The sequence below is a fragment of the Rana temporaria genome, chromosome 8 (assembly GCF_905171775.1).
Source record: "Rana temporaria chromosome 8, aRanTem1.1, whole genome shotgun sequence".
Taxonomy (NCBI): Eukaryota; Metazoa; Chordata; class Amphibia; order Anura; family Ranidae; genus Rana; species Rana temporaria.
The window spans coordinates 157,397,842-157,469,930 of record NC_053496.1 but is presented as its reverse complement, the minus strand read 5'-3'; the positions used below and the strand labels follow the sequence as shown (position 1 = coordinate 157,469,930).

The 72,089-nt window shown below is 48.1% G+C and overlaps 1 long non-coding RNA gene across 1 annotated transcript; it reads left to right on the top strand.

Moving 5' to 3' along the window:
• Positions 1 to 30,653: 30,653 nt before the first annotated feature.
• Positions 30,654 to 31,767, top strand: LOC120910721. The gene is made up of 4 exons (XR_005741552.1): positions 30,654 to 30,820; positions 31,215 to 31,260; positions 31,348 to 31,528; positions 31,626 to 31,767. It is a non-coding gene; the product is annotated as an uncharacterized LOC120910721 (long non-coding RNA).
• Positions 31,768 to 72,089: the final 40,322 nt, after the last annotated feature.

The following is a 72,089-nucleotide window of genomic DNA, read 5'->3' as shown; positions in this document are numbered from 1 at the left end:
TAGACATAATTTGTAGCAATTCTCCAGTGTAAAGGTCCTAATGGACCGAGACTTCCTCAAGGACTTTCCATCACCGTGGACTGTTATTAACGGTGTTCGATCCTGTTTCCTCCCTTGCAGAATTCTTGAAATTGAAATTTGCGCAGGTGCCCATGCACCCCAGGAATCATCTGTATACATGATGACGTTGAGCCCAGATGATGACTGAGGCACTGAAAAATCATCAAACAAGCGGAAGCATACTTCCTCTATTCCTGACTGTCACCACTTCCTCTGATGGAAATAAGAGGAACTAGAGCACCCCCAGGTACACTAACCGTTAGGATGGAGAAAGATAGCTTTGCTTTCCCTCTGATTTGAGAATAGGATAGGCATCCTGACAATCCAGCAACAGCATCCAGCCATGTGGTTTTACTGTTTAATGGACTCCATCTTAAAGATCTCAGAGGGCCCAAAAGGGTTCGACCTCTTCCGATCTGCTACTGGACACTAGCCAACATCCCCTGCGAATTCCAAACAGGATTGGGTAGAAAACCTGCAATCCCTCTTGAGTCTGAAGTGTTTGTATGCATTGTAGCAGCCCACCCGTTGTTGTGGTGGACTTGGCATATCCGTGGGAGAGTAATGGTCTGGAGGAGGAGCAGTGAGGAATCTCCCAAAGTGACCATGAGTGCCTGATACCTTCATACAAGGACCTGTACAACATGCTGTCCAGAAACATGTGTGCCCTCTAGTTCTTACCTTAAAGTTCCGTTTCCACTATTGCAACCCCAAAGTCGCGTGATTTTGCTGCGATTTTTTGTTGCTTTTTTTTCTTGTGATTTGGATGTGACTGGAAACAATACCTCTGTATGTTGCATCAAAGTGGGACCAAAGTAGTGCAGGGACTTTTTTTTTTTTTGTAATTCAAGCTTTTATTATCAAACAAAATACAGTTGACAATCACCACATATAGCAGGTATACATTGCAAAGAACAAATCGCATGAATGCATATGGTCAAAAAAGGAAAATGACTACAACAGAGAGAGAACAGCTGTAGATACACCGGCCTAGCACAGCGAAGAGGTAAGCGGTCAAGGGCTCAGGGCCTAGATAATGGCAAAGTATACAGCTTTATAAGTATCTCAACCATAATACATATAACCGAGAGCTAACTGCAGTGCATAATATTCTACACAGATGATAGTAATTATATATTTTGTAGCGGCATGGGAAGCAAGGCAACCCAGTGGCGGGGAGGGTCCAAACACGGGGCAACCGAGAAAGTAATGCTCAACAGGATATGCTCCGTATCTGACTAAATCGCCCATGTTTGGACAAATGTGGCGGGGTGAGGAGGAGGAAAAGCATAGGGAAGGGGCCCAGGGGGAATAGGGTGGGTGAGAGGGGAAAAGGAGAAGAGCAAGAACAGCAGGGTCAGGTAAGTGAGGAAGGCAGGATAGAACAGAACACTCCGACCGGGAGACGGTGAGCGCCTACCAGGCTCAGACAGACTGCGCCACCTCCTGGAGGTAAGCGTCTGTATATATGAAGTGATGCCAAGGTCTCCAGGTCTCCCGAAAGGCCTCCTCCCTGTTATGCAGGGTGGCAGTGAGATCTTCCATATTTCTGAGTTCATTAACTTTTGCATACCACAGGGACTTAGCCGGGGGATTCTCCGATCTCCAACAGAGGGGGATGCACGCCTTAGCAGCGTTCAGGAGCTGGATAGTGAGAGATGCTTTGTATTTCTTGACAGGTCTCTTCGATAGATGAAGCAGACAGGCCGCCGGGTTCCCCCCCAGGGAAGCACCAGTCAAGTGTTCAATCGTACGGGTCACCTCGAGCCAGAAAGGGGCGAGCTTGGGGCAGGCCCAAAAGATGTGCAGCATCGTCCCCTCCGCCCCACCACAGCGCCAACACAGGTTGGAGACCTGCGGGAAAAAACTATGCAGGGCAGCGGGCACTCTGTACCACCTGGTTGTGATTTTGTAGCATGTCTCCTGCACTCTAGTGGCTATGGAGGATTTCTGAGCAAAATGGAGAATCCTCTCCCTCTGGGCGTCGGTGAAGGTAGAGCCGAGCTCCTCTTCCCATTTAGAGAGGAAGGGAGGAATGAATCCGTCCGCTGGTCAGGTCAGGGAAGAGTAAACAAGCGAAAGGCAGTGACGCACCGGTTCTCTGCGGTGACAAATATGTTCCAATTCTGTAAGGGGGCGGGAGATACCCCGTTGGCGCAGGCAACCACGCAGAAAGTTGCGAAGCTGTAGGCCGCTCCAGAAGTCCAGCGGTGGCTCCGTAGCAGACACCCCAGCCTCAGGCGAGAGATGCCCGTCAGGTCCCAGAAAGTCGCACAGGTGAAGCCGACGTCCAGCCGATAGACGCTTAAAGTGGGGATTCTGGAGGCCAGGCGGAAAGTCCGGATTTCCCAAAACCAGGACCATTGGGGAGGGCAACGGAGACACCAAGGAGTGCCGAAAAGCCTCCCTGATCACCGAGAGCGTGCTGCCCAAGGTAGGATGGGCCACCAGATTCTTCGGCAAAGAAGTAGCGATCCAGGGCCAGCTGCTAGCCGAGTCCTCCATCTCCATTGCTACCCAGTGCTTTGCTTCCGCATGGCAGTGCCAATCCACCAACCTGGTGAGGTGGGCCGCCCTGTAGTAAGCCTTCACGTCCGGCAGGCCAACCCCCCCCTGCCCTTAGCCAGGTGGAGAAGTTGGAGTTTAATGCAGGGCTCGCAGAAAGACCAGACAAACTCCCGAAACATGGAGTCAATGCGCTTAAAGAACACCGGAGGGAGGCGGATAGGAAGCGCCTGCAGCAGGTACAAGACTCTCGGTAGGATTGTCATCTTGAGGGCACTGCAACGGCCGAACCACGTCAACGTGAGGGAGTGCCAGCAAAGTAAATCCGCCTTTAGGCGAAGAAGCAGTGGGGCAAAATTAGTGGAGTAAAGGTCTGCGGGGTCAGGGGTGATATCGACTCCCAGGTATCGAATGGAACCAGATGCCCACCTTAGCGGGAAGGTCGAGCGTAGTCGCTGAACAATGTCCCTCCCTACCGTTACGTTAAGTATTGAGGATTTAGATTTTTAGGTTAATTTGAAAGAGAGAGAGGTCCCCGTATTCCTGCAGCGAGCGGAGCAAGTTCGGGAGGGAGGTAAGCGGCTTCGTCAGGAAAAAGATCAGGTCGTCTGCAAAAGCGGCCACCTTGTGGATACCCGATGATTTCTGGAACCCGGATATTCCCGCATCCGCCCTTATTTTGCACAGAAGAGGCTCCAGTGTGAGAATAAAAATCAGGGGGGAAAGCGGACAACCCTGCCGTGTGCCATTTCGAATGTCAAAGAAAGCAGACCTAGTTTCATTAACCTTAACCGCAGCAGAGGGGTGAGAGTACAGGGAAAGTATCCACCCCAGCATAGAGGACCGGAGGCCAACATGCTCCAGGGTGGCACGCAGAAAAGACCAGTCCACGCGGTCAAAGGCCTTTTCCGCGTCCGTGGACAACAGGAGCAGGGCCCGATTAGAGGTCCTAGCTGCGTGGACCAGATTCACCACCCGGATGGTGTTGTCACGCGACTCCCTCAGTGGCACAAAGCCCGCCTGATCTCTGTGTATGAGGCTCGGAATGTGAGAGAGCAGTCTATTTGCCAAGACCTTGGCAAACAGTTTCAAGTCGGCATTCAGGAGTGCTATCGGGCGATAATTCCCACAACGCGACAAGTCCTTCCCCTCTTTCGGAATAAGGGAAATGTAAGCCCTCAGGGTGTCCACTGGGAGAGAGTTGCCCGCTGGGATAGAATTGAGAGCAGAGACCAGCGGCTGTGATAGCAGGTCAAAAAAGGACTTGTAGTACGTTGGAGTCAGACCATCAGGGCCTGGAGCCTTCCGGGGTTTCGAGCCCGCCAAAGCCACTCCTAGTTCAGCCACTGTGATAGGCTTTTCAAGTTCTTCTTGTACCGAACTAGGAAGTGTCGGCATGCCAGAGGCGGTTAGGTACGATCTCGGAGAGGAACTGCCTACAGTCAAGGCGTCGGTGCAGGAAGGTCTATCCAAGTTATAAAGGCCCTTATAGAAGGAACGAAACTCCGCCGCAATATCTGCCGACGTATTTAGCTTTTGCCCGGAAGAGGCGATGATGTGGGGGATATACGTTTTGGTGCGAGGACCCCGGTAAAGCCCTGGCCAATAGCGACCCGGGCTTATTCGAGAATTCGTACATGGTGCGATGTGCCCAGGCCAGTTTCTGTTTCGTTTTATGGAATAACAGCGAGCGGAGTTCCTCACGTGCTCTAAGAAGGTCCTGAAAAGTAGCACTCGCCAGACTGGCTTTATGCGAGCACTCCAGACTACGTATCAACGCAAGGAGTTCCTCCACACGCTGGCCTCGCTCCCGCTTCAGGCGGGCTCCTATTCTGATCAATGTGCCCCTGACAACCGGCTTGTGGGCCTCCCAGACCACCAGAGGATTGGCAACAGAGCCCTCATTGATAGAGAAATACTCCCGCAAAGAGCTCAGTATCTCCGAACGGGTTTCCTCTGATTGAAGCAGGGCCTCGTTCAATCTCCAGGATGGAGGGGATCGGGATAATGGTCCCAACCGGAGGGTCACATGAACCGGCGCATGATCCGAGAAGGACATGACATCAATGGAGGCGGACACTACCCTGGACAAGTCTCCGTGGGATACCAGCAAGTAGTCAAGCCGTGAGTAGGTAAGATGTACCTGGGAGAAATAGGTGTAATCCCGACCCTGAGGATTAAGCAGCCGCCAGGGGTCCACCAAGTGTAAAGCCTGTAGGTCTGCCTTAAGCCTCCTTAGTCGCGCATAGGAAAGATGGGAAGCGCCTCGCGAGATGTCAAGGGATGGATCCATGGCAAAGTTGAGGTCTCCACCAAAAACAAGAACCCCTCCGCGAATTCCAGGAGCTCAGGAAGAAGTCTCCGCAAGAACTGCGGGTGGTCCATATTGGGGAAGTAGACATTGGCAAAGGTGACCCGCACATCAGAAACCGTTCCCTTCAGGAGAAGAAAACGACCTTGCTCATCTGACCGCTGTGCCTCAAACGACCAGGGCACTGACCTAGCCAGCAGAATGCTAACCCCCTTCAACTTGGAGATCGGAGAAGTGCTGTGGTAGACCGTCGGGAAAGTCCCATTGGACAGTCTAGGAGTACTATCGCTGCGGAAATGCGTCTCCTGTAAGAAAGCTACGTGAGTTCTACTCTTGCGCAAGTCAGCCAAAAGCTGCAAGCGTTTTTCCGGAGTGTTCAGCCCATGGACATTAAGGGAGGTGACCTTGAGGAGACCCATGATGTCACCCGACGGGACAGAGATCACTCAGAGTTGTGGGGGCAAGGCCCTAACTAGGGTCCCGCCCAGTCGGAGTGCGGAACAGAGAAGAAGAGAGAACAAGAGAAAGGAGAGAGAGTGAGGAGGCAATATAAAGAGCGAGCCTAGAGCAGGAAGAAGAGATAGGCGAGGGGGGGCCACGGGGAGGGAGGGGAAGCAGAAAGAAGGGAGGAGGAGGATAGAAACGGGACGGGGGAAGGCAAAGGTTGGAACAGAAGGAGGGGGAAAGATCAATCAATGTCTATCAAAAAGAAGTAAGGTACCCACACAAGGATCCGCCCTAAAGGGGGGTGGCAAGGGCGTAAGTGCCCACGCAGAGTCGGGCAGCCAGTAGGACTAAACAAAAAAAAAGGGGTAAGTACAGATTGGTGCAATGGAGATGCATGGGAGGAGAACAAATAGAACCTCAGGTAATGTAACTTGAGAGCCAAAACGGGACAAAAATAAAATAGCAATGAATAAACATACAAAAGCATACATTCGAATAAACAAATATTAGCATATATTAGAGACCGGAGCTGAGGAGCCTAAAGATGGTTCGTACAAGCGATCAGTACTGGAGCGCGGGAAGAGGGGCGGGGAACCCGAGGCCCAGCAAACGGAGCCCCATCCAAGCAAGAAATAACAGGGCATTCAAAGGTAACCGAGCACCCCGTGCCCCGACCCGACGCACCAGCACCGAAGGTCCAATAGTGTACCTGAAAAGGAATTGCATCAGGATTAGGTAGAAAATACAGCACAGTAGAATAACAGTGGCATAATACAGTGTAACACCCAATGTGGCCTAGTGATGCGGGTGTTGAATGCGGACTGCACACAACACATAAATACCCCACATGCAGCAAAAGAGAACCCCCCGAAGAAATAGGCGACCTCCGGGTGACAAGTATGTAGGGGGCAACAGGAGATAGTCTCAAAAAAAAAAGTGCCAAACAATCCCCCCCGAATGCAGCAAAAGGGGGACCCCATAGTCAGCAAGTGTGTCCAGAGAGCCGCTCACACAAAAGGGGGTAACGGGGGACCACAGGGGCGCCCCTCTACGGAGGCAAAGGCAAAACTGGCCACTGTCAAATGTATCCAGGACTTCAGGAACCCAACAGTCCGGGGAAAAAGCCCATTAAATGGGGCCAAACTGGCAGTAAATGAAACGTCTTACCAGAATCCTATACAACACGGGAGATCAGGCTTCATGGGATAACGGATGAGGCCTGACGGACTCACGGCTAGGGGCATTGGAGCGTGGTCGCCGGACACGTTGAGGCCTGGGCACAGGTGGACCGAGTGCCTCCTGGGAAAGCAAATAGTCAAACCAATTAGGGACAGGCACAACAGGCTTGTTGATGAATCTGAACAGATCCGGGAGCTGGTCCGGGGACCGAAGGTGGAATTCGGCCCCCTGCCTCCGGACAATCAGGTGAAAAGGATGACCCCAGCGATACGTGGCCTCCGCCTCTCGGACCACGTCAAGAAGAGGCCGTAGGAGGTTCCGCATGGCTCTTGTTTGCCTGGAGATGTCAGGGTAAATCCGGACAAGCGCCCCATCGAAATCAAGTGGACCCTTCTCCCATGCTAGGCGCAGGATCTCCTCCTTGATAGTAAAGAAATGCACCCTGCAGAGGACATCCCGAGGGAGGTCGGAGGTGCCGGATCCCTGGGAGGATAGAGAGGATGCCCGAGGCCCCGGAATGCGGTGGACCCTGTCCAGTTCCAAGTCCGAGTTCGGCGGCTTACCCAGCAGCTGGTTCAGAATGCCTACAACCGTGGCACGAAGATCTTGCCCCATGGTGGCCTCGGGGATGCCACGGAGGCGCAGGTTGTTCCTCCTGCTTCTGTTCTCGCGGTCATCCAGCCTGAGTTGGGTTTCCACAAGATGGCAGCGGAAAACCCTGTGCTCTGATTCCAGGGAGGCAATGTGGTCGTCAGTAGTAGAGGTGGAGGACTCCAGGACGGTGACCCTCTCCTCCACCGTATCCACCTTCTGGCGTAGATCCTGCAGGTCTCTGGATAGAGCATGCACTATAGAGGCTGCCATTTCCTGCAAGTCCTGCTTAGTGGGGAGACCTGCCACAATGCTCTCAGCATGGCTGCCTATCTCTTCTGCCTGCACTGAGCTAGGCTGTAGATCCGAGCAGAGGATCGCAGGGGAAGGGATGGGCGACAGGGATCTCTCCACTAATGCTGGCTGGTCACCTCCCGCTCCACCCGCCACTCCCGTCGGCAACAGCTTCTTGCCAGCAGCGGCGGTACCTGCCTGAGCTGAGCACGTCGGCGCCATCTTGGTCACTCCAGCGGGGAAAGAAGTGGCGTGCTGCCGCAGAAAGTAGTGGTATATCTCGGGACCTCTCTGCACCCCCGTGTCCAGCGGGTGCTCACGGTCTCCCTGCATGTAGTCCCGGCTCTCAAGGGCTGCTCAACCGATCGTTCTCCGGCTCCCGACAGCAGAGCTCCAGAACAGGCGTCCTCACGCTGCCATCGCTTAGCCACGCCCCAGCGTGCAGGGACTTTTTTTAAGTCGCTGCGACTTAAAATCGCATAGATATGAATGGTACTCATTGGAAATCATAGAGAGCGACCTGTCATGTGACTTTCCAGTCCCAAGACGCACAATAAGTCGCACTAAAGGAAACTGAGCCCTAGAGTCTGGGTATGCACTTGTGTGGCTGATTTTTCCCAGAAGTCTGCACAGTTTTTGCATCCACCTATACAAAAATTTAATTTTTGGCAAGATATTCCACAAAGGAAATCATGTCTAAAGGGATGCAGACCCTGCCACTTTCCTCAGAGTCCTGCAGGTGCAGCAGCTGGTTGATAATTATTAAACCATTCCCATTAGACTCGCCCAGCACATGGACTGGTTATTGCTGATCTGCTGGCACCTGCAGATGTTACAGTATGTAGGAGCAGGTTGACCCTTAGCTTGTTCAGGGTATACAGTTTTGACATCCTGTTTATATTTCCCACATTCTTTCCCACTTTTGTTTCTAGGAAGCAATACTCCCAGGGTCTCAACCATATGGCCTCCCTAGCCACCAAAGTGCCAGGATGCTCTTCCAGTGGTTAGACAAGCAATTATGACGGACTTCCTGGTCAGCCTCCATATCCTGAGTAGCAGACTGCTGTATCTGTAATATATGTAGCAAGGACCCAGGCCTTCTTCAGCCTAACGAGAACCTCCAGAGCCATGAGTTGCTGACATCCCTCCACATAGAGTGGGTTGTAAGGTATAATGGGTGCAGTGCAAAGTAGATTCGTGGGCGCCCGACACCCAGACAATTTGGGTTTTGAATCATGTGTCAGGGCATCAGTCTGCAAAGAGATTCTATCTCTCCTAAGAACCCAGAACTCTGGGAGAGAAGGTTAGGGCCAGGACACCCCCAGGCAGCCGCAACACCAACCCGACAGACTCCAAGACTTCTACAGAAGGACAGCCACGCAGGGAAAAGCATCCAGCAAGATGCCACATCTGCACGGATAGGAACTCTGTCTCCTATGGCAACAGTCTCCAACAGTTTACAATACAAGTGTAACAGTAGCTTCAGGTAATTAAGGTGAGTTCAAAACAGAATCTTATGCCACTTTTATCAATAATAAAGACATTTGGAATTACCTGTTAGCTGCATACTCCTCCAGGCAGTGTCTACTCACCAGCTTCCTGGGCATAGGTACTGTGCCATAGGCCCCGCAGGACTCTTGCTGGGGCACTGGGAAAGAGGAGCAAAGACATCTTCCTTGGAACTTTTCTCCTGAGTGGGAGCGCCATCTGGGCTATGCTCCCATGAAGAACGTCCGCCTTGCCTTGGCCCGGCCCCTTTGAGAGTGTGGGCTTGCCGGGCTAAAGCAAATCAAAGCAATCCGCACAGGGCCCTCTTTTTTCCTGAAAACTTACCAATATGGTGGCCCCCACCCTAGTTGTTGAGGGTCTTTGTATGAGCAGTAACTGACTCTTGATTTGTGGAGAAATGGGACGGCCAGCTGAGGTGAGGATAGCTGAAAAGCGACAGAAGGAGCAGGAGTTTCGGTCTTTTTGGATTTTTTTTGCAGAAAATAAAAATACCAGAGATGATCAAATACCATCAAAAGAAACCTCTATTTGTGGGAACAAAATGATAAAAATTTTGTTTGGGTACAGTGTAGCATGACCGTGCAATTGTCATTCAAAGTGCAACAGCGCTGAAAGCTGAAAATTGGTCTGGGCAGGAAGGTGTATAAGTGCCTGGTATGGAAGTGGTTAAACGTGTATATATATATATATATATATATATATATATATATATATATATATATATATATATATATATATATATATTGTGGCAAAGTCGCTTGGGTTAGTAGAAATAGTGAAACATGCAGCGCAGCAAAGTCACCAAAATAGCAATAAATATGGCTTTATTGCATCAAAAATAATAATACAAACAAAAAGGCCTACTCCAGCTTAGGAGGCTAACTAAACAGTAGTGTCCCTCACTGCGGGTTACTGGAGCGGCTATTCCGGCCTCCAGTATAAACAAACAAAAATAATAGTTCAATATAAACAATAAGTTCTGACAGACCTTGTTCCTCAGATACACAGACAGACTTCAGTCTGCCCATCCAGCACAGCCTGGATCTCACACTGAGCTCTCCCCTCCCAAGACTCCATCAGGTGCAGGCTAATTAAAAGGGGGAGAGAGAGGAGGTTTACCTGTTGGGCCAGGCTTAACCCTTTCTACGACAGGGAAAGCTGACCTTTCCAATCTCACACTGACATACCTGGAATCATGTACTCTGTCACATATCCTCCCCCCCAGCTTAACACCTGTGTGGGAAGCGGCCACCTCTGCAAACCCATGTACTCGGGACAGAGCATCTGCGTTACTGTGGAGGAGACCTGCCCTGTGTCGTACCACAAAAGAAAAGGGCTGTAGGGACAAAAACCACCTCGTAACCCGAGCGTTCTTGTCCCTGTTGGTGTGCATCCATTTTAACGGAGCATGGTCTGTGACCAGGGTAAACCGTCTGCCCAACACGTAGTAGCGGAGTGTTTCTACTGCCCACTTAATCGCCAAACACTCTTTTTCGACTGTGGCGTAGCGCTGTTCTCGGGGTAACAACTTCCGACTCAAATATAGGACAGGGTGTTCCTCACCATCCACATATTGGGACAACACTGCACCCAAACCCACCTCTGAGGCATCAGTCTGGAGAAAGAACTCCTTCCCAAAGTTGGGAGCCACAAGCACGGGTTGGGCACAAAGCGCTGCCCGAAGACCAGCAAAGGCTTCCTCAGCCTTGCTGTTCCACTTTACCGTGTCTGAACTTCTGGCTTTAATAAGGTCAGTGAGCGGGGCAGCCCTTGTAGCAAAGTGAGGAATAAACCTCCGATAGTAGCCTACGATCCCCAAAAAGGCTCTGACTTGTTTTTTCCTCAACGGCCTGGGCCAGTTCTGTATAGCTCCTATCTTGTTCATTTGCGGTTTAACAAGTCCCCTGCCAACCAGGTAACCCAAGTATCTAGCCTCAGCTAGACCCAAGGCACATTTAGAGGGGTTAGCTGTCAACCCTGCTCTTCTAAGAGTGTCCAAGACTGCCTGCACTTTGTCCAGATGGCTTTCCCAGTCCGGGCTATGAATGATCACATCATCCAAGTAGGCGGCTGCATATTCGGTATGGGGCCTGAGCAACTTATCCATTAGCCTTTGGAAAGTGGCTGGAGCTCCATGGAGGCCAAAAGGCATAATCCTGTACTGGAACAGGCCATCAGGAGTGGCAAAGGCTGTCTTCTCTCGAGCATGCTTTGTCAACGGGATCTGCCAATAACCCTTTGTCAGGTCCAACGTGGTGAAGAACCTATCTTTGGCTAATCGCTCTACCAGTTCATCCACCCTAGGCATGGGGTAGGCGTCAAACTTAGACACCTCGTTTAACTTCCTGAAGTCATTACAGAACCTGATGGACCCATCAGGTTTAGGCACTAGAACAATGGGGCTGCACCACTGGCTGTGAGACTCCTCTATCACTCCAAGCTCAAGCATTTTCCTGACTTCAGCCCTTACAGCTTCCCTCTTGGACTCCGGAATGCGGTAAGATTTCACTCTTATGACAACCCCTGGTTCTGTAATAATATCATGGGTAATTTCTCGGGTTTGTCCAGGGTCAGGGGAGAAGACATCACTATTCCTCTCAACCAGGCCTCTAGCTTCCTCTACTTGCTCAGGTGTCAGCTCTGGAGAGATTGTCACTGAAGAACTAGGTGCCTGTGGAACAGGCAGGTTGTCACCCACTGTGGCCATGCAGTCCTCTCTAGCCCTCCATGGCTTAAGGAGGTTTATGTGGAAGATGGCCTCCTTCTTCCGGCGTCCTGGCTGACTAATTTTATAATTTACTGGGCTCAGTTTTTCCAGGACCTCATAGGGTCCCTGCCACTGTGCTAGAAGTTTGCTTTCTGCGGTGGGTACTAGAACCATTACTCTGTCCCCCCTTTCAAACTGTCTCACTAGGGCCCTCTGGTCATAGTAGGACTTCTGCCTACTCTGCGCCTGCTCCATATGCTGGCGAACAAGAGGGGCAATCTGAGCCATACGCACCCGCATATCTTCAACATACTGGAGGACATTGGTCCCAGTTACCCCCTGTTCTTCCCAGGTTTCCTTTAGGATATCCAGTATACCCCGGGGATGCCTACCATATAAAAGCTCAAATGGGGAGAAGCCCGTAGAACTTTGGGGAATCTCTCGAACTGCAAATAACAGGTAAGGAAGTAACAAGTCCCAATCCTTCCCATCCCTGCTAACGACTTTTCTCAACATCCCCTTTAGGGTCCGGTTAAACCTTTCTACCAACCCATCGGTCTGGGGGTGATACACTGACGTTCTCAGAGTCTGTACAATAAATAGCTGACATAGCTCTTTCATAATACGGGAGACAAACGGTGTCCCCTGATCCGTGAGCAATGTCCTGGGTATCCCCACCCGTGTAAACATCTGAACCAGCTCTTTAGCAATACTTTTAGCATTAGCCTTACGTAGTGGAATGGCTTCTGGGTATCTGGTGGCATAATCGAGGATGACAAGGATGTACTGGTGCCCTCGAGCTGTTTTCTCTAAGGGACCCACTAGGTCCATGCCAATCCTCTCAAACGGAACATCAACTATAGGGAGAGGTATGAGTGGGGGCTCTCAACTTCGGTCTGGGAGATGCCAGCTGGCATTCCGGGCAAGAAGCACAATATCTTTTAATCCCCTCATATACCCCAGGCCAAAAGAACCTCCTGAGCACCCGTTCTTGGGTTTTCTCCACCCCTAAATGTCCCCCCAGAAGATGAGAGTGAGAGTAATCCAGGATTTTCCGGGTGTATGATGAAGGCACAACCAGTTGTTCAAGCTCTTGTCCCTCATCGGAGGTCACTCTGTAAAGGAGATAATTTTTAAGGACAAAATAGGGATAGGCCTTTCCCGTTACCCCTTCCACTGGTACCCCATTAACCTCCACAACACTACTCCTGGCTTCCTGCAACAGGGGATCATCTGCCTGATCCCGGCCAAAGCCACTACCCGAAATATCCAGGACATCTGTATCCCCCTCGTCCCCTTCACTGGTAGCCTCTGGGGGGGGTTCCGGTTGACCAACCTCTGCCTCATCTTCTGTCTGTCGTGGGGCCCCGCCTCTCCTGGACTGCTCCCCACGCTGATTCAACAGGACTTCCTTGACAGCCCTATTAAATCTTAGCTTGCTCTCCCTGCGTTCCCGTCTCGTTTTACCTCTTTTTGGATTAGAGATATACAAGTCAGGATGAGCAAAGGGAAATACTTCATGGACCCCTGTATTTCTCTGCTCCACTTCAGGTTCCCCTTGTTCTCCCATCACTGGGGACTGTAACAGAGCATGGAAATTAGGGAAATTCCTTCCTATTATCAAAGGATATGGTAGACGAGGAACTACCACTGCTACGATCCTTACCAAACTGCCCTGTACTAACACTTCTACGTTGGCAGTAGGATACCGCACAGTACACCCATGAATACACAATACCCCCATGGTTCTATGCTTCTGTATCCAACAAGGTTTTACCAATTTACTGGCTACCAAAGTCAGGGCACTGCCAGAGTCCACCAGGGCCACTGTCTCTTGTTTGTCCAGCAGGACAGGTACTCGGAAGGTATGTCCCCCTTCTACCAAGCCTGCTAAACAAATGAGTCCGCAAAAGTCAGAGGAATCTTCCCCTAGACCACACTGCATGGGCTCAGAAAGATTGGGGCATCTCGCCCTGACATGTCCTTTGGCGCCACACTCAAAACAAGTTATGGAGTTACTCCTAGGGTGGTCCTCTTTCCCAGGGTTTTGACCTCTAAAGTCTGTTTTGGAAAAACGGGCTCCCGATCCGAAGTCTGCTTCCACTCCACTCCTCCGGTCTCCTGTTCTCTGTATTTTCCCAGTCGTCCTAGAGAGAGATCGGTCCAAATTTTTGGTAGACAGGTACCGCTCTACTTGTGCGACCATACTATCACAGTCCAGGGGATTTCCATGAGTGACCCACTCCCGGAGGCCATTTGGAAGCTCTCTCACGTAACGGTCCAGTACAAGCGCTTCTATAATCTGTGCAGGGGTTTGAGTCTCTGGTTTGAGCCACTTCCAAGCCAGATGAATTAAGTCAAACATCTGGGATCTTGGCGCTTTTCCTTCTTTGAACCTCCAGTTGTAGAAACGCTGGGCCCTCACTGTAGAAGTTACCCCTAAGCGAGCCAGGATCTCTCCTTTCAGTTTGGGATAGTCTGCAGCAGCCACCTCATCCAGATCAAAATAGGCTTTCTGTGCTTCTCCCAGGAGGAAGGGTGCAATGATTCCAGCCCACTGTCCTGGGGGCCAGCCTTCTCGGGTGGCGGTCCGTTCGAACGCTAGTAGGTAAGTCTCCATCATCATCCGGGGTCATTTTCTGCATACAGCTGCTTGCACGTATTTGGCTTACCCCCCCTGCTGGAGGGTTAGTAGACCCTTGGGTAGTCATCTTATCCAGGGTTGCTTTGAGAACAGCATGGTCTGACTGTTGTGCTTTAGTCAAAGCTTCAATCTGCAAAGTCAGGAGCCTGTTGGTCTCCTGCTGTACTGCAGCTGCTGCAGCTACCTGTCTATTAGTTTCTTGTTGCGCTGCAGCTACCTGTCTATTAGTCTCTTGTTGCACTGCAGCGGCCTGTCTATTAGTCTCTTGCTGCACAGAGGTAGCTTGTAACAGGGCTTTTACAATATCTTCCATTTTTCTGGGTCCTGTACCTTTTAGGCCACTGTAACTGTAAAGTGACCGGTACAACAGCGAACATCCCACTTCTGACACCACTTGTGGCAAAGTCGCTTGGGTTAGTAGAAATAGTGAAACATGCAGCGCAGCAAAGTCACCAAAATAGCAATAAATATGGCTTTATTGCATCAAAAATAATAATACAAACAAAAAGGCCTACTCCAGCTTAGGAGGCTAACTAAACAGTAGTGTCCCTCACTATGGGTTACTGGAGCGGCTATTCCGGCCTCCAGTATAAACAAACAAAAATAATAGTTCAATATAAACAATAAGTTCTGACCTTTCCAATCTCACACTGACATACCTGGAATCATGTACTCTGTCACAATATATATATATATATATATATATATATATATATATATATATATAAGTATACATATACATACCTATATTTAAAAAACACCCACTTAGGGCAAGATCCTACATTTGAGAAATATGAGGAGAATGTCAAATAAGGGATGTGGCCCCGGTCGTGGTGCTGCTGGTGGAGCTCCTGTTGCAGGGAGAGGACGTGGTCAATCTGTGTCAGCTACACGCACAAGTGAAACACCTTCCTCAGATGCGAGTAGGTGACAGAACCTGCAGCGGTATTTGGTCAGGCCTAATCCGGCTCTACGAATGTTGAGTCCAGGAGCAGAACAGGCGGTAGTAGATTGGGTTGCTGACAGTGCCTCCAGTTCCTTCACATTGTCTCCCAACCAGTCTTGTGCTGAAAGATCAGAGTTGGCACCTGCAGCCGATGTCCATCAGTCTTTCACCTTACCCCCTTGCAAATCAGCCAAGCAGTCTGAGCCCCAAATCATGCAGCAGTCTCTTCTGCTTTTTGATGACTCTGTTAGCATGTTTTCCCAGGGCCATCCACCTAGCCCTGCCCCAGAAGTGGAAGAGATTGAGTGCACCGATGCCCAACCACTTATGTTTCAAGATGAGTACATGGGGGGACCATCACAGCACGTCTCGAATGATGAAGAAACATAGTTGCCAACTGCTGCTGCTTTCGCAATTGTGCAGATCCACAAGGAGGGCAGTGGTGAAGACTGTGTGGAAGATGATGTGGAGGACGATGAGGTCCCCGACCCCACATGGAATCAACGTCATGCAGGTGACCTGTGTAGTTCGGAGGAAGAGGCGGTGGTCGCACAGAGCCACCAGCACAGCAGAAGAGGGAGCAGGGTGCAAAAGCGAAGCGTCCGTCCCCTAGACAGTACGCTTGCTACTGCCCAACGCAGCAAGGGACCAAGCACACCAAAGCCAGGTCCAAGGAGTTCCCTAGCGTGGCAGTTCTTCACACAATGTGCTGATGACAAGACACGAGTGGTTTGCACGCTGTGCAATCAGAGGCTGAAGCGAGGCATAAACGTTCTCAACCTGAGCACAACCTGCATGACCAGGCATCTAAGTGCAAAGCACGAGCTGCAGTGGAGTAGACACCTCAAAAACCAAGAAAGGTCTCTGGCTCCTCCTGCTTCCTCTTCTGCTTCAGTCTTGGCATCTTCATCTACCTCTGTAGTGACAGTGGCACCTGCCACCCCGCAATCAGAGGATTGGCAAGCAACACTACCACCTGGGTCACCAAACATCTCTACAATGTCCCATGGAAGCGTTTAGCTCTCTATCTCCCAAGCACTGGAGCGGAAGAGGAAGTACCCCCCCTACCCACCCGCGATCCCTGGCCCTGAATGCCAGCATTTCAAAATTCCTGGCCTTTGAAATGCTGTCATTCCATCTGGCTTTAAAAGCCTGATGGCATTGGCTGTCCCACAGTACGTCTTGCCCAGCCGCCACTACTTTTCCAGGCGAGCCATCCCTTCCCTGCACAACCAAGTGGGGGACAAAATCAGGTGTGCACTGCGCAACGCCATCTGTGGCAAGGTCCACCCAACTACGGATGCATGGACCAGTAACCACGGTCAGGGACGTTATATCTCCCTAACAGCACACAGGGTGAATGCAGTGGTGGCTGGGCCTGAGGCGGATAGCAGTTTGGCGCATGTCCTTCCACCACCGAGGATTGCAGGGCGCTTCAGTTTGCCTCCTGTTGCTAACTCCTCCTACTCTGCTTCCTCATCCTCTACCGCCTCCTCATCCGGTCAGCGTAACACATTCACCACCAACTTCAGCACAGCCATGGGTAAACGACAGCAGGCAGTTTTAAAACTTTCCTGTTTGGGGCAAAAAAAAAACACACCGCGCAGCGCTGCTCGTCTGTCAGCGCTGCAGCGTAACTTCGGCCTTCCTGCTCACCGCCTCATATGTGACGTGCCCACAAGGTGGAACTCCACCTTGCACATGCTGGCCAGACTGTGCGAGCAGCAGCAGGCGATAGTGGAGTTTCAGCTGCAGCACGCACGCGTGAGTCGCTCTGCGGAACAGAACCACTTCACCACCAATAACTGGGCCTCCATGCGAGACCTGTGTGCCTTGTTGCGCTGTTTCGAGTACTCCACCAACATGGCCAGTGCCGATGACGCCGTTCTCAGCGTTACTATCCCAGTTCTATGCCTCCTTGAAAAAACGCTTTGGGCGATGATGGAAGAGGATGTGGCACAGGAGGAGGAGGAGGAATCTGGATCATTTACAAGGCTTTCAGGGCAGTCATTCACAAGTGGCTCCGAGGGTGGGTTCCTGCACCAACAAACGCCAGGTGCACAATTGTCCAGCAAGGGCACAGTTCTGGAGGATGACGAGGTGGATCATGAGGAGGAGGAGATGGAGGAGGAGGAACCATGTTCACAGCAGGGTGGCACCCAGACCAGCTCATGGCCATCACTGGTGCGTGGCTGGGGGGATACAGAGAACACAGACGATACACCTCCCACAGAGGACAGCTTTTCGTTGCCTCTGGGCAGCCTGGCACACATGAGCGATTACATGCTGCAGTGTCTCCGCAAAGACCGCCGTGTTTCCCACATTTTAACAGGTGCTGATTACTGGGTGGCCGCGCTGCTGGATCCCCGTTACAAGGACAATGCACCATCCTTAATTCCCTCACTGGAGCGTGATCGCAAGATGCGCGAGTACAAGCGCACGCTGGTAGACGCGCTGCTGGTGGAATTCCCACCTGACAGCGGGGGGCACAGTGGAAGCACAAGGCGAAGGCAGAGGAGGAGGAAGAGGTCGCCAACGCAGCCGGGGCACCGCCAGCACCTCAGAAGGCAGGGTTAGCATAATGGAAAAGCTTTGTCAGCACACCACAACAACCAGCACCACCACCAGCAACGTTTTAGCAGGAGCATTTCACCAACATGGTGAAGCAGTATCTGTGCGCACGCCTACACGTACTGAATGACGGGTCTGCCCCCTTAAACTTCTGGGTCTCCAAACTGGGCACATGGCCTGAGCTTGCCCTTTATGCCTTGGAGGTGCTGGCCTGCCCTGCAGCCAGTGTATTATCTGAACATGTATTTAGCACGGCAGGGGGGCGTTATCACAGACAAGCGCAGCCGCCTGTCCAGAGCCAATATGGACATGCTCACGTTCATTAAAATGAACCAGGCATGGATCCCACAGGACTTGTACGTACCTTGTGCAGAATAGACACATATACCGGCCTTACCCAGCCATTCTTGTATTTATGATCTTTCTAGGGTTGCCACCTCATCCCTTTAAAACCTAAAAACATATTAATTACACAAGTTCTCTGGCTGATTAAGGTTCTAATTAGACTCACTTGGTGCCTTATCGACATTAAATTAGCCCCAGAACCTGTGTAATTACTAATTGCTGGATATAGGTAGATGGCCGCATCTTTTAGGCGGCATAGCATATCGTATTTACGCTACGCTGCCTTAAGTCAGAGAGGCAAGTGCTGTATTCACAAAGCACTTGCCTCCTAAGTTACGGCGGCGTAGCGTAAATGGGGCCGGCATAAGCGCGCCTAATTCAAATGAGGATGAGGGGGGAGTGTTTTATGTAATTGATTGGTGACCCGACGTGATTGACGTTTTTTTACGAACGGCGCATGCGCTGTCCGTGTACATATCCCAGTGTGCATTGCTCCAAAGTACGCCGCAAGGACGTATTGGTTTCGACGTGAACGTAAATTACGTCCAGCCCCATTCACGGACCACTTACGCAAACAAAGTAAAATTTTCAAATTTCGACGCGGGAACGACAGGCATACTTAACATTGGCTAGGCCACCTAGGGGGCAGCTTTATCTTTACGCCGGCGTACCTCTTACGGAAACGGCGTATCTTTACTGCGAAAGCCAAGCGTACGTTCGTGAATCAGCGTATCTAGTCATTTGCATATTCTACGCCGAACTCAACGGAAGCGCCACCTGGCGGCCAGCGGAAATATTGCACCCTAAGATACGACGGCGCAGGCCGTCGTATCTTAGCTACGTTTAAGTGTATCTCAGTTTGAGCATACAATTAAACATATGGCGGCGTAGATTCAGAGTTACGACGGCGTATCTACTGATACGCTGGCGTAACCCTACGTGAATTTAGCTATATGTGTTTGGGTTTAAAGGGATGAGGTGGCAACCCTAGATCTTTCTCACTCTTTTGGGGTGTACCCTAATTTAAAAAATAAATAAATTAAAAACAAAAACCAGTGTTGGCTACCTCGTCCACCTCCACTGCTGCTTCCACCTACACCGCCACATCCACCGCCACCTCAACCTCCTACACCATATGGACCTCGTCCTCCTAGGTCAAGATTTTTATTTTTTTATGTTATTTTAAGTTATTTCCCTATCCACATTTATTTGCAGAGTACTTGCCATGCTCTTACCAACACTTTGCTGCCATTTGCAGCCCTCTAGCCCTTTCCATTACTTTTTTAGAGACATTTTAGGACTCAAAAGTTTGGGTCCCCTTTGACTTCAATGGGGTTCGGGGTCAAGTTCGGGTTCCGAACCCAGACTTTTTTCCGAAGTTCGGCCGAACCCGAAAATCCAGGTGTCCTCTCAACTCTAGTTCTCACTCATGGCCAAATATCCAGCTGTACCAGCAATATGGTTGGGGGACTTTAATATGTTAAGTAATCCGTCTCTTGTCCACCTGGGGCAGAGCTCGCAGCTATCATTGCCGGACCAAGACACTAGGTTCAGCCGCCTCATGACGAGCTTTGACTTAAATGATACCTGGCGACACCTATATCCCCAACGTAAAGCATACTCCTGCTTTTCTAGTTCTCATTCTACTATGTCCCGAATAGATCATGTGTGGGTAACCAGCACTTTATTGCTACTTACTGAATGTATATCTAGATTTAGAAGGAGCTAACCTATACCCAAGCCATAGAGCAGTTGGCTGAAATGGAAAATGAGTATGTGGCATCTCCTTTGCCAGTCACGCTGGCTCAGCTGAAGCTACACACCAGGGCGGTTAACCAGCTGTGCCAAGAGCGGGCTCACTATAAGCTGTTCGCAAATACAAGATTTTTGAGCATGGGGAATGCCCAGGTAAACTTTTGGCCTATTTGGCACACGTAGTTTCCAGACCCCCAGTGGTCAGAACACTGATGTCTGATACACTGGGTATTGTTACAGACCCCGCCTTAATAGTTCAGAAATTTGAGAAGTTCTTTAAAGACGTCTATATGTCCAAAGTTAACTACCCCTGCAAGATTTGGAAAATGTATTTAGTACACTCTTGCTTCCTAAATTAACTACAGAGCAGGTCGAGATGCTTGAAGCCCCACTTTCCTCAGAGGATATAGCACTGGCTATTTCCCACTTTGCCAAGGCCCCGGGCTCTGACGGCCTGCCACTCAAATTCTACGCTCACTTCTCTGAAACGCTTATCCCTAGAGTTCTCACCTTATATCAAGCCATTTTTAAAGCGAATGCTCTCCCTGAGTCCATGCGCGAGGCCATTGTAATTTTAATCCCTAAACCAGGCAAGGATTATCACTTACCTGAGTCATATAGGCCCATTTCGCTTTTACAGACTGATGTTAAGATTTTAGAAAAAATTATAGCCCTACGTCTAAATAAGGTTATCCTGTCCCTTATTCACCTGGACCAAACAGGCTTCATGTCGGCTAAAAACACGGCCTTTAACACCAGACGTCTCTTCACGAATGTCCAAGCATCTCACCAACATGTCGGATCTAGAGTAGTTGTCTCCCTTGACGCAGCCAAGGCATTCGACTCTGGTGAATGGAATTACGTGTGGCATTGCCTGCGTAGTTTCGGGTTCGGTCCCAACTTTGTTAAATGGCCCTTCCCTTCAGACAGCTCTGCAAATCGAGAATTTTGGTAGGTTCTCTGGACTTAAAATAAACTGGGACAAGTCCCAAATCCTTCCTTGACATATTCCCCCTGACAATAGAGCAGGCTTCTCTACCCTTAGTTGGAGTGAGTACTTTTAAACACTTAGGAATACAGGTTTCTAGGTCACTACTAGTGGACTTCATCCCTTTAAATGTGGAACCCCTGATCCCATTTATTAAGTCTAAGATCCAAACGTGGGCGAGATTACCGGTGGGAGTAGCGGACCGTGTAGGATTGATCAAAATGATACTCCTGCCTAAAATCCTATATGTTCTTTGGCATTCCCCAGTATACATCCCGTTTAAGTATTTTAAAATTATGGATACGCTTCTCCAATCCTTTGTCTGAGGACCAGGCAGGCACAAACTGTCATGGAAGGCTTTACAATGCCCGACGACACTGGGGGGGGGGGGGGCTTGCGGTCCCAGATATTGGGATCTACTATATAGCTGCACAACTTTCCCATTATTATCACATTGCTAAGTCAGACAGTTACAGATATTTGGCCTTGGTGTCTGGCACTGTGGACTCCCAGTTCCCACATCCCTTTTGTGACATATTGAGGGGGCTGAGGGGCTCGATGACACATCCTCGTCACTCCGAGCTTTCATTTTAGCATAAGAGGATTTGGGATCTGGTGACATCGCAGATGGACTACCCTGTTATTCATGATAACACCCCACTGTGGTACAATAAGCTCCTTCCGGAGCTTCTGCAGATACCTGACCCCTCCATTCGGATATCTCGGGGAGTGTACCTACTGTCACATGTGCTCCATAATAGAGACATTAAAACTTTTGACTAGTTGAAAATGGAATATAATCTCCCACATCATATGCTATTTCGCTTCTTTCAGGTACGCCATGCCCTCCATACTCAGTTTACAGCTGCGTATCCCACTCTGCCCTCCCTTGACGTACTTGAGGTGACCCTTCGGGACAACCCGCGCCAGCTCATATTCCTTTTTTACAACATGCTTACCACGCTCTCTACAACCAAATTGGCATATTCCATCAAACAGAAGTGCACAGATGAGGTGAGCGAAATTGAAGATGAGGACTGGGGTGACATGCTAGAGACCAAGTTAGTATCTCCCAAGCTTTCTGACAGGCTTATGCAGACTTATATAATACACAGGGCGTATCTAACGTCACAACGTCTAGCTAAATTTTGCCCATTCCGCAGCGATAGGTGCCCCAGGTGCTTGCTTTCGGTTGGTATCTTTGACCACTTCTTTTGGCAGTGCCTTCGGATCCAGGGGTACTGGTCTCAGATGCGATTCTTGCATGACCAAATAGGTTCACTGGTATCCCTGGATCCCAAACAATGTCTGTTGGGTCTCTTCCCTGAGGATGAACTTCACAAATTCACACGCCACTTCTTATGTGAAACACTGTTTATAGCAAGAAAACTCATTGCCCACAATTGGATTCAGGCTTTGGCCCCTACGTTGTCAGCCTGGATTGCCTATAACAATACGCTGCCATACAAAAAAAGTGGTTTACACAAATAGGGGGTGCCCAGCTAAATATCATAAGGTGTGGGACAGATGGCTGAAATCCTCCACGACATGCACCACATAACTTTGTTTGCTACATGTTCTTTTTATGTCTATGCAACGTAACCTATTGATTCTGTGTTATTGTTATGCAAGTACACAATATGTATGCTTTTCACCATTTATGGAAACAACCGACACCAGCAATACCGGTTAGTATTATGTTTTTTTTTTACTGATTTTGTAATTCTGTGTGGTTTATTGAGATGCCAGACTATGCTCATTATGTTCATTGTTGTGTATAGTATCTCTGAACGGCCTATTTCTTTTGTACGTATGCAACAACTCAATAAACTTGTGTTTCTAATTTAAAAAAAATAGCTTTGATTGCTCTAAAGCAGGGGTGTCCAAACTTTATTCAAAGAGGGCCAGATTTGAAGAAGTGAATATGAGTGAGGGCTGACCATTTTGCCCGACATTCTTTGAACCATTAAAATTAAAAAAGTGTGTTTGTCTGAGCACTAATACACTGTCCAACAAAAGTTCTCTTGCCTTTGTGGCTGTGTGTGATGAAGAGATGAGATTGGGCGTGTTATTTGTGTGTGTGTCTGTATGTATATTGTAAGGGGTTAGCTCGGTAGCGGGGTGTGTGACCCCTTGGATGGGTTCACCACACACTGAATTTATACAGACTGGCAGTCGAAGATGGTTGAAAACAAAGTTTTTGGTTTATTTTTCCATCTTGCTGGAAAACAATTGCAAGCATCCAAACAGCATAAACAAAATCAAACATAAAAAAACTCCTAGCCACTTTGGGCGTCTACCTTCCACACAGGAACCTATCTATGAAGTCTAACACAGCCTACTGCTGGGTAGACAGTGCTGGTCATACAGCACAAACAATAGTCTTTTGATTTTTATCACACAGAAAAATCAATTCTCAATTCTCTTTGATCAAAGACCAGGCTCTGAAGCTACGAGACAGACTCCTACGACGCGGCTATTCGCACTCTTGCCTTAAACGGGCATACAAACGTGTACTTAGACAAGATAGAAACACTATCCTACATTCGACCAAACCTTGCAAGGATAACAACCCTGTTCGCATCATCACTAGATACAGTACACAACATCACACTATTACAAAAATCATTAAAAAATATTGGCATCTACTATCTATGGATTCTATCTTAGGGCAATTTGTACCTGAATATCCACTTTTCTCATTGAAGAGAGTCAAATCCATTAAGGATAAACTCATTACAAGCGAATATAAAGGCGATTTACGTTTGGATCCCTGTAAAGCTCAGGGCACGGGGGCGTGGCCAGGACAGGCATGTGAGAGGACGCGTCTCTCACAGCTCCCAGCGGTGATCCGGTAACGATCCTTCCCCGGCCAAAAATACCGATCCGCAACCACCCTATGCTGGCAGCTGACGACACCGGGATCACAGCGGTACCACCACCGGCACTCTGTACCAGGGGGATGACCCGCAAAGGACAAGGAGAGACCGCAGGGCCGGAGATCCAAGATGGCGCCGCCGCGCTGGCTGTGAAAGGGACGCCTCGTGGAGCGGAGAAATCGGGGCCCAAGCACAGTAAGCAGGTCAAGACCTCGGGCAAAGTCCCCCCTAAGGACATGCTTTATTATGCCCAAAAACTGTCGGGGGCTGGGGGACAGGAACAACCGTCCCGCTCTGGGGACGCACACCAGGCCGGGCCTGCTATGCAGGAAGACACTGCCCAGCTGCATTGGGGAGAGGAGGTGGATGGGGATCAGGCCGGCTCCATGCCAGATGGCGGCCAGGCCGATGCACCACAGGCCGCGACTGCAGTGCAGCCCACGCTGGCGGACATATTACAGGCTGTGAACAAATGCACGGCCTCTGTTGACACCATTAAGGAACAGTTTGGCCTGCTGCGGCAGGATATGCAAAAAATCCGTGAACGCACCACTGCGGTGGAAAGCAGGGTCAGTGAGGTGGAGGACCAGATGCACCCCATGGCACAGGATACCAGGGCAGCTTTGCAGATGGCAAGGGAGGCTTATGATCGTGTAGAAGATATGGAGAACCGTCTCAGACGAAACAACGTCCGCATAGTGGGCCTACCGGAGAGGGTGGAGGGCAAGGACCCCACTACGTTTGTAGAGAACTGGCTATTGGAACTTTTTGGCAAAAAAACACTGTCACCGTTCTTTGCGGTGGAGCGGGCCCACAGAGTCCCTTCGCGCCCACCGCAACAGGGGGGCCCCCCCAGATCTATCCTGGCTAAACTACTTCACTACCGTGACAGGGAGGCAGTGCTCCGCCAGGCCCGGGAAAGAGCCAATATTCAATATAACGGAGTGCGGGTGTCCTTCTATCCGGATTTCTCACAAGAGGTGCAGAGGCGCAGGGCGAAATTCCTTGATGTGAAGCGACGGTTGCGAAACCTGCAACTTCCCTACGCAATGCTATACCCTGCGAAGCTCAGAGTGGTGGTTGGGGGCCAAGCCCAATTTTTTGAATCCGCTAAGGAGGCCATGTCGTGGCTGGACCGCAATGAACAATCCTTACAAAGGCGAGCGCAGGAGGAAGGAGAGTGAGCCCTGGGACTGGGGTGGGAGGTTTATTGTTTGCCTTTGGGCACCTATCCTGCACAAATGAGAGAATGTCTGAGTTGATCCTGTTTAGGGGGGAGCCCCTACTTTTTCCCTGTTGATCTCCTTTTTCAGACTTTTATGCTCCATATAGGAAGATCCATTTCCGCATCTTTTTTTTTCTTTTTTGGTTCTTTCTTCACCCTCTTGGCCGGGGGACATGATAAGTGGCAGCAAGATGTGAGGAGAGATGCTCTAAACAAAAAGTGTGCTATGCTGATGGTTAATGCGAACAGTGTCAGTCGACAAGTAATCGCAAAAAGAGTTGTATCCGCCCTGTTGGCGATACGTGGATATTTGGGGCCCGTTTGGTCCACAGGTTACATTAATTTCTATCACTTTTTCAGTTGCCATTCGTGGAAAGAGGTACATCGCACGAGACTTAGGCCTTTGGCCCACTTGCAAGGTAGTATACAGATGTGGACGGTCCTGGGGGTGGGTCTGCCTTCCCAGACATGGGACCAGAATGTGTATTTATGCTCACCAGTGTATAGTTACATGATTTTAGTGGAGGACTCTCATGGCTAAAGTGCCTATTGTTTCATGGAACGTGAGGGGTATGCATTCACCACTAAAACGTACAATGTTGTTTATGTGCTTAAAGAAATATTTGCCAGGGGTGATTTGCTTTCAGGAGACTCACTTGACGGCGGAGACCGTGTGCTTCCTGAAATACAAATGGGTGGGTAAGGCGTATCACTCTACACACACCTCCTTTTCGAGGGGGGTGAGTGTACTGGTGCATAATGCAGTGGATTTTCAGGAGATTGCAAGTGTTATAGACCCAGAGGGCCGCTATGTATTTGTTCACTGTAAAATTGGTACCTTAATCTGTGTCATAGCATGCGTTTACATTCCCCCGCCCTTCACGGCAGTGGTGCTCCGGCTCCTCCTCTCTTTTTTGGACGGTAGGCCGGAGGCTCCGCTGCTCGTGTTGGGAGATTTCAATTGTTGCTTGGATCAGGTGGCGGATCGACATCCGGCCCCTAGACCCTCTGCCCTCGCTAGGAGTACTCCCCTGGCGCGGTTGTTGCAAGAGGTGGGCTGGGTGGACGTCTGGCGACACCGTAACCCGGGAGGCAGGCAGTTTACGTGTTTCTCAAAAACTCACGGCTGTCTGTCCAGGATTGATTTGGGGGTGGGAAATCTGAGCATGCTTCCGCTGATAGCGGACCTGTCACACAGGCCCCGCAGCGTGTCGGATCACTCAGCTCTAGTGATACAGCTCTTAGTGGCTCCGCAGGGGAACTTAGTTAAGGCACCATGGAAATTGAATGCGTTCTGGTTACAGCTCATACGTTCACATGGGGAGATATTGGAGGAGGTACAGGGGTACTTTGCAGCGGGTGCAGGGATGGACATGGAGGTGGAACATTGGGACGCCTTCAAGGCGCATTTTCGAGGCATACTTAGCAGGGAAGTGAACGGGGTTAAAAAGGCCTCAACAGCTTTATTGATTGAAGTAGAGAACAGGGTTCAGGACATGGAGAGGGCCTACGTGGCGGATCCTTCTGACTCGACCAGGGAAACCTGGCAGGCCGCTCAGTCGGCCTACCAGCAACTTCTCTCATCGTCTGCTGAGAAGAAACGTTTTTTTGCAAAACAGGCGTTCTTTGAGGAGGGTGAGAAAACCGGCCGTATACTGGCCCGGATTGCGAACTCCCACCAACGATCGCCGGCTATAGGGGCCATAAGATCTAGTTCTGGAGGATTAGTTTCGCAACCAGAACAGATCATGCAGGAACTGGCGGGTTTCTATGAGACCCTGTACAGCTCGGGCACGGCATACACACAGGGAGACCTAGAGCTATACCTAGCCCAACTGGCCTTCCCAGAACTGACTGCTGACCAGCGTATTCTGCTGGATAAGCCGATCACAGTGGAGGAACTGGTGGGGGCGGTCGGTGCGTTCCCTAACTGCAAGGCCCCGGGGGAAGACGGGCTGCCCATGGAGGTGTATAAACAGTACTCTGAAACATTACTCCCCCAATTACTGAAGGTCTTTAACAAGGCCAGGGAAAGGGGGAATTTACCCCCGTCTATGACTAAGGCTAACATAGTCCTGCTACTTAAGCCAGGCAAAGATCCTGTAGACCCAGGTGCGTACCGCCCAATTTCCTTACTGCAAAGTGACATTAAGATACTAGCCAAGGTGCTGGCCATGTGGCTGAACGGGGTGATAACTTCAATTGTGCATGGAGACCAGGCTGGCTTCATGCCCAATAAATCCACGGCGGTCAATCTTAGGAGACTGTTCCTTAATATACAGGCACGGGCGGACAACATGGGCAGTAGGGCGCTACTGTCCTTAGACGCCACAAAGGCGTTTGATAGTATAGATTGGAACTACCTTTGGACGGTGTTGCAGAAATTCGGGTTTGGTCCGGTTTACATTTCCTGGGTGCGCTTGCTATACTGCCAGCCACAGGCGGCAATAAGGGCGTTTGGCTCCCTGTCAGGGAGTTTCGCACTGAGGAGGGGCACTCGGCAGGGGTGCCCTCTGTCTCCCCTCCTCTTTGCTTTGGCTATTGAGCCGCTGGCCATTAGTATCAGAGCCAACCCTCGCATCACCGGTTTCTGCTATGGAGATGAGCAGGAAAAGGTGATGTTATATGCGGACGATACCCTCCTTTTGCTGGGGGATACGGACACCTCCCTTAGAGAGGCCATGGTAGCGATCACAGAGTTTGGCCGATTTTCCGGTTTACTTATTAACTGGTCAAAGTCGGCCTTGCTTTTGCTGGACGGTGACAACACGCAGGTAATTAATCCCTTGTGTCCTATTCCCGTTACTCCCTCCTTTAAGTACCTAGGGGTGCAGATCACGGCTCAGCCACGGGACTTCATCCGTCTCAATATATCCCCCTTGTTATTGCGATTTAGGGACAAAGTTAAAACTTGGAAGGCCCTGTTGTTATTGGTTGCAGGCCGGGTGAATTTAGTTAAGATGATACTTATGCCACAGTTATTATACTTCCTCCATAACACCCCCATGGTCATCCCCTTGAAAGTTTTTCACACGGTTAATAGCATCTTTCGAGGCCTCATCTGGAGAGACGGGGCTCCTAGGATTAAATTAGAGCACTTACAGAGACCTAAGGATAGTGGGGGATTGGCATTGCCAAACCCCTGGCTGTACTATTTGGCGGCCCAGATGCAGCAGCTGGTCGGTATGTTTCGGCCGGCGGTGCGGTCCTCGGCTCAGAAGCTCCTGGAGCACACCGTGGGCAGAAGTCCGATTCCTGACGCGTTGGAGGCACAGGCCTTTGCTAAACCACATAAGAAATACCCCACTTTTAGTCTAACCCAGAAGGTATGGAATAAGGTCAAATATGTTCAGAATGCGGAAGGATTCACGAAATACAGTCCAATATGGCAGAATGACACCTACACTGAACTCGCCAAGTTGCAATCGGGGACCAGATGGAAAAGATATGGGGTCACACACCTCACACACATATTTCGTAATGGAGTGTTACGTACGTTCCCTGCATTGCAAGAGGAGTTTGGCTTGCCGCAGTCAATGTACTTCTCCTACCTACAGCTGAGGCATGCAGTGGTGGTGCAGGGTCGCTCTTCCGAGTGGTGCCTGTCACCTACTCCTGCTTTTGATCTTCTGGGGGACGCTGAAACGTCGAAAGGCTTTATCTCCCAGTGCTATACCATTTTGTTGCAATATGTGATGAAGCAGCACCCCCTGAGGATAAGAGAGAGGTGGGAAGCGGATGCGGGAGAGTTGGATGGGGAACAGTGGGAGGAGATTTTTCAGGCGGTGGGCAAGTGCTCCCTGAATGTATCACAAAAGCTTACCCAGTTGTACATCCTGTTACGTACCTATTACACCCCACACAGACTTAGTAAGATGAACCCGCAACTTGACCCTACTTGTACACGCTGTAAGAGAGACCATGGAGATTTGATCCATATGTTATGGAGATGTCCCAAACTCCACACCTATTGGGCAGGAGTGGTGAGTACCATTAACTCAACATTTGGTGTGACTCTTCCGCAGGACCCGAGGGCATGTCTCTTGGGGGCTCTGGAGGAGTACGAATGGGAAGAGGTGGACAGGGAAGTGATTCACAGGGTGTTGTTCCAGGCGAGGAAATTCATCATGGTTCATTGGAGAGCTGAGGCCCCCCCGACCCGTGCTGAGTGGATCACCAACATTGGGACAACGATGAGGATGGAGAAACTGGTATACCAACACAGGGGCAATGCCCACAAGTTTGAGAAGTTATGGGCAAAATGGTTGGATGTACCGGGCCTAGCCCCGGTGGACTTGGTGATGGATAGGTTGCTGGGTATTAATGTTGGGTGAGATCTGGATGGGAGCGGATGCCATGAGAGTAATGTCCGGAGTGGTGGCGGGGGAGGGGATTCACCTCCAAAATGGGATTGCTATATCTGTACTTGTTTGTATGGCCTTGATCTTTTTCTCTATTTTATGTTTATGTCCCCGACGTGTCGAGGGGATTCTGTATGCCTTGTACCTCTGCAAAACAAATAAAACTTTTGTTGGATTAAAAAAAAAAAAAAGCTCAGGGCACATTCATGTGTGGGAAATGCAAATATTGTAAATTTATGTACACGGACAAAAATCCACTGCTCCCAAATGGTCAAACTTTCCGTCCCCAACATTTCGCCAATTGTAAAACATTTGGTGTTATTTACATGCTACGATGCGACTGTGGTTGCTTTTATATAGGCAAGACAAAATTACAATTTTGGCAACGTGCCTACAAACACATCAGGAGTATGAAGAAAAACGATCCAGAGCTCCCTTTGGGACGACACACTCAATTGGTACATGCAGGCAAATTTCCCAGCATCAAATTTCTTATCTTAGATCGTGTCCACCCCAACCCCAGGGGAGGGGACTGGAACAAAGTTCTCCTTCAGCTTGAACTACGGTGGATATATACATTACAGGCAACAATGCCCCCCGGATTGAATGAAGCCGTATGCTTCAAACCTTTCCTAGAGGGCTTTTCCTCTAAGGGGGTGGAGAAATAATCCAGATAATGCCAACTATATCTAAAATACAACTCTCCACCCTTTTTTCCCCTTTTCTCTTTCTTATGTTTTTCCTTTTATATTGCAAAGATACAGACTTGAAACTACACAAACATTAATGCTAACTATGCAATTTACCCGCTCATTGTGTAATTAAAGGCTATGTAAAATAATAACAACTTATATAATCATAAGTTCTGTTTCAAAACAATTTCCCTTTTTTGGTTTCTGTTCCCTTTGTGCTAATATTTAATCCTTTGTATATGCCTGTAACAATGTAAAGCTCCATTCTGGCCTATTAACATTGGTCTTGCTATTCTTTAAATATTCCGCTGTCATATCAATAACTGCCACTAGAGGGCGACCGTATGACTGGCGCTTGATACTATCTAATATATCTTGAATTTAACAACATCTATTGCCTGTAATTATTCCTCCCCTTTAGAGTGGTGCCTGAGGCAATTTTTCTGCCCAGAGACATTGTTTATGTGGCAGCACTAGTTGGCATTCCAGCAATTACACCCACGTCTGGCCGCCATCTTGCTCCTCTCTGTGCACATGCCCAGTGCGTACGAGGAGCTCTCGCGTCGGTGGACCCTGATGTGATGCGTCATCCCGCCGCGCGCAAATGTGCAGTTCGGCGGACGCTCGCTCACACAGGGCCCAGGGATCCAGTCTCTCTGCCAGCCCATATCCTCCTCCTTAGCCGTGCGAGCACAGCTGCAATCCATTGCAGGCGAGAGGAGGGTATATATTCAAAGGAGGGAAAGCAGTCATTCACGGTCCAGCTTAGATCTGGACAACATGACTTCTTCCCTCCACTGATCTCTCCAAGGTAATAAATAATTCTTTACTTCATTTTATTTGCTCAGTGAGAAACTCTTTTCTCACTTGTTATTTGCATTCAAATAATCTCCTTCCCATAGTTTGGTCTTGTTGCTGGAACATCTTGTGACTCTTTAATAAAAATGTATAATAGAATCAACCATTCATTGAATGCATCTAAATCTCAGCCAGGAATGGCTTTTTGACATGTGCCACCTAGTGGCATGACTGTTCTTATTGATCACAATTAAATTATTTTTGATAAGCACATATAGCCAATTTTGCTGGCATCTATATATTTTTATTTATTTTGCCTGTGAGATTATAAAACAACTAAGTAAATTATTTTAAAGGAATATATTCCAAACTACTATAACGATGCATTCATTTTTATACTTTTTCAGCTGTCCAAAATCTAAATAAACTATCTCACCAATTAAGAATAATCTGGTAAGACATTTGTTATATTTTTCAATTCAAGTCAGATAAATCCTCAATCTAGGATCTATATTATACCACTGTATACTACTCTTACAGGGCCCAGATAGACTTGGCTCCAGCAGCACTCTTATTTGTGGGAGATCCAGGCTACACACCAGAGGATCTAATTACCAATCCCCTGGTTAATTGTTTACACCAGTGATTCTAGACCAGAATGCAGCTCGTGCTTTTAATCACATGATCGGAATGACTTTTCCATGGTACAGCTTTTTCAGCTGTGAGTATTGAAAAATCATTATCATATTTTTTACTTTACTATTTTTGTAAATAAATATCGTACGGTCTATATTGACTATGTATCATACATGTTATAGATTAACGGTTGATCCTTCGCTATACCCCTGAAGAAAGAGAGACACCTCTCAGAAACGTTGGGATAATTTGAAGAATCACATTATATAGTGCAATTTTGTATATTTGTACTTGTCTGTTCAACGATTTATGTCTACCCCAGATCATGTCTGTTTTTATTGAATTCTCTTTATATTTCTAAATAAATGTTACAAAATATAATCGTTTTTCTATCACATATGTTGGTCACTTTGTGAATCATAATAATTTGGTGCCTTAAAAGTCCAGTTAGGGGACCCAATTCTTTCTTCTGACTTTTTATTTGGATGTGGCACTGCACAAGACAGACACCGATAGTTCTTTTTTCTGTTTAAATCAAAACTGAGGTTTATTAAACACAAATGGCTTCACAGCAGCAAAAACAAAATAATCAGTCTCACTGATTCGTAAAGCTCAGAACTGCTATCGCAGTTAAACAGTTCTTGCAGGTAAGTTCTCAGGTAGCAGGCTTCCAGGCAGGACACTGCCAAGTCCTTTCACAGCTTTTCATAGCTTTTTCTTGTTTACCATGCATAGACTCTACTACACTCCTCCACTCTCACCTACAACTTCCTGTCTACTTTAAACCACTTCCTTAGACAGGTGCGTTAACCCTTTCTGTTCCCTTAAAGGGACCACAGTCCAAACAGAGGGGAAATATAACGTCCTTCCAGGACCCAGCCACGGCGTCCTCTACAATATATACTGTATATATATATATATATATATATATAATCTAGTTTTTGTGTCTAGTTTTTGAATCCCCTAACCCCACTCAGGACTAAGGATGAGCTTGGGCGGGTTATTTGAATATACCATATTTATCGGCTTAATACACGCACCTTCATTTTAAGAGGAAAGTTTCAGGAAAAAAAACGTACATTTTAAATAAAGAACTGTCAAGCAAAATAAGGGTCAGTTCCCATCAATGCAGCCTAATCAGTGCCATAAATGCAGCCTCACCATTGCACGAATGCAGCCTCACCATTGCACGAATGCAGCCTCACCATTGCACAAATGTAGCCTCACCATTGCACAAATGTAGCCTCACCATTGCACAAATGTAGCCTCACCATTGCACAAATGTAGCCTCACCATTGCACAAATGTAGCCTCACCATTGCACAAATGCAGCCTCACCATTGCACAAATGCAGCTGTCAGGTCACCTGTGGCCAGGTGACAAGTGCACCCCGTAGGGGTCAGGGATGCACCACAGGGTGGTGAATCCTATGGCCGACTACTGCTAGCAGAGACGAAGCGTGAACCTAAGATCACCCAGGGCGCGGAGTCTAAGACCCAGTATTGTATTCACCAGAGCCTTTGATGGTAAGGATGGTCTTGGCCGCTACTGGGTCCAGGTCGCATCCCCGAGATCCCTCAAGTCACACTCCGCAGGGAGAAGGGGGAAGCAGCCAGCAGAACAAACAATGGTGATGGACAGGCCGAGGTCAGGGCAACAGGCAAACAAGGATAACCGTGGAACATGCAAATAGTCAGGGGCACAGGCAGACAGGGAAGTCGGGGACAAGCCAAAACGGTACACGGAAGATGATCGTAGCACTCTGCAACCAGGAACTAGCAATACACTGCAGACAGGAACTGAGCATTGGAACACTGTTGAACAGCACTGCAGACCTGTAGAGCAAAGGTTAATATAGGCTTCCTGGGATGGACTAGGGTGGAGCCATACAGGAAGAGGAAGTGATAAAAAGGGAAACCAGAACAGGATCTGCCTCTAAACAACACATGGAGATGAGGTAAGCGGACAGACTTGGTGCATATTCATGACAGCAGCCTCACCATTGCACAAATGCAGCCTCACCATTGCACGAATGCAGCCTCACCATTGCACGAATGCAGCCTCACCATTGCCATGAATGCAGCCTTACCATTGCCATCAGTGCAGCCTGATCGATGCCTCAGGGGGGACAGGGAGGGGGGCAGGACGAGTGCCAACAGATTACATACAGGAAAATCTCATGTTTTCTCAGTGACCTCTTTAATTCAAAGTTCAATGGTAGCACAGAGACGGGACTTCCTATTACAGAGGCCGCCGTGTAAACAGAAAATTCTCACTGTATGTATTCTGTCTGTATTCTGTCTGCATCATCCCGCCCCCCCTCCCTGTCCCACCGAGGCACATATGTGTACATAAATATGGGTATACAGGATATATCTTTTGTGGCCCTTGTGGCGCTCGGTGATTAGTTGGGGGGCTACAAAAGATATAGATATAGCCAAATTACCAGTTGGGCTTTTTGAAACCGGAATGCGAGCCGCAATCGGCCCACTGGCTGGACTTTGGACATGCCTGCTCAGAAGAATCATGATGGGAATTAAATAAATTGAAAAAAAGAAAAAAGAAAATTCCAATGGATTAACCCACTGACTGCATATAACTTTTCTAAGTCGAATTGACTGCTGTTCAAGATGGAATCAGTGATGTCTGGATTTTTAGACTAATAAAACTGACGGATTTTCCCAAAGGAATTTCGTTCAAGCTGTCTTGCATACACACTATCACACCAAATTCCAACCGTCAAGAATGCAGTGACGTACAACACTACGACGAGCCCAGAAACATGAAGTTCAATGCTTCCGAGCATGCGTCTACTTGATTCTGAGCATGCATGTTTTTTTCTCTGTCGGAGTTCCATACAGACGAACAGAATTTCCGACAGAAAATTTTTCCATTCCATTCCATTCATGACCATGCCCTTTTTTGCTATTTAGCACTGCACTACTTTATCTGGTAATTACGCAGGCATTCAACACTGTACCCAACTTACATTTATATAATTTGTTTTCCCATAAATAGAACTTTTGTTGGTTGTATTTGATCATTTTTTTCTTATTTTATTAGACCCACTGATCGATTTGTGCTGTAGAAAATGACAGTACAGCCGGGGCAGCGCCATGCACCCCCTACCCAAAAATTCTGGATCGTGTATGTATATGTGGTGCGGCACAGTAGCAGTAAAGCTACAGGAGGTGGTCCGGAACTGGTAAATATAGTTTTCCTCTCAGATAGGTAACCACTGACACCCAGGACCGTTTTTAAGGCAGGGCAAAAGTGGCAGCTGCCCTGGGCCTTATCATTGTTGTGGTGCCTAAAGCAGCTGCATCATACTTGCCAACTATCCCAGTTTAATTGACCTTATCCTTTAAAGTTTTAGTCCCATGCCGTGTCTAAATATCTTACATAGTAGGTGAGATTGAAAAAAAGACACAAGTCCAAGTCCAACCTATGTGTGTGATTACATCTCAGTGTAAAGTTCTGTTGCTGATGCCTAGCTCTGCCCTATTGCCATGTACAGATGACTCACCTGCAGACCCTGTTTTTTTTTTATAAATCTCTTTATTAATTTTTTAAGGAATTTTTTCCATACAAAAAATAAAACCATGCATATACATTTACATTTCCCATTTCAATTACATTCATCTGCTCTCTTCTAGAGCCTCCATACAGTTTTTAAATCATTCCTTTCACCTTATACAGTACACTCCTCTCTCTCCCCCTTTATTCAATGGTGTGGTTGACCTCCCCTTGAACCCTATTTATCCTGACGCTGTCATAGGATTGTCTATCCAATTCGCCCATTCTCTCTCATATTTCTCCCCATGTCCTCTATTCCGGTATGCCTCCCTATACAATGGCAGATTACTATTTACTACATTTTTCCAATGTGCTACCAAGGGAGCTTCTACCTTTTTCCAGTTTAACATTATCACTTTCCTTGCATAGAATAATAACAGGCCTACCTGTGTTCTCCTTCCCACCGAAACAATATTTTTCCCCACCAATCCTAGCAAACAGATCTCCATCTCGTGTTCCAAGATTACTGATGTCACTGTAGCAATCATTCCCAGAATCTCTCTCCAGAATACCACTATATTTGGGCATAACCAAAATATATGCATGAAATCTCCTGGAATATCTGCACATCTCCAACAGTTCTGAGGATTTGTCGATGAAATCTTATATAGCTTGTATGGTGTATAGTGGCTCCTATGTATAATTTTAAATTGCATCAATTTATCTCGAAGTGATACCAATATCTGCAATGGGAACCTCCATACTTCCTCACAATTCTCCAAATTTGGAACATCGCTCTTCCAATTTTCACTTAATTTCCTTATTAAATACATATAGAAATTTGAGGTTGTCTTTTTTCCACTTTTTACCATTTGCTCCAAGCCTGATTCCATTAGTGGCGGGGTCCCCTCCGGAAACTGAGCTAATAAGGCATGGATGAGCTGCCTGTACCTAAACGCATAGCTCTCTGGAATATTCCAAAGCTACCTCATTTCTACATATGAAAGAAACTTTTCCCCTGTAACACTTGTGACGATTTTTTCACCACATATCTAGTCCATGCTCCTGGATCCTGAATCGAATCCAGATGTAATTCAGGATTTCGCCACAGTGGGGTATTTGAGGATAAATACATTTTTAAATCTCCTTCTCTTCCCATAACCGCTTTCCATATTTTAACTGTTGTTCTCATTGCGGGGGTTAAATCTCGCCTTGTTTTGATCCCTCTATACAGCAGTCCCTGCAGTGCCTCTACTGATTGGACCGTTGCTGTTTCCAACATGGTAGCCGGGTCATACCCATCCAGGATTAACCATCTCCCCACCATCACTAATTGTGTAGCTGTATAATATTTATGAAAATCTGGGAAGGCCTACCCTCCCTGTGCCTCCGGTCTCATAAGTGTACTTAATTTGATTATAGCTGTTTTTTTCCCATATAAAATGTAGAGAGTATTCCATGTAGCTGTGTAAAAAAACTTTTTGGCACCCACTGTGGAGAATTCCTGAATATATACAAAAACTTAGGAAGGATTTTCATCTTTACCAAATTTACACGTCCCAAAAGCGACAAAGGCAACATCACCCATATCTTTAGTCTCTTCCCAAACTCCTGTAAAACAGAAAACCCACAAGACAAGCAAGCATACTATAAACACAGCAAACGACAAAGCCACCTAAACTAATTAACAAATATATACAAGAAATAAGAGCATATATAGCAAGTCAGGCAGGGATGTGAGACAAGGGGGAAACAGAGTCCAGGGAATTCGCATATCTAGCTAATTTGCATACTCGACGTGGAAATTGACGGAAGCGCCACCTAGCGGGCAAAAAAAAATTGCAGTTAAGATCCGACGGCGTAAGAGACTAACGCCTGTCGGATCTAATGGATATCTATGCGTAACTGATTCTAAGAATCAGTCGAATAGATACGATGGGCCAGATTAGGACTTGCGACAGCGTACATGGCACTGCGCCATCGTAAGTCCTTTGAGAATCTGGGCCTTAATGTTAATATCTTTGTCAATATTTTCAAATCTAGTCGAAAATTCTCAACCTGTCTAGATATTATTATACCCAGGTATTTATATTCTGTTACCCATTTCAATGGTGAATTTGGGGCAGCAGTTTCCTGTAGACATGTGCTATGTCCAAAAATTAGTTTTTTTCGTTTATGTTATATTCTTTTTTTTTTGGAAATTCGGGAAATTCCAAAAAAAATATTTTTTCGTTTTTGGTTTCATTCGTTTTTTTTATTTTTTCGGAAATTCGGGAAAACAGTTTTTTTTTTTTTTTTTTGTAAATTCGGGAAATTCCAAAATTCCGAATTTTCGGATTTCCTAAAAAGCAAAAAACGAATAAAACGGACAAAAACGAATAAAACAAAAATTTTTTTTCGGAATTTCAAAAAATTCTGAAATTTCACATTTTCGAATTTTAGATTTTCTAACATTAGACTTTTGAATGTTACAATTTCAAAATGTCACATTTTTTAATCTTAGAATTTCTTAAATTCCGAATTAAAAAAATTCAGGTTTATAATTTTTGAATTTTCGATTTTTTTAATTTTCTAATTTTTAAATTTTTTACAAAATTCCGAATTTTTAAATTTTCTAATTTTTCAATTTTCAAAATTTAGAAAATTCTAAATTTAGAAAATTCAAAGTTCGAAAATATGAAAAATTCTAAATTGAGAAATTCTAAATTTTCGGAAGTCCGAAAATACGGAAATAAAAAATTTGTTAATATGAGAATTCGGAATTAACGAATTTCCAAATTTTCGTTAAATAACTAATTAGAAACTAAACAAATTTCACATGTCTAGTTTCCTGTGCTCCTTGATCAATAGGGAACAATAGGGACTTACCCCAGTTTACTTTAAGCCCTGTAAATACTGAAAAAGTATTTAACAGTTCTAAAGCTCCCTCTAAAGATGGACCTGCATCTCTTAAAAACAACATGTCATCAGCATACAGGGCTACCCTGTCCTCCAGCCCCCCCACTCGAAGTCCCTGAATATTTGGTGTAGTCCTAAGAGCCTCTGCCACTGGCTCTATTGCTATTGACAATCTTCCTCCCAACTTAACTGCTGACATGGGTGTCCCATAAATTATTTGGATCCACTTGATAAATACTAACGGGAATCCCATCCTTCTGAGCATTTCCCACAGAAAAGGCCATTTGATTGTAACAAAGGCCTTCTCTATATCTAGAGAGACCACTGTGCTAGATCCCTCATGCATATGATGAGTAGGTATATTTGTATAAAGCCTACGTAGATTAATATCTGTTGTTCTCTGTGGCATGAATCCTGTCTGGTCTGAATCTATTATGTTTCTGAGCAGGGGTTGTACTCTTAGGCCCAGATTCACATAGATGGGCGCAAAATTGTGCGGGGGTAACGTATCTCATTTACGTTACGCCGCCGCAAGTTTTTCAGGCAAGTGCTTTATTCATAAAGTTGCGGCGGCGTAGCGTAAATCACCCGGTGGAATTCAAATTCGGCGGGTAGGGGGCGTGTATCATTTAAATGATGCGCGTCCCCGCGCCGAACGGACTGCGCATTCGCCGTCCGTTAAATCTCCCAGTGTGCATTGCTCTAAATGACGTCGCAAGGACGTCATTGGTTTCGACCTGAATGTAAATGATGTCCAGCCCCATTCACGGACGACTTACGCAAACGACGTAACTTTTTTAATTTGACGCGGGAACGACGGCCATACTTAACATTGGCTGCCCCTCATATAGCAACTTTACGCCGGGAAAAGCCAAACATAAACGTCGTAACTTTACTGCGGCGGCCACGCTTACGTTCGGGAATTCGCGTATCTAGCTAATTTGCATACTCGACGTGGAAATTGACGGAAGCGCCACCTAGCGGGCAAAAAAAATTGCAGTTAAGATTCGACGGCGTAAGAGACTAACGCCTGTCGGATCTAATGGATATCTATGCGTAACTGATTCTAATAATCAGTCGCATAGATACAACGGGCCAGATTAGGACTTGCGACGGCGTACATGGCGCTGCGCCATCGTAAGTCCTTTGAGAATCTGGGCCTTAATGTTAATATCTTTGTCAATATTTTCAAATCTATATTTAATAATGCTATTGGCCTATACGATGAGCATAACTTTGGGTCTTTTGTTTCCTTGTATATTAATGTTATATGTGCTTCTCTCCTTGATTCTGGAAGGGCCCCTTTCATTAACCCACTTGTAAATACTTCTGCCAATTTAGGGGCTTTTAATGATCCATATTTTTTAGAAAATTCGGCCGGAAATGTCATCCCAAAGCCCGACTTCAACCTGAGATCCAGCAGTATTTCCCTCAGACCAGAGCGGCTGCAAACCGGAATAGAGGGATTGAGTCACGTGGGGAGGTGATGTACGGAGATCCTAACGAGCGAGCAGTGAGAGACAGTATCACGGAAGCACGAGGAATGTCCTCCCCGGGAGCGGGTGGGGAGAGAGAGGGGGAGACGCTGACTGTCCAGAAAGAGCAGAAGCTGCCGAGCGCAGAGCTAAGAGAAGGGGGACAGGAGTCAGATATAGGAATGCTGAGAATGCTGCTTCAAACCCTTCCCACCCGTGCTGATATACAAGCATTACCCACACAGGCTGATATGGAGGCTTTAGTGACACGGATGGAGGAGTCGCACCGCACAGATCTGGAGACTGTACGGGAGGAAGTATAGCAACTGGCAGATAAGTTGATTCATGTTGAAGTATCTTGGGCAATGTTAGAGGAGCGTGTTAAAAGCCTAGAACGATCACAGAGGTCACAAATTTCTCAGCTCGATCTTATGCAGCTTAAAATTGAAGAAATTGAGGACCGCAGCAGACGTAAGAACTTGAGGTTCAGGGGGATACCTGAAGCAATTGAGAAAGAGGCAATATGCCACCAATTAGTCGACTCCCCCCTCCCCCAGCCTCTTGAATTTGAGAGGCTACATAGAGCCTTGGGTCCTCCATCAGTAAACCTGAATAGACCAAGAGACGTGATTTGCTGTTTTCATAATTTTACACATAAAGAGCTTATAAGCTGGAGGGCATGGGAAGCAGGAGAGATCATGTATGAAGGGTCCTGGATACAAATCCTGCCAAATCTTTCCCAGGCTACTCTACAGCGGAGAGCAATGTTGCGTCCGGTATTGGATAAGGTTAAGAAGGCAGGAGGGACTTATCGCTGGGGATATCCGATAGCGGTAATAATAAAGAAAAATACACAGACATTCTATTTACAACGTCCCCTAGAACTCCCTGAACTATTTAAATTTATGGTGATGGAGACAATGGAGGTGCCAAACTGGTTGCAGCACCTGCCAGGTTCAATAAGAAGAACAGTGAACCCCACAGGACTAAGGTGCCCAGTCTCCCCTAAGGATAGGGGGAGGGGGGCCCATTGGTGCCCCTTTGAGGAAGTAGATAGGGGACCGTGATATGAAGCAAGGGTAGAAAGGATGGACCCCCCCCCCTCCTTATATAAGTAGTCCCCCCTTTTTTTTTCCTCCTTATAGCAAGACTAATTCTCTGCCTCCCCATACACCCTAAAAGTTTCCCCTTACTTGCAATCTTCCTAGTAATGGATTAGGGTAAGCCTAAGGCATACTTCCCTCTTGGTAGCGTGGGTGCCCCGTCCCCCCAGGTTACTTTTTTTTCCTTTTCTCCCCCTTCCCCTCTCAGGGCCCCCCCATCTGACAAGAGCCCCTTGCAATGCACCCTTTTTTTTTTTGGAAATGGGTCACCCCCCCCTTTTTTTTTTACAAGATAAATTCCATCCTCCAGGGGGGACACACAGTAATGGACAACATTTTCACAATGGAATGCACATTTTATATGGATATAGTAATTGGGTGTATTTATCTATTTCTTGTTATGTATTTTTGCCTTTTTTTTTTTTTGGAGTGAGAAGGATATTATTAGGACAGAGGATAGCAGTGGCACGAAATAATCACTATAGCACTAAAGCATGAGGTTTTATTATTTATTTTATTTATAACCCACAATTTATTCTCACATTGTCAGGATATAACTTACCAAAGCCAAGATGCCAAGGGCGGCTCACCTTTGCGACCTGATGCGATCCGCCCTTTGGATTTTGGGACAGAGGTTAGGAGGCAACAGGAGGCACCGGGACCAGTGGCAGGAGGAGATCCAAGGTAAACCGGAAACTGGATCGCAGAAGCACACTGGAGACTGTAGCGGATGACACAGGAAACAGTCCAAAATAGCAGGTGCACACAGGGAACAAGACTGAAGGAAAAACCAGGAACAAGCCGGAGTCAGGGGCTGAAGCAAGCGGTGTATCCAAAAGTCCAAAGCCGAGGGTCAGGGATTACAGAGATCAGAGAGTCCAAGTTCAAGCCAGGGTCAAGATAAACAGAAGGCGATAATCCAGGAAACAGGCCAGGGGTCAGGTAACGCGATATCCAAAGAGTATTCAGCAGCAAGGTAATCCAAAAAGCTGTTTACGAACCAGCAATTTGCAAAGAGGAAGGGGCTGGCTTAAATAGGCCGCTCAGGCCACTGATTGGTCCAAAGTAGCACGAGTTCAGAACCAGGCTCCGACGGACAGCAAGAAGAGTAACACTGAGCAGTGGCTCAGAGGCAAAGACCTGGACCAGCAATGGGGAGGTCCTGGGTTCGATTCCACCCAGAGCCAACTGGGGAATGTGACCGTGAAAGGTTAGTGCCCTGACAGTGCCGCCCCCCTAGGGGCGGACTCCGGACGCCCAAACTGTCCATTAATTCTGGATGCTCCTGATGAAAGGCCCAGATCAAGCGGGGAGCGTGTAGATTCCTGGAAGGCTCCCAGGAATTATCCTCCGGAGGATATCCCTTCCAGTGGACCAAATACTGGAGCTGCCTCCCCCTCTTTCTGCAGCCCAAGATAGTTTCTACTTCGAATTCTTCTTGTCCTAGGATTTCAACTGGCGGAGGCGGTGGCTCCTCCCTTCCAGGATTTGGGTCTAGTGAAACTGGTTTAAGCAAAGGAGTATGAAAAACCGGATGAATCCTGTAAGATTTAGGTAGAGCTAACTCAAAAGCCGCGGCATTAATTTTTCGCTTGATCTTGAATGGACCAATATACTTGGGACCCAATTTACGTGAATGAATTGGTAATTTGATATTGACAGCTGATAGCCAGACTTCTTCTCCAAATTTAAAAGTCGGACATTCCCTTCTTCCCTTGTCAAAATTTTTTTTTACGTTTTCTTGGGCCTGCTGCATGCCTTCCTGAAGCTTTCGAAAATGTTGTTGAATAGAAATCAAATGTTCCTGAACTGCTGGTACTGATGATTCCGGGATGGAATCCGGAAGAAAAGATGGATGATAGCCGAAGTTGGCCCAGAATGGAGTTTGATTGGTAGAGGTATGTATTGAGTTATTATAGGCAAATTCTGCCGATGGTAATAAAGATACCCTGTTATTTTGAGATACCGAACAGAAACAGCAGAGATATTGCTCCAGGGTTTGGTTGGTCCTCTCTGTTTGACCGTTGGACTGCGGATGGTAAGCAGAGGATAAACACAATTTGATTTCCAATGATTTACAAAGCTCTTTCCAAAATTTTGAGGTAAATTGTACCCCTCTATCAGATACAATACTTTTGGGTACCCCATGCAATCTCACCACTTCCTTTAGAAAGATCTTAGCTGTATCTGCCGCGGAGGGTGTGCCGATCATGGGTAGAAAGTGCGCTAGCTTCGATAAGCGGTCAACAACAACTAGAATGGTGGTGAAACCCTCCGAAGGTGGTAGGTCTACAATAAAGTCCATAGAAATCCCTGACCAAGGACGTTCGGGAATGGGAAGAGGTTGTAATAAGCCCCAAGGCTTAGTGTTTGAACCTTTACAACGTTGGCAGCGAGAACAGGATGATACATATTTCTTAATATCTTGTCTTCATTTTGGCCACCAAAAAGAGCGACTAATTAACTCAAGTGTCTTCCGAATGCCAAAATGGCCTGCAAATTTATGGTCATGAAAAGTATTCAAAACTAATTGTCTGGTCTCTGCTGGTACAAAAATCTTACCCCTTGACCACAGTAAGTCATCCCGTTCTTCCAAGGAAAAGATGGCCGGATTAGGACATTGTTTTGAAGCAAGCTTGATGGAATTGAGCAAATCTGTTTGAGAGATCAAGAGAAAATTCTGAGGGGTTAATACAGTACTAGGTTCAATAGGCATAGAGTTATCTGTAAACATCCTGGACAGAGCGTCTGCTTTACCGTTCTTCGAACCAGGTCTGTAAGTTATATGAAAATTAAAACGTGTAAAGAAGAGGGCCCAAAGGGCCTGTCTAGGCCTGAGTCGCTTAGCAGATCGGAGATACTCCAAATTTTTATGGTCAGTAAAAATTAGAATGGGATGGAGTGCCCCTTCCAACAAATACCTCTACTCTTCTAATGCAAATTTAATGGCAAGGAGCTCTCGATCCCCCACATCATAGTTCCTCTCTGGAGGAGTCAATTTCCGAGATGCATATGCCACAGGATGGAGTAAGGCTTTAGGTCCTTGTCTTTGTGATAGAATAGCACCTGTGGCTGTTTCGGAGGCATCGACCTCCAGGGTGAAGGGTAAGGCCGGGTCTGGGTGTCGCAGAATAGGTGCGGAAGAAAAAACTGTCTTGTAAAGGCCTCTTGTGCTTTCTGTGACCAACGAAAAAGACACCCCTGATGGGTCAATTCAGTGATGGGAGCGACAATTGAAGAGAAACCAGGAATGAATATACGATAAAAATTGGCGAACCCAATGAATCGCTGGACACCCTTTTTATCAGTTGGAGGGGGCCAATCTTGGACTGCCTTTACTTTTTGTGGATCCATAGCTATTCCATTGGTTGAAATGATGAAACCGAGGAAGTGAACAGTGGTTTGTTCAAAAACACATTTTTCGGCCTTAAGATATAATTTATGTTCTCTGAGGACGGCTAAAACTTTTCTGACGTGGATTCGGTGTAACTCCAATGAACCTGAAAAAATGAGTATGTCGTCTAAATAAACAACCAAAAAATCATCCAGATATTGACGAAATATATCATTAACTAAATGCTGGAAGGTGGCAGGGGCGTTGCAGAGGCCAAAGGGCATCACTAAATACTCAAAATGACCAAATCTCGATCTGAAGGCCGTCTTCCACTCATCCCCCTTTCTAATTCGGATAAGATTATAGGCTCCCCGAAGGTCCAGTTTAGAAAAGACTCGGGCCGAGCGGAAACGTTGGAAAAGCTCTGGGATGAGGGGTAGTGGATATCTGTTTTTATAGTGATCTTGTTTAACTCTCTGTAATCGATGCAGGGTCGAAGTGAGCCATCCTTTTTCCCAACAAAGAAGATTCCGGTGCCAGCTGGAGAAGAAGATGGGCGAATACATTTTTTATCAAGATTTTCATCAATATATGTTTTTAGAGCTACTAGCTCGGTCTCCGACAAGGGGAAGATGCGACCAAAGGGAATTTTAGAACCAGGCAGAAGGTCAATAGGGCAGTCATATGGTCTGTGTGGGGGAAGGTGGTCGGCCTGTTGTTTGTCAAAAACGTCCTTGAAATCAAGATAAACTGAAGGAACGTGAAGCAGATCGTCTGGTGCAAAAGCAATGGTAGAACAGCTTTAACAGGATGAAGGCAGTGTTGATTGCAGTAGGAAGAAAAAACTTCACCTCTTTCTTACCCCAGTCAATACATGGCTGATGAACCTGCAACCACGGAAGTCCCAGAATGATGGGGAACATAGGTGATGGTATGAGGTCCAAACAGAGGAATTCTCGATGACTGGTGTCAGAAGAAGCAAGAATTGGAATAGTCTCTCTGGTGACTAAACCGGAACGTGGAAGTGAGCCGTGTATCTGTAAATGGGAGTCCTTGAGGCGATGTGGGACATGTAATTTCTGAGTAATAGCAGAGTCCAGGAAGCAGCTACATGCCCCAGAGTCAATTATGGCTGGGAGCCGGGTTACTCCTGTTGGTAGCTGTAATGACAGAAAAAGAATAACATGAGTCTGTGGCAGGTTAGAAATATGACAACTGAAGGTAGGCGGTAGGTTGGACTTACAAGGTCTCACTGGACAGGAGCGAAGAAAATGGCCCGATTCGCCACAGTACAGGCACAAATTAGATTGACGTCTTCGTTGTCTTTCTTCAGGGGTCAGAGGTGACCGAACTAGCCCGAGCTGCATGGGCTCAGGGTCAGGAAGAGAGGGTGCAGATGGAGCCGGAGGAGGTGCAGGGGCCACAGAGGATCTTGCAGGCGTCCAGTTGGAACGAGACGTTTGGAAACGCTCTGTCCGTCGTTCCCGCAAGCGCCTGTCCAGCTGCGTAGCGTATTGGATCAGGGCTTCCAAAGAAGTAGGAGGGTCAACTCGGGCCAACTCGTCCTTGAGGGACTCCGATAGACCTTGACGAAATTGGTATCTTAAAGCCACCTCGTTCCACCCTGTGTCTGCTGACCATTTACGAAATTCGGCGATATAATCTTCCACGGGTCTTCTTCCTTGGCTTAAGTTGTGGAGCGTGGCTTCTGCAGTAGATGAACGTAGTGGGTCATCATATAACTTAGACATCTGTTCAAAAAAAGAGTCCATAGTGTCCAGTAGGGTGCTTCTTTGCTCCATTAGGCTATGAGCCCATGATTGAGGTTCGTCAGCAAGAAGCGAAATCACAAATCCAACTTTAACATCTTCAGAGCAAAAAGTTCTGGGTTGAAGTGATAAATAGAGTAGACAGGCGTTTTTAAAAGCTCGGAATTTTTTGCGGTCGCCAGAAAAGCGCTCCGGTGTAGGAACTCGTTGTTCAGGATGATTCGCAGCCGCAATTGGTGCTGTAGACGACTGGGAGGTGGACGCTGCGGCTGAAGGAGAAGCCGAAGGTCCCGGTGTGACCAGTTATTTGAGACGGCCATCCAACTGCAGGTATCCTTCTTGCAACTTTTGAACAGCGTCCGTTAGTACAGAAACCTGTTGACACAAGGCTTCAAAGGGTGAGCGTGCCCTGTCGGCTTCGGACATCTTGGCTGGTTCGTAATGTCAGGATATAACTTACCGAAGCCAAGATGCCAAGGGCGGCTCACCTTTGCGACCTGATGCGATCCGCCCTCTGGATTTTGGGACAGAGGTTAGGAGGCAACAGGAGGCACCGGGACCAGTGGCAGGAGGAGATCCAAGGTAAACCGGAAACTGGATCGCAGAAGCACACTGGAGACTGTAGCGGATGACACAGGAAACAGTCCAAAATAGCAGGTGCACACAGGGAACAAGACTGAAGGAAAAACCAGGAACAAGCCGGAGTCAGGGGCTGAAGCAAGCGGTGTATCCAAAAGTCCAAAGTCGAGGGTCAGGGATTACAGAGATCAGAGAGTCCAAGTTCAAGCCGGGGTCAAGGTAAACAGAAGGCGATAATCCAGGAAACAGGCCAGGGGTCAGGTAACGAGATATCCAAAGAGTATTCAGCAGCAAGGTAATCCAAAAAGCTGTTTACGAACCAGCAATTTGCAAAGAGGAAGGGGCTGGCTTAAATAGGCCGCTCAGGCCACTGATTGGTCCAAAGTAGCACGAGTTCAGAACCAGGCTCCGACGGACAGCAAGAAGAATAACACTGAGCAGTGGCTCAGAGGCAAAGACATGGACCAGCAATGGAGAGGTCCTGGGTTCCATTCCACCCAGAGCCAACTGGGGAATGTGACTGTGAAAGGTTAGTGCCCTGACACACATTTAAGTAGCACATTTAAGATTTTTTTTTTTTGGAAGACTAAAGTAGTCTTTCGAATATATAAGGGCTAGAATACGGGGGGGACTGGGAGGGGGGATAGGAGGTGAGAGGAGATGGGGGTGGGGGACAGGGAGACACTGGAGGCAGATGGGGGGAGTGGGGAAGTGAGGGAGGGGAGGGGCTAATAAGGGGAATAGTGGTGTCCAGCTAAAGGTCTTCTAGAAATGAAGGTAAAGAGACCATTAGAAATAAACAGCTTAAAGGTGTGGCTTAAATACATAGAACTGCACAGAATAAGGAGGTAGAAGACCTGGATACGCAGAAAGAAGATATATAGGGGAAGGGGAGAGGAGAGGTGAGAGGATAATGAGATACAAATGTAATACTCTTGCTGGAGGGGGGGATGGGGGATATACGGGTGTAGGGGGAAGGGGAGGGGGAAGGGGAGGGGGGAGAGAAGAGAAGAGGGGAGATGGAAAGAGAAAGGAAAAGGGGGTAAAAAGGAGAAATGTACATTCACGTTTCTATATGTACATGTGTATTTCTGCTATCTTGGAGAAAATAAGCTAAAAAATTACTTGGAGAATAATGAGAACAGATGACAAATGGAAGGATAAGAAGGTCATGAAGTAGCAAATTTGTAAGGTAGAAGGTAGATGAAGGGAATGACTATAGGGAAATAAAAATAGTCGGAGGGAGGAGGGAGGTGAGCAGGCTGGGGCTTTTCATAGCCTAATTGGACCAGCCCCTAAAATAGGTTAGCGCCCTCCGGAACCATTGGGGAGGGGGTTAAAGGTGGGTGATTACGTAGAAGGGACAAAACACATTGAGTGGAGAGAATATGCTGCTCACCCCGGTATATGCAACAGAGAAAGTTTCCCCGAATGGGGTTTTTAGGCAGCTCAATTGGACGAATAAGATGCAATTTACGTGAAAAAGGTATTTATTCACATGTATCAAAAAGGGAATAATAAAAAGGATATGGGTTGCGGCAATACAAAAGACATAAAAAATGTATACAATATTATACAGTACACAACAAATCATTTATACAGCTGAATACAATCATTGCATGTATAAACAATGTCCTAATGCGTTTCGACCATAATGGTCTTCTTCAGAGGTTTAATTGGTTGTGACTGAAAGAGAATGTACAAAAGGTTACATGAGGTATTTCACATATTTTAGTCCAATCACCTACCCCACCCACAGCTCCATTTGTATAGAGACATCTTCCATTTGGAAGGAGGGGTGGGGGTGGAGGACAGAAAGCATGATACTGTATCAATGAGGCAAGAAAGATTAGCAATAATTGATCATTACCAGTAGTGAAGTAATTATATAGTCTCGATGAGGCTTTGCTGTCACAAAACAGGGGGGTCCAGCCGCTCTTCCACGGATCGCTCCAAATCTCAGGGCTCCCACATGAGCGTCCACGCTGTATTGTGTGGTCCCACGTGACACAACAGGGGGTCACCAAAAAGGGGGCGGAACCCAAACAGGGCGGGCCAGTTTGGGCGGAGAGAGAAACAACATGGGATGAAGGAAAGGCCTGTAATGGGATAATAAACATTAAGGGTTGAGGCAATGTATGTATGTGTGTACATACATAAAAAGTGCCTATAAATGTAATTGTTGGGGGTGCCGTATGGTGTCAGCCCTATGAGCAGTATTTTAAGAAGATTGATAATCAGGTATTTGGGTGAAAAAGACCCCCTAATGTAGCAAGGTATATGCGTCAGACGATCCAGAAGAGGGGAGGGGAAGGGAAGATTGGGTGATCAAATGAAAAAAAGAGGGGAGAAAAGAGAATGAAATGTTGGAAAAAGGGGTGGGGAACATGGGAAAGGGTAGGAGAGGAGTTGAGGTGAGGAAATTAAAAGAGGAAAAAACCAAAGGAGAAAATATGTGAGTACAAGGAAATGTGAGAATGGAAAAAGGGAATGGATGAAAAGAGTGAGGGAATGTGTGTTTGAAATGTGGGAATTGTGCAGAAAGTGAAGTGAAAATACTGATGAGGAAAGGAGGGGAGAACATGTGAAGAAAAAGAAGGAATTAATTAAATGTGAAGGGCTAAGAAAGGGAGAAAGACGCTTGATGGGGAAATAGGAGAGGTAACTGTGAAAAAGGGGGGAGAGGGGAGAGGAACGTGGGAAGAAAGAAAAAACAAAAATGGTATGTGATGCAGTAAGGAATGGTCAAAGCCAATAGAACAAGATTGAAGTGCAATGAAACAAGGGTGTGGAGTGAAAGCAGGTGAGGTGAAAAAAGGAACTGAAAAGATAAATAGGTTAGTGTGGAGGGATAGAGGACAGGGTGGTGCAAAGAGGGAAAGAAAAGGGAGGGGAAGGAAAAAAGAAATTAAAAGTGTGTTGAATTGCAAACAAAAAGTGACATAAGTGAGGAATAAAAAACATAGGAAGGGGAGGGGGGGGGGCAAAAAATAGTGTGGGAAGCGAGGGAAGGAACGTGACAAAAATGGGGGTGAGTGAGACCCTAATGAAAAGAATGAACGGCTGTTACCTTGATGGACAAAGATGGCAATAAATCTTTGAGTTAAAGGTATCCAATAGGGACCATGCTTCAATATGAAAAAAGCCGCTGGTGTTCAAGAGACATATCAGCGTTCTCCCCTCTGTAAAAATAGAGTGGGATGGGTTATATATGGTATTGCGAAGGGGGGGGAGAAAAATTAAACCCAAATAGAAAAGGTTAGGAGTGGTGAACCACAAACTTACCCTGTGTAGAGGGGAAGGAATTGATGCTGCTCCTGGAGGTCAGCAAAGTCCTCTGGGAGAGACAGGAAAGGGCTGAACAATTTATGGCACATCTAATTGGCCATTAAGAAGGAAACGCCCTCATTCCTAAGGGTCCATGCGGGATGTTTCCCCCAAAAAACCAAGGTGGGTGATTTCCCTTTGGGGTTTTAGAGGAGGGTGGGAGGGTAGGGGTAGGTGGGTTGAATACGCAGAGGATTGTGGGATAGGGTAGGGGATAGTACTTGGGTTTTTTTTCTCATAGAGATGGAGGGAATAAAAATAACTTCCTTGAACGCTAAGGGACTCAATGTTCCAGAAAAACGTAAAATGTTGTTGAATGACCTGCGGCGCTCAGGGACAGATATAGCCTACATACAGGAGACACACTTCAGGACAGGGGGACTCCCACTCCTACAGAATAGATTCTTTCCTTGTGTATACCACGCAGGAAATCAGGAAGCAAAATCTAAGGGAGTATCAATACTGATTTCCAATAGAATTCCCTGGTCATTAGAGAATAGATACCTAGATCCAAAAGGTAGATATCTTTTTCTTAAAGGGAGTATTGGAGGAATTAAAGTGACTCTGGCCACGGTGTATGTACCAAATGTACACCAAGATGTATTTATGAGGAAAGTTCTCACGGAGTTGTTGGAATTTTCAGAAGGTAAATTAATTCTTGGGGGAGATTTTAATATCTCCCTAGACCCGAGAATAGACACCTCTATGGGAACTTCGTCAACCTCAGAGGGGGTCAGAAGGGGAGTACTGTGGAAATTATACGAAGTTCAGCTAGTGGATGCATGGAGGACGTTGCATGGAGAAGAGAGGGATTATACCTTCTTCTCCAACCCACACCAAGTGTATTCCCGCATAGACCTGTTTCTGATCCCCCATTATTTAATCTCCTCTGTGATGGAAGTGTCTATTGGTAGTATAACGTGGTCAGATCACGCCCTGGTCAGCCTGCGCCTCTCACTGTCGCGGTTCTCGCCCAGGAGAGAAGGTGGCGTCTAAATGAAAGTTTGTTACAGAATCCCGAAGTCAGGGAAGATGTGGCTCAAGAGATCATAGACTACTTCCAAACGAACGACACACCTGGGAGCGACCCGGGAATGGTGTGGGAGGCGCACAAGACTGTGATCAGGGGGGCCCTGATTAAGCATGGATCTATTTTGAAAAAGAGACGAGAACAACAGGTTAAAAAATTACTAGAGGAAATTCAGGTACTGGAACTCCAACATAAAACGACACAAGATTCCCATATAGGAAGAGAGTTAGGTCAGCTGGGAAGGCAGATTACAGAAATTCTACAATACAAGGCCAAAGCAACAATACAACGGGGAAGGAAAATAAACTATGAACTTGTAGACAAATGCAGTAAATTGCTGGCCGGGAAATTGAAAGAAAAAAATCTTTCAACGTACATCCCGCAAATTAAGGGGAAGGAGGGACAACTAAAGCGAAAGCCAAAGGATATAGCGGAGGAATTTGGTAGATACTATTCTATTTTGTATAATCTGGTACAAACACCGGTTGCCCCGTTGAAAATGGAGGAATATCTCTCTTCAGTAGACTTATCGAGGCTCTCATCACCTGCCCGAGTTAGTCTAGAAACCCCCATCTCGACAGAGGAATTAAATGCAACATTAAAAACCGTGAAGGCCGGGAAAGCCTAAGTTTTTGGCAGGCGCTACAAGTAAATCACTTCCTGAGATCTCTGGGACAGCCATCTAATTTTCGGCGACAGTTAACAAAATTTGAGGCCTACTGCGATGATGAGGAACCAATATTACGAGTGGTTTCTAAGATGTATAGATTGCTGAATTCCCCTCAGGGGGATTTTGTGATGCCGGGAATTAGTAAGTTGGAGAGAGACCTGGGGAGGAATTTTTCGCCAACCCAGCGTAAACATATCATCCACTTGGCATTGAATTCCTCAGTATGTACGCGAACACAGGAATCCAACTACAAACTTCTAACCCAATGGTACTACACACCAGTAAAATTGCATACATTTTCTACAGAAAATTCAGAGTGCTGTTGGAGATGTGGACTGGAGCAAGGAACCCTGCTGCATATATTCTGGTCCTGCATGTGCAAAAGAAAGACAATACTGGCTTGAAGTCCAGAGAATCTCCCAAAAGTTCCTTATACCAGATGATCCGGCTTTTTTCTTGCTATATAGCTCACAGATCCCGGTGCGGACGTATAAGAAATCGGTGCTATGTCACTTGATAAATGCTGCTAAAAGTGGAATAACCTTACAGTGGAGAGACACTAGAACACCCTCCATTACGAGATGGCTTAATAGAGTTCGAGAGATAGGAGCTATAGAAGATCTCCTTTTTATTTTTCTTCGGGAAGGGGAGGGGAGGGAGAGGTAGGGTATATAAGGACAAGGGAACAGAGAGGTTTTAGGTGCATGAGAACAATACATTTAATTTAGAGATTTGGATAAGAAGGTTTAAGATGTTTTGTTCACTAGTATAATACCATGGGAAAGGAGAGATATGGACATGTCTTTCTTGGTTGCTTTTTGTTTTTCTCTGTCTAGAGTGACAATATGTATATGACTATGTACTTCTTTCTTTTGTTATGATAATTCATCTTTGTGGCCTTGGATACAAAAATAAAAATAAATGATATGAAAAAAAAAAAAAAAGGAGAAGGTGACCCCATACAGATAATTTGCACATAGAATCAATCCATATGAGTCCATATACTTCTCCCATGCAGCCACTTCTCTAACCATGATCCATAATCCATAATACTCAATATTTTCTCCTAATCCAGGAGAGGAAAAAAAAAACCCCAACCATATAATCTTCCCCTTCCTTTCCCTTTTAAACATTCAATATTATCTTCTCAACAAAAAAAAAATGTATGCGTTCATTCTATCTTATTATAGTATTTTGTGATTCCTTGTGTTGTTTATAATCTCCCCAATTCAAGCAGAGAAAAAAAAAGAAGAAAAAAAAACATTTCCTGACAGACTCCATGGCAGTCTACGTGTGGGTTAACCCCGCCTCCTCTCCAATGCTATACTACCCCATACCCATAAAAGTCAGCTCACCTCTCAGTACTGTGTTCCTTTTTTGTCCTCCTCCATGGACCTACACCACGATTGTTCCTGATTGGCGTCCGGTCAGAATATCTTCGGAATTTGGCATACCATTCATGCGGTGCAGCTTAGGGCCCAGCTACGAACGGGCGAATAGCTTTTTATGGCACTAGAGTCCCCAGTGATGGAGGGAAGGTTGCCTTGGTATGCCTGAAGACGGACGCACCAATGGCTGGCAAGGTCTGCAAATTTCCTATTTCTCATGGCAGTCGCATCTGTGTTACATGTTTGTCTGTTGTTCTTCCTACACTCCCTGGTACCCCCCCCCCCGGTGCTCTCCGGTACTTCCCGGAGCTTTTCTGGTCCCTCTGTCCCCCTTCACAGCGTTTGGAATGCTTCTGCGTTCCAGGCTGCCGCGGTACTTCCGGGTTGCGGCTGCCGCTGTCATATTGCGCATGCTTGGTGCCTCCATGAGAACGAGGCTTGGCTCGCGCGCGTGTGCAGGATGATGGAGTGACTGGTGGCTGCGCAGGCGCCCTTTGGCTCTCCCCCATGGCGCAGGCAAGCGGTGACGTCATCCAGGCGGGGAGTTTGAAGGGCTGCAGTCTCCTGTCAGGATGGGAATCCTACAGACAGTGAGCAGCGGCCTCCTCCCAGCCTGGGCTGCAGCAGTGTGGCTGTGTTCTTTTTCCCCCTATGGGAAAAGTAAATGTAAAAAATAAATAAATAAATAAAAATATGTAAATAAATTAAATAAATAAATAAAAACATATTATATAAAATAGAAATAATTATATATTTTCATTTTTGATAAAAAAATAAACATTTTTGGAAGGGGAGAGAAATGTGTACATGTGTGTATTTGCATTTAATCTTTTAAATGGCTCTCCTTATACACATATCATTCAGGTATCAGCTGCAGACCGTCCCTACTTATGCTGACGTTCTGTCCAGAGGATTTTGGACAGGTCACTGCTGTTTGGCAGCCAACCCTCACGCACCAAGCACATGCAGGCGAGAGGAGGGGGCCGAGGTTGCTATCTCAAGGGTTATGAGATTGCGTTTGGGGTCACCCCCCCATTCCTTTCTTTTTCAGCCCTTCCAGAAGGGACCCGCAGGTCATGGTCCGGCGATGAGAGACCTTGCCAGGCCACAACTCTTCCATGTATTGTCCAGATCTACACAAGAATTTCCATCTGGGCATCAGAGGAGAGGTTCCCCATTCCTCCTCCAACTAAGAGGAGAGGTTCCCATTCCTCCTCCAACTAAGAGGAGAGGTTTCCATTCCTCCTCCAACTGAGAGGAGATGTTTCATTCCTCCTCCAACTTAGAGGAGATGTTTCATTCCTCCTCCAACTTAAAGGAGATGTTTCATTCCTCCTCCAACTTAGAGGAGATGTTTCATTCCTCCTCCCACTAGAGGAGATGTTTCATTCCTCCTCCATCCATGGGGAGATGTTTTTATTCCTCCTCCAGTCACCGCACTCACCGCCATGTCAGCCGCTCTGATCGCAGAGCCTGCTGGGGATGTGAGACGCAAGTCTCGGAGGGCAAGTCTTTATGTGACCGATGTTATGCTGGGCGGTTGAGGAATTAAAGAGACGGGAAGTAAATACAGAGTCTCTTGTGAAACGTGTGATGCATCCCACACACACAGAGCCAGTCCACCATTCTTCCTAGCTTTTGGCTGAGGTGGCCCAAGGAAATTCAGGCCCTTCCCAGCCCTTTGCTGCTTCCCTGGATTCTTTGGACAGCGAGTTGGAAGGTAAAGAATGTGTCAGAGGCTTTGACACCTCTCTGATTCCTCCACTACTCAAAACGGTTAAGGGAGCCCCTTAATTGTGTAGATCCTTCCACCCCCTTGCTAAGCAAGAAAGTTCGTTAAGCACCCGGGGAAAGAACGTTCTCTCCTTTCCCTCCTTATGGAATCAAAGGATATCATTGTTGTGGAGTGTGGAGCAAGGTGGACAAGAATTCTTCTATGTCAAGCACATTGATACGTCTGGCTAAACAGATTTCTCTTCCTTGGAAGATGCTGTGGCCTTCAGGATGGGCTTGAGAGAAGAATGGATCAAGACCCCGAGAAAGTCTATGGGCTTGCTGTTACGACTGTTAACCTGCTCTGGCTCTAGCAATTATGGCTTTGGAAGCCAAGACAGAGAACATAGTCTCCGTACTCAAGGGTGTTCCGGAAGATTTGGCCAGAAGTTCAGCAGTTAAGGAGCTGAAGCTGGCGGCAGTCTTCTGGGGGAAGCTTCTATCGATCTGTTCCTCCTGTTGGCTCGGACTAAGTGGTCTTGTTCACGGCTAAGAGGGCCTTAGAGTTGCGCCTTCCCCAGGACGGGCATCTGTTCGGTCAGAAGAGTCTCCAGTGCAGACAGTGCTGAACGATTGGGAGAAACTCGCTCTTAAAGGCCTGGCCAGGCTTTCAGTATGAGTTGGAGCAGAAGGCAAGAATTATGAGGATGCTTAGACGGTTTTATCGGGCCACACACGGTCCTTCACTGATACTCCTCCCCCAGAATTATTACCACTCCGCTACCTTGGTCGGAAGAGCAGGAGCAGGCGTCACTATCTTATGGGATTCGCTAAAGCCTCAGGGGCTGCAGTTCACGCCTTGGGGGACGGGAAATTCCAGGGGGTATACTCCCCTTTCTTCTTAGCACAGAAGACAACGGTTTACGGCAACCATTGATGGGTATGTTTTACCTAAACAAGGCATAGGAAAGTTTCAAATGGGTCTCCGTCAATCATCTGTACAGCCAAGCGATCATCTGTAATCTCAATCGGCTTAAAAAGATGCTTACCTCCATATTCCGGTGGGGAAGAAGTTTCCATTTACCTCCAGTTCCAGGTTGGACAAGAACATTTACAGTTCATCTACCCAGGGGCGTACCTAGAACATTTGGCACCCGGGGCGGATCCACAAACCCCCCCCCCCCACGGTAAAATGTAAAAACACCCCACTGTGCCCCCTGCATCCTTCAATATCTCTTTGTCACTACTGTGTACCCCCTCTCCACAACTGCATCACGGGACCCCTTTACATTTCACAGAACTCTGGACCCCTTTACATTACACTGCACTTCTGGACCCCTTTACATTACACAGCACCCTGCATCTCTGGACCCCTTACATTACACAGCACCTTGCACCTCTGGATCCCTTTAGATTACACAGCACCCTGCATCTCTGGACCCCTTACATTACACAGCACCCTACACCTCTGGACCCCTTTACATTACACTGCACTTCTGGACCCCTTTACATTACACAGCACCCTGCATCTCTGGACCCCTTTAAAATAGACAGCACCCTGCATCTCTGGACCCCTTACATTACACAGCACCTTGCACCTCTGGATCCCTTTAGATTACACAGCACCCTGCATCTCTGGACCCCTTACATTACACAGCACCCTACACCTCTGGACCCCTTTACATTACACTGCACTTCTGGACCCCTTTACATTACACAGCACCCTGCATCTCTGGACCCCTTTAAAATAGACAGCACCCTGCATCTCTGGACATCTTTACAATACACAGCACCCTGCACCTCTGTACCCCTTTATATTACACAGCACCCTGCATCTCTGGACCCCTTTACATTACACAGCACCCTGCATCTCTGGGCCCCTTTAAATTACACAGAACCCTGCATCTCTGGACCCCTTTACATTACACACCACCCTGCACCTCTGGATCCCTTTACATTACACAGCACCCTGCATCTCTGGACCCCTTTACATTACACAGCACCTCTGGACCCCTTTACAGTACACAGCACCCTGCACCACTGGTCCCCTTTACATTACACAGCACCCTGCACCTCTGGACCCCTTTACATTACACAGCATCCTGCACCTCTGGACCCCTTACATTACACAGCACCCTGCATCTCTGGACCCCTTACATTACACAGCACCCTGCATCTCTGGACCCCTTTACATTACACAGCACCATGCACCTCTGGACCCCTTTACATTACACAGCACCCTGCACCTCTGGACCCCTTTATATCACACAGCATCCTGCACCTCTGGACCCCTTACATTACACAGCACCCTGCATCTCTGGACCCCTTACATTACACAGCACCCTGCACCTCTGGACCCCTTACATTACACAGCACCCTGCACCTCTGGCCCCTTTACATTACACAGCACCCTGCATCACTGGACCCCTTTACATTAGACTGCACCTCTGGACAGTGCAGACCCCTCCCTACAATACAGACCCCCCTACAGAACCCCCTTACAGAACCCCTATACAGATACCACCCCCTACAATACAGAACACCCCCCCCACAATACAGAACCCCCTCAGAATACAGAACCCCTCTCATATACAGAAACCACCCCCTACAATACAGAACACCCCCCCACAATACAGAACCCTCCCAGAATACAGAATCCCCCCTCATATACAGAACCACCCCCTACAATACAGAACACCCCCCCCAGAATACAGAACCCCCCTATACAGATACCACCCCCCTACAATACAGAACACACCCCCCACAATACAGAACCCCCCAGAACACAGAACCCCCCTATACAGATACCACCCCCCTACAATACAGAACTCCCCCCCCCCACAATACAGAACCCCTCAGAATACAGAATCCCCCCCTATACAGATACCACCCCCTACAATACAGAACACTCCCCACAATACAGAACCCCCCAGAATACAAAACCCCCCCTCATATACAGATACCACCCCCTACAATACAGAACATCCCCCCCCACAATACAGAACCCCCCCAGAATACAGAACCCCCCTCATATACAGAACACCCCCCCTCATATACAGAACACCCCCCTTACAATAGTGCACACACCCCCCTTGCCTTCAGACCCATGATGCCGTCAGACAGATGATCATCAGCGCGCCGCGTGTTACACTACACACACAGGCAGCACAGCACAGGGGGAGGCGGCTGCAGCTTCACGCTCCTAGGCTGTGTGACTATCAGTGTCAGACAGTCACAGCCGTATCTATCAGAGCCGCGAGTGCTGTGCTGCCACAGAGAAGGGGATAATTTCGGTCCCGGGTATGGGTACGGGCGGCTTGCACGAGTCACACCCCCCCCCCTGAAAAGCCACGCTTCAGCTGTGTCTTACCTAGACTGCCGCTAGCGCTGCCTCCCTGTTACCGCGCTATCATCATGCCACACGCTACAGTCCTCTTCATTCGCAGAGGGGGGGGCGTCGGCCTGACACCCCTCCAGGCCCAGCTTATTACGGTGGTACCATCTCTCTCCCAGTGGGGAAGATCCCGGTTATCCAGAAAATAATTTTGTGGCTCGATGGTCTCTGTGGCTCCTATGTTCAAATGGTCTTGGCAGAGGTTACGCCTTTTTCCAGTCAGGTTTTCTGCAGCAATGGAAACCAAGTGGCATCAGTCGACCCATTCACATAGCGTTGATGTTGAGGCAGCCTCTTCTGGTAGATTCGTCACAAAACCTGCTCAATAGGAATGAGCCGAACATACCCGGGTTCGGTTCGCACCAGAACGTTCGAACAGACCGCGGGTTCGCGCGAACATCTAGAACCCCATTGAAGTCTATGGGACTCGAACGTTCGAATTCAAAAACGCTCATTTTAAAGACCAATATTCAATTTAATGTTGGAAAACGTCTTTCAGAACCCGGGTCTAGCAGCAGGGAACATGTATCAATGTAAAAAATGTTTTTAAAAACGGACGTTTTTCCGGAGCAGCGATTTTAATGATGCTCAAAGTGAAAAAAAAAAATGAAAAATTCCTTCAAATATCACACCTGCTGTGTGTCTATAGTAGTGGCACGTGTTTAGAAATGTCCCTGCACAACATGAAATTATTATAAGAACAAAGTAATTTAATACTGCTTGCGCACGTGCTGTGTGGCAACAATATCTCGATTATTTTAGGGGTGGTGGGGGGGCCATTATTTTTTTGTGATAACAAAATTGTAGAAAAAAGAGCACCCCTCAAACACATTGTAATTGGAACGCAACAAGGAGCCACATGCAAAGTATTGCATCAAAAATTGTTATTAGACGCCCCTGTTACACAGGGGCACAAAAATGTGTCCGTAGGCACAACACAACACTGCAACCCCTCCGAATATCTGTAATTGGAGCGCAACAAGGAGCCACGTGCAAATTATTGCATCAAAAATTGTTATCAGGCGCCCCTGTTACACAGGGGCACAAAAATGTGTCCGTAGGCACAACACAACACTGCAACCCCTCCGAATATCTGTAATTGGAGCGCAACAAGGAGCCACGTGCAAAGTATTGCATCAAAAATTGTTATTAGACACCCTGTTACACATGGGCACAAAAATGTGTCCGTAGGCACAACACAACACTGCAACCCCTCCCAATATCTGTAATTGGAGCGCAACAAGGAGCCACGTGCAAAGTATTGCATACATTTTTTTTATCAGACGCCCCTGTTACACAGGGGCAGAAAAATTAGGCCTTAGGCACAACACAACACTGCAACCCCTCCCAATATCTTTAATTGGAGCGCAACAAGGAGCCACGTGCAAAGTATTGCATCAAAAATTGTTATTAGACGCCCCTGTTACACAGGGGCACACAAATTTGTCTGTAGGCACAACACAACACTGCAACCCCTCCCAATATCTGTAATTGGAGCGCAACAAGGAGCCACGTGCAAATTATTGCATCAAAAATTTTTATCAGGCGCCCCTGTTACACAGGGGCAGACAAATTAGGCCTTAGGCACAACACAATACTGCAACCCCTCCCAATATCTTTAATTGGAGTGCAGCAAGGAGCCACGTGCAAAGTATTGCATCAAAATTTTTTATTAGGCGCCCCTGTTAGGGGGCAGAAAAAATAGGCCTTATGCACTGGTGGCGGAGCACAGAAAAACAAAATTTCTTACTAGCTATCAGCAAGAAAAGTGAGGAGGAGAAGGATATTCCATCAGCAGCATAACAGGACAGTCACTCAGCATCAGCAGTCTCAAAGGGATCTGACTTTTTAACAAAAAATTCTTATTCAGTAACATCAGCATCAGGTGCTTGGTATGAAGGTCAGTCGATCAACAGAGTCGGTGGAGAGGCGCACCCTGTGATCGGTCACAAAGCCTCCAGCAGCACTGAATGTGCGTTCTGAAAGAACACTGAATGCAGGGCAAGCCAGTAGCTCAATTGCATACTGTGCAAGCTCTGGCCAGTGATCCATCCTCAAGACCCAGTAAGCCAGAGGATTTTCCGTGGGGAAGGTGTCCAAGTCGGATCTTGCCGCTAGGTATTCCTGGACCATGTAAACCAGACGCTGGCGATGGTTGCTGGAACCGGTCAGACCTTGGGGCTGCGGACTAAAAAATTGTCTGAACGCATCGGTCAGACGGCCACCTTCTCCAACGCTCCTTCTCTGACTCACCGAAGCCTCAGCAAGACGTTGTCCAGGGCCAGGTTTTGGTAATCCCCCCGGTTCTGGGAACGCATTGCACAGACCCTTCTGCAAGGCCTCCCGCAGTAGTTTCATCTTCTGCTCCCTCTGCGATGGCAACATAAGGTCCGCTACCTTGCTCTTGTAACGTGGATCAAGGAGAGTTGCCAGCCAGTAATGATCCCTCTCCTTGATAGCACGTACACGACGATCCTTACGCAGGCTTTGCAGGATCAGGGAGGCCATGCAGCGTAGGTTTGCAGAGGCATTCGGGGCAGAGTCCTCTGGGTCACTGAGGACGTCAGGATCCGCAGCCACCTCATCCCAGCCACGTAAAAGTCCACGTGTTCCTTGGGACTGTAAATGATCCCTTCCATCTCCATGCTGCTGATACAATCATCCTCCTCCTCCTCCTCTTCCTCCTCCTCTTCCTGTGTTCTAGGTGGGCAAGCAGGAACAGTGTCTCCTCCCTCTGTTCTGCCTCAAGGGCCCTGTCCATTATTCCACGTAGGGTGTGCTTCAACATGTGAATAAGCGGGACAGTCTCACTGATGCATGCACTGTCACTGCTCACCATCCTCGTGGCCTCCTCAAATGGTGACAGGACAGTGCATGCATCCCTGATCAAGGCCCACTGGCGTGGTGAAAAAAACCCAAGCTCCTCTGAGCCAGTTCTGCTGCCATATTGGCACAGGTACTCATTGATGGCCCTCTGCTGCGTGTGCAGCCGCTGCAGCATGGCCAACGTAGAGTTCCATCTGGTGGGCATGTCACAGATTTTTTTTTTTTTTTTAATTGTTTTATTTATAACAGGGATGGGGCCCAATGGGCCAATACAGTACAAAAGATACATGTAGTAATACAACAATCCATATACGGAACACAGGAAACAAAAGATACACCGAAGAGGACGACATGTCCAGCAACAGGATACATTGTGACATGCTGCTTCTATTTCTCCTGACTATGGAGTGTCGTATTTGTCCCAAACAGTAGTCTAAACATTATCCCTGTATGGGGCGTATGACGCCATCAGGAGATATCCTCCTTCCTAATGGGGCAAGTACATGTAATTGTGTCCAGTAGAATATCGGGTCCTTAGGCCCAGATCCTTTATTTTCTTTTTTCTAAAGTTCAAGAGTGGAGTAGAGGGAAGAGAAGAAGAGAGAGAAGTAGATAGTGATGTTGGTCAAAGTTAAGGAAGGTGGGCGAGTAAGATATAAAGAGAGAGGGAAATTGGGGGGGGTGGAGAAAGAGAGAGGGGGAAGCGGGGGGGGGGGGGGGGGGAAAGGGGGAGGGGGGGGGGGGGGGAAAGGGGGGGGAAAAGAAAAGACAATACGAAGAGGGGGGGTTTCTGGTCCCTCCCCTGAAAGGCTGTCAGAGGGAGGGGGGAGCCTCCATCCGGAGGTCAAGGCCTACCAAAGTACTGGTATCAGGGTGTGAGAGAGAAAACCAGGGTGGAAGAGGTCCGCTTATGCGGTAGCAGCTGGGTCTCGCAGCGCTTGGCCTTCTGCTGAGTATATGAAGATGTTCCATAACTGCCAGGTGTTCTTAAATGTTTCCTGCCTATTTTGTGACGTGAGAATAAGATCCTCCATATGTTTTATTTCCTCCACCTTCTCAATCCACATGGGCACTGATGGTGGACAGGTGGCTTTCCAGAGAAGTGGTATGCAGGCCTTGGCTGCGTCTAGAAGGTGTCTTACCACTGACTTTTTGTATACTTTCTCTGGGATGGTAGAAGCATGTAGGACAAAGAATGCTAGTTTGTCTGGGACGGTGCGCTCTGTGAATTTTTGGACCACTTCTCGCACTACCCGCCAGAAGTGTGTCAAGCTGGGGCAGGACCAGAAGATATGTACTAACGTGCCTCTGTCCGCCCGGCAACGCCAGCAAATGTCCGACGTCGCCGGGAAGAACCTGTGGAGCAATGCAGGGGTCCTGTACCACCTCGACAAGAGCTTGTAATTTGTCTCCTGTATTTTAGCGCAAATGGAGGACTTATGCGTGAATCTCAGGATTCGCTGTCTTCTAGGCTCATTGAAGTGACAGTTTAGGTCAATTTCCCATTGAATGAGCCCTGGGGGTTGGAAGTCCACCTGTGGTGAGTTTAGAAGGCTGTAGGTCAGGGAGAGTGTATGCGCTATGGCAGGGCTCAAAATTTCAAGTCCTGAGCTACTAGCCAGGCCTCATGAGTTACTCGCCAGCAGTTGCCCCACCTAATTCATACACTGCGCTGCGCCTAATTGCACCCGTAAACACACCCTCGTAGATTATCTCATGGAATGACACTGTTAAATGTTTTATGCAGAATCAAGTTACAAAATTAAATATTACCAACAACAACTTTAAGAAAATGGGACAGGGCACTGGGGGCAGACCAGAGGGACAGGGCACTGGGGGCAGACCAGAGGGACAGGGCACTGGGGTCAGACCAGAGGGACAGGGCACTAGAACTGGGTCTCTTCCCCATTCTCTTGCTGTCTCCTCTGCAACTCCCATCCATCCTCTCTCTCTCTCTCCCATTCATCTCATCATCAGGAGCCTGTGTGTGCGGCTCCACGCTTTTATTCAGGCTGGCAGTGAGGAGAGGAGGTGCAGCACAGCGGGAGGGAGTACAATCCAGCGCTGAGATCCACACAACTGCACAGCCATTGACACCATAGCACAGCGCACACTGACAGCGCACAGCACACATTGAGACCAGTCTGTTCACAGTGCTCAGGCTAAACTGCTGGACACTTACATAGAGCACAAGGAGAAGAAAACTGTACAAACTGGAAGGCTGTCGCTGTCATGTCAGGGCAACTTTCAGTGAGTGCTGCACTGGAGTGGTAATTTTCGCAATCCTCCACCTCACTCATTACTTTCTGCTCTCCAGCTACATTGGTCGGGGGAGGGGGGCAGGCTCAGAGAGGTCACACTGTAAGGTCCCATGGCTTAATGAGAATTGTAAGGAGAGCACCTGTGTACTGCTCTGCCTGTGCGTGGCTCACCAGACTACTTTTCCCGAGCATGCACCTTTCCTCTTCGGCCGCCAATCTCATCGGGACTCTAAGTGTAGGCACAGATTGGAGGGAGATTGGTCATGTAGCCCTGTCATCACTCGCCCCCAGCTTAAATCCACTCGCCAAATGCTAGTAGGCGAGTGGAAATTTTGAGGGCTGCGCTATGGAGCCCAAGGCGACACAGAGTTCCTCCAACGGTGTAAGAGGCTGGTCAGCGGCAGCCGGGGGTCCCAAGGAGCTCAGAAAATGAGCCAATTGGTGAAACCTTAAGAAGTCCAGGTGAAAAGGGCCTTGGGGGTGGAGAGGTCAGCAACACCAAGCCAGTGGCCGTCAGCACTGAAGTGGGATGCCTGATGAAATCCCGTCTCCCTCAGTTTCTGGAATACCACGTCCTGTATCCCCGGCGAAAACCCAGGGTTTCCCAATATTGGGCGCAAAGGTGAATTAGGTGAGGATACTGATGGTAGTGAGAGCAGCTTCGCGCAGACTCGCGTCGTGTTGCCGATCAGTGGGTGGCACTTGGTCTCCGCCGGTAGAGTCGCGTCGCACCGGGGGGCTCTGTCGAGAGGTATTGTGCACTGGCTCTGTTCCAATTGTGTCCAGAGTTTGGTTTCTAGGTGGCGGCACCAGTCTATCAACCGACCCAGGTGTACCGCCTGGTGATAGGTCCGGATGTTTGGCACAGCCAGACCCCCATGACATTTCGGCAGGGCCAGGAGCTTATAAGAGAGTCGTGGTCTCTTCTTGGCCCAGATGAATTCCGTAAATGTGGCTTGCACCTGTTTAAAGAAGGGTACAGGAATATGGATAGGAAGTGCTTGCAGAAGATAAAGGAATTTCGGGAGGATCGTCATTTTCAGAATGTTACAACGGCCTATCCATGAGTGAAGACCCGTGTGCCACTGATTCAGTAGTGCCCGAACCGACCGCAACAGGGGGGGGAAGTTCAGTTCAAATAGTTTGGAAAATGTATGAGGGATGTGCGTGCCCAGGTATTTTAAGGCGGTCATCGTCCATTTCAATTTGAAGCGGGATTGTAAGTGCGTGAGGTGTGATGGCGGTATCCCCACTCCCATCGCTTCCGATTTGGTATAATTAATTTTTAGGTTGGAGAGGGCTCCATACAATTCAAATTCCCGTAGCAGGTGTAATGCCGCGTACACACCATCACTTTATGTGATGAAAAAAAATGACGTTTTTAAAAACGTCACTTTAATTGACTGTGTGTGGGGGAAAACGTTGTTTTATGTCTTGTAAAAAACGACCAAAAAAAATTGAAGCGTGCTTCAATTTTATGTGTCGTTTTTCAAAAGTGCACTTTTTACTTCACAGAAATTGACCGTGTGTAGCAAAAAACGTCGTTTTCTAAGACGTTTTTTCATCCACGCATGCCCAGAAGCTACTTATGAAGCAAGCTTCAATGGTAAAACGTGGTGGAACGTAACCTAATTTTGCAAGATCATTGTGAGAAAACGATGGTGTGTAGGCAACTTCGTCTTTGAAAATTGAAGTTTCAAAAACGTAATTTTTTACTTCACAGAAAGTGTCGTTTTTTTTCATCACATAAAGTGATGGTGTGTACGCGGCATGAGAGCGAGACGGATGGCGAAGTTAGTGTGAACATGAGATCGTCGGCGTAGGCCGACACCTTATGTTGTGTTTGGTTGATCTTTACTCCTGAAATGCTAGAGTTTAATCTTACGTGACATAGGAATGGCTCCAACGAGAGGGCAAACAACAGGGGAGATAGCGGGCATCCCTGCCTCGTCCCGTTAGTAATCGGGAAGGAGTCGGAGAGTACTCCGTTAGCTCTGACTCTGGCCGACGGCGTAGCGTATGCGGCAGAGATTCAGCCCAACATATGTTGACCTAGGCCTATATGGCGTAGCGTGGCCAACATGAAGGCCCAGTTAACCCGATCAAACGCTTTTTCAGCGTCCGTGCCTATAAAGACACTCGGCGTCTTAGTGCGGGTGGCCGAGTAGAGTAAGTTTAGGACTTTGATGGTGTTGTCCCTTGCCTCTCTCGTTGGGACAAAGCCAACCTGATCTAAATGTATTAAGTGGGGTAGGTGGGACTGTAGTCTAGTGGCTAAAATTTTTGTGAATAATTTCAGGTCCGTATTAAGAAGGGATATGGGTCGATAGCTCCCGCAATTCGTCGGGTTTCTACCCTCCTTAGGGATGACAGCGATCTGCGCCTGTAACGTGGTTGTATGTAATGTATCCCCCTTGGTAAGGCCGTTAAGCAGGTTGACTAGGTGGATCCCCAGGGATGGTAGCAACATCTTGTAGTACTGGAGGGGAAGGCCATCTGGTCCAGGGGCCCTCCCCAGTTTGGAACACCCCAGCGCCTGTTGGAGTTCAGGCAGCGTGATCGGGTCTTCTAGCAGGTTGCGTGTCTCAGCAGGTAAAGTGGGCATGTATGAGGTAGTTATGTAGTCTGTCATCTGATCCGGTGTTGGTGGAGTCGTGTGTAAATTATAAAGGGTCTCGTAGTAAGACTTAAATGCCTGTGATATTTGTTCAGGCATGGTCATCTTTTGGCCCGTCGAGGTGTGCACATGTGGTATATAAGACGCCATCTTCTGGGAGCGTAGGGACTGCGCCAGGAGTCTGCCACATTTGTTTCCCGACTCATAGACCTTTTTGCGGGATACTTGGAGCGCCGACTTGGCTTTAAAAGTAAGTAGGTCTGTGACCTGTGTGCGTAGGGTATCAAGTTCCGTTCTCAGCGGGGCCGTCGGGGTCTGCTTGTGTCGAAGCTCTAGGGTCTGGAGTTTATCAAGAAGGGAGGTTAGTTGGGCAGTCCTGATTTTTTTTAGCCTTGCCCCGTGTTTTATAAGGACCCCCCGGATTACCGCCTTGTGGGCCTCCCATACCAAACCCGCGTTGTCGCTGGATTCAGCATTGGTGTGAAAGTAGTCTGAAATCTCCTTCGTCACGTCAGCCAGCACCTCGGGGTCCTGGAGAAGACTCTCATTGAGTCTCCATGGTTTCCTTTGACTCCGGTAAAAGTCGGTCACTGCATAGAATGTATAATCCCGCTCGCCGAGGTGGAAAAGACGCCAGGTGTCAATGAGCTGTGAGTCATGCAGTGCTAGGTGTACGGCCTTTCGCAAGCCTCGAGAGGTGAAAGAGTGGCCTGTGGAAGTGTCCTCAGTCGGGATTAGGGGGATGTTAAAGTCTCCCCTGACAATAAGTTGCCCCTCCGAGAATTTCCGGAGAAGAGTCAGTTGTTTTTTTATAAAGCGGTCTTGTTGGCTGTTCGGGGCGTAAAGGTTAGCAATAGTAACCTTCACACCACCTATTAGGCCCTTAAGAAATAAAAATCTGCCCATCTTGTCTGTCATAATCGCGGTGAGAGACCACGATAGTTTTGCCGAGATTAGTATAGAGACCCCCCTCGATTTTGCCTCCTTGTATGTAGAGTGATATACTGTCGGGAAAAATCTGTTCTTGAGGATCGGGAACCTATCCTCCCGGAAATGGGTTTCCTGCAAGAGGACAATGTCAGCATTCAGGCGTCGCATGTCGTTGAGCAGCATCCGCCGCTTCTCGGGGACATTAAGGCCCTTTACATTGAATGTGATCAAGTTAATCTCATCCATAATTGTAGTGGGTGGGGGGGAGTAGGGGAGGGAGAGGAGGAGGGAGAGGAGTGAGAAAGAGAAAAAAAAAGGGAGGGGAAGAGGGGTAAGTAAGACTAGAGAGAAAAGAAAGTTAGTCCTCGGGAGGGTAACCGCTCCTACCGAGGATGGAGACACGTCCGATGAGGGGGTAAGCCTCCAGCGGACGTTATCCAGCAGAGCTGGGTATCTAAAGTTTCTGCAAAATGTTTGCAGTGACGCTCTCCGGTGTCACCCGGATAACGAGCGCCGTCCTAAGTGGGAGTGTGCTCAGCAAGGGCTCATGGGATACTCCCAGTCCCTTCCCGACCCCAAAGCCATTATCTGCGTGGGTGGGTGTGTGCCAAAGATGAATGGTTAGCGGTGCAGGGCTAATTGGTGCACAAAATCCTAAGGGCTGAGCATAGTCATATACAATACAGGTTACAAATGGCTTAAACATAACATATTCAATTTTTATGACGAATAAAGTGCAAAGGCTAGCTGACAATCAAAATCACATCTCCCCCGGGCCATCTCCCCTCCCCGTCAGGGGGGGGGACACAGGCACACCGGCGGGCCGAGCCGGCCAGTATACCGTAGTCATAGTTGTCGTCATTGCTCGGGTAGAAATACATGAGGGGAGGGCCGGTGGGTCAGTTCCAATTCCACCGCAAGGCAGCAGGGACGGGCAGGAGGCCACACAGGGAACACATCCGATGTGGGGCAGCGCAGCTAGCCAACGGGCAACAAAGGAAAAATAAGGAAACAAAAAATAAGGGGATATGTAGTCAGCTCAGGAATGCTCATGACTCACGTGACCCAGCGTTGGAGGGAGCCCGGCAGCGTCTTCTGTTTCCCTGCGACCGGGCCGGTTGGTTGGGTCTGCCGGGACCCCCGGGATCTTCTGCAGCCAGTTCAGGACCGGAATAGGCTCCATCCCCAGGAATCGAAAGAACTCCGGTAGGTCTGAAGGTGTCTCCAGAGTAAAGGCGATCTGCTCCCGGCGGAAGGTAACCGCCAAAGGGGTACCCCCTGCGGTATGTACAGTCGTGTCTCGCCGCTTCCAGGGCTGGCCTCAACATCGCTCGGCGCTGCAGCGTGGCCCTAGACAGATCAGGGAGGATTTGAATGTGTGCCCCATCAAAGTCGATGTCGCCCAGGTCCCAGGCTTTCCGCAGGATGGCTTCCTTTAGAGTGTAGCGATGTAGGCGGAACAGTACATCTCGTGGTCTGGCGGGGTCTGTGGACCTGGGTCCCAGAGTGCGGTGGACCCGGTCCATCTCCAGTGTGGTTTGGGGGGCCTCCAAGAGTCCCCGGAAGATAACCGTGACCGTCTCTGCCAGGTCTTCAGGGCCCGTGGCCTCCGGGATTCCCCGCAGCCGCAAGTTATTGCGGCGGCTACGGTCTTCCATCTCCTCGATATGTGGCTGCATTTCCTGGGCTTCCATGGTGTGCACCACCTGTGCTCGTTCCAGAGCCTGCACTCGAGATGCTAGTGAGGTAACTATTGTCTCGCCTGAGGTGACCCGGTCTGTTACAGTGTGTAGTTCCGTCCGCACCTCTTGGATGTCCCTACTGTGGGATTCCTCGATCTGTAGTATCAGGGCTTCTATATCTGACCTCGTGGGGAGGGCCTGTATCATGGCGCAGAGGTCCGTATCTAGTTGGCTCTGAGTGGGTGTCGCTCCATCTGGTCTGAAAGCGGCCGGTGTTCCCATCTGGTGTTCCGGATCGAGTAGTGTTGCCGGATCGGGCGCACGCTGCCCGGTGGGGTCCAGCGCCATGCTGGAGATACGTGGTGCTGCTACAATGGCGCCCGGGGATTGTCACAGGGGGTCCCAAAAATAGCGGTGGATGCTGGCTTGGGAGGTGTGCTGTCGGGTCCCTCTGGTTGCCGATCTTGTTCCGTATCGGTTAGGGGTTGTCATACCGTGCCCACATGGATAAAAGATGGGTTGGTGACCGTGGTGAGTCGGGTCGGGCCGGGAGCTCCTTCAAAACGTGTCTTTACTTGGCCATTGCTAAGCCACGCCCCCGGCATGTCACAAATTAGGCGGTTCTTGGGCAGGTTGTATTCCCTCTGGAGGTCTGTCAGCCGAGCAGTGGCATTATATGACCTCCGAAAATGCACACAGACTTTCCTGGCCTGCTTCAGGACATCCTGTAAACCCGTGGCCTGATTCAGGACATCCTGTAAACCTGGGTACCTGCCCAAGAACTGCTGCACCACCAAATTGAGAACATGCGCAAAACAGGGCACATGGGTGAGTTTTCCCTGTCGCAGGGCAGAGAGGAGGTTAATGCCATTATCGCTGACCACCATTCCAGGCTTCAGCTGGCGTGGCGTCAACCACCTCTGAGCCTGCCCCTGCAGAGGCTCCTGTCTCCCAAGCACACCAGCTCTAGCACCGCATGGCATCTCTTGGCCTGCATTCCTGCGTAGCCCCTCGTACGCCTACGGAGCACGGCTGGTTCTGAGGAAACATCACCACAGGAAGAGGCCACAGAGGAAGAAGAAGAGGAGGGGGTGGAGGAGAGAGGTGTGTCACAAGCAGTAGTAGTGTTTTGGAGGCGTGGTGGCGGAACAACCTCCAAAACTACTGTACCTTGCCCTGCGTCCTTCCCAGAGTCACCCAATGGGCCGTAAAAGACAGGTAACGTCCCTGTCCAAGCCTGCTGGACCATGAGTCAGCGGTAAGATGCACCTTACCACTGACCGCCCTGTCCAGCGAGGCATGGACATTGCCTTCCACATGCCGGTAGAGAGCCGGAATCGCCTTCTGTGAGAAAAAGTGGCGTTTGGGTACTTGCCACTGAGGTACTGCACATTCCACAAACTCACGGAAGGAGGCAGAATCTACCAACTGAAAAGGTAACAGTTGAAGTGCTAGTAATTTTGCTAAGCTAGCATTCAACCGCTGGGCATGAGGATGGCTGGGAGTGTACTTTTTTCGGCGCTGCAGCAGCTGGGGCAGGGAAATTTGTCTGGTACTATCAGTAGATTGCCCGCATGTACTACCACTACTAGGTTGTGACACACCTATTTCTACAACTTCAGTGCAGGCTTCAGAGAGGAGTGGGGGTCTAGTGGGGTTGGAGGTCACAGAAGGGCAAGGGGAGGTACGCTTTGGTCTTTGGTGTGGGTCTTTCTGGTATGCTTGCCAACGAGCTGCATGGCAGCTCGACATATGTCTGGACAAGCATGTGGTGCCCAAGCGGGTGATGTTTTGGCCACGCGAGATACGCTTGAGACATATGTTGCAAACAGCAAAGGTACGATCTGATGGACATGTTTCAAAAAAGGCCCAAACCAAAGAACTTTTGCTGTACCGTTGAGACACAGCAGTGCCACGTAATGCAGTTGGTGTGCTGCCCTTAAGCTGACCCCTGGAGGGCATCCTGCCTCTTTGGAGATGTGCCTGTGCCTTGTCGTCCTCCTCCTCCTCCTCTTCCTCCTCCTCTCTCCTATCAGGCACCCAGGTAGAGTCAGTGACCTCATCATCCCCTCCCTCCTCATCATCACTGTCGACAACCTGGCAGTATGCTCCAGCTGGGGGAACATCACTCCCAGATTGTTGTCCCTCTCTGCCACCCCCTCTCCCTGGGCTCACATCAATGCCTTCCTCTATCTGTGTTCCGTCATCGGAGTCTTCAAAACGCTGCGCATCTTCATGCAGCATGTACCCAACACTGTGTTGGAAAAGTTCGGGGGACTCCTCAGGAGGACACGATGGGACTAGGGAAGGATTGTGTGATGCCATTGTGCAGAGGGAATAGGACGCCTTGGCAGCTGCTTTGCCAGACAAACTATGATCAGTCTGTGTGAGAGAGGATGAGGAGGACGGCTTGGTCATCCACTCCACTAATTTCTCTGCATGTTGAGGCTCAACACGGCCAGCTCCTGAAAAGAAGGACGAGTGGCCACGGCCACGTGCTGAAGAGGATGCACCACATCCACCACCAGCGTTACCTCTAGATGCAGAGCCTGGTTGCCCTTGTGACTCTCTGCCTCTCTTTGTCCTTCCAGCCATATTTATGCGTTCAGGTGCTATGTAACAAAACAGACGCAGTCACACCAACTGCGTTCAGGTGTTAGTAAACTGCACACACGCAGTAAGAGCAACTGCGTTCAGGTGCTATGTAACAAAACAGACGCAGTCACACCAACTGCGTTCAGGTGTTAGTAAACTGCACACACGCAGTAAGAGCGACTGCGTTCAGGTGCTATGTAACAAAATAGTCGCAGTGACACCGACTGCGTTCAGGTGTTCGTAAACTGCACACAAGCAGTAAGAGCGACTGCGTTCAGGTGCTATGTAACAAAACAGGCGCAGTCACACCAACTGCGTTCAGGTGTTAGTAAACTGCACACACACAGTAAGAGCGACTGCGTTCAGGTGCTATGTAACACAATAGTCGCAGTGACACCAACTGCGTTCAGGTGTTAGTAAACTGCACACACGCAGTAAGAGCGACTGCATTCAGGTGCTATGTAACAAAATAGTCGCAGTGACACCGACTGCGTTCAGGTGTTAGTAAACTGCACACACGCAGTAAGAGCAACTGCGTTCAGGTGCTATGTAACAAAATAGTCGCAGTGACACCGACTGTGTTCAGGTGTTAGTAAACTGCACACACGCAGTGAGAGCGACTGCGTTCAGGTGCTATGTAACAAAATAGTCGCAGTCACACCAACTGCATTGAGGTGTTAGTAAACTGCAAACACGCAGTAAGAGCGACTGCGTTGAGGTGCTATGTAACAAAACAGACGCGGTCACACCAACTGCGTTCAGGTGTTAGTAAACTGCACACAAGCAGTAAGAGCGACTGCGTTCAGGTGCTATGTAACAAAACAGGCGCAGTCACACCAACTGTGTTCAGGTGTTAGTAAACTGCACACACACAGTAAGAGCGACTGCGTTCAGGTGCTATGTAACAAAATAGTCGCAGTGACACCAACTGCGTTCAGGTGTTAGTAAACTGCACACACGCAGTAAGAGCGACTGCATTCAGGTGCTATGTAACAAAATAGTCGCAGTGACACCGACTGCGTTCAGGTGTTAGTAAACTGCACACACGCAGTAAGAGCAACTGCGTTCAGGTGCTATGTAACAAAATAGTCGCAGTGACACCGACTGTGTTCAGGTGTTAGTAAACTGCACACACGCAGTAAGAGCGACTGCGTTCAGGTGCTATGTAACAAAATAGTCGCAGTCACACCAACTGCGTTGAGGTGTTAGTAAACTGCAAACACGCAGTAAGAGCGACTGCGTTGAGGTGCTATGTAACAAAACAGACGCGGTCACACCAACTGCGTTCAGGTGTTAGTAAACTGCACACACGCAGTAAGAGCGACTGCGTTCAGGTGCTATATAACAAAATAGTCGCAGTCACACCAACTGCGTTCAGGTGTTAGTAAACTGCACACACGCAGTAAGAGCGACTGCGTTCAGGTGCTATGTAACAATATAGTCGCAGTAAGAGCGACTGCGTTCAGGTGTTAGTAAACTGCACACATGCAGTAAGAGCGACTGCGTTCAGGTGATATGTAACAAAATAGTTGCAGTCACA